The 65,644-nt window shown below is 49.2% G+C and overlaps 1 non-coding gene and 4 pseudogenes across 1 annotated transcript; all 5 read right to left on the bottom strand.

The window, feature by feature from the left end:
* Window positions 1–19,074: 19,074 nt before the first annotated feature.
* On the bottom strand, window positions 19,075–19,245 carry LOC144674188 (U2 spliceosomal RNA; annotated as a pseudogene).
* Window positions 19,246–37,431: 18,186 nt separating this feature from the next.
* LOC144674185 (U2 spliceosomal RNA) lies at window positions 37,432–37,607 on the bottom strand (annotated as a pseudogene).
* A 3,346-nt stretch (window positions 37,608–40,953) lies between these two features.
* On the bottom strand, window positions 40,954–41,135 carry LOC144674184 (U2 spliceosomal RNA). The gene has a single exon (XR_013574484.1). It is a non-coding gene; the product is annotated as a U2 spliceosomal RNA (small nuclear RNA).
* A 3,604-nt stretch (window positions 41,136–44,739) lies between these two features.
* On the bottom strand, window positions 44,740–44,914 carry LOC144674190 (U2 spliceosomal RNA; annotated as a pseudogene).
* A 12,095-nt stretch (window positions 44,915–57,009) lies between these two features.
* On the bottom strand, window positions 57,010–57,183 carry LOC144674186 (U2 spliceosomal RNA; annotated as a pseudogene).
* Window positions 57,184–65,644: the final 8,461 nt, after the last annotated feature.

Consider the following 65,644-nt stretch of genomic DNA (forward strand, 5'->3'; position numbering starts at 1 on the left):
TTCTCATTAATCTCCTTTGTACTCTTTCCGATGCCTTTACATCCTTCCTCAAGTATGGTGTCCAGAATTGGACCCAGTACTCCAGATGAGGCCTAACTAGTGTCTTATGCAAGTTCAGCATGATCACCTGTACTCAATGTCCCTATTAATAAAGCCCAAGATACTATATGCTTTATTAACTGCTTTCTCAACATGCCCTGCCATCTTCAATGACCTATGTACGCATACACCGAGGTCCCTCTGTTCCTGCAGCTCCTTTAGGTGCTCTCCATCTTTTTCCTGCCACTTCTCTCTTCTCTGCATTGAACTTCATCTGCCACTTGTCTGCCCAATCCACCAACATGTCTATGTCCTTTTGAAGTTCAAGACTATCCCCATCACAGTTGACAACATTTCCAATCTTCGTATCATCTGCAAATTTGGAAATCATGCCCTGCACACCACAGTCTAGGTCCTTAATATATATCATGAAGGACAAGTGTCCCAACTCTGATCCTGGGAGACTTCACTACAAACCTTTCACAATCAGAAAAACCACCATTTAACACTACTCTCTGTTTCCCGTCACTCAGCCAATTTCTTATCCAAGTGCCTACTTTCCCTTTTATTCCATGACCTAGAATTTTTCTCACAAGTCTGTTGTGTGGCACTGTATCAAAAGCCTTTTTTAAAAATCCATATACACCACATCAACAGTGTTTCCCTTATCAACCTTCTCTGTTACTTCCTCAAAAAATTCTAGCAAGTTAGTTAAACATGATTTTCCCTTAATGAATCCATGCTGGCTTTCCCTCATTATCATGTACTTGTCTAAGTGACTATTGATTTTACCCCATACTGTAGTTTCCAGAAGTTTCCCTACCACTGAGGTCATTCTGACTGCTCTGTAGTTGCCGGCTTTATCCTTGCACCCCTTTTTGAACAAGGGTGTAACAATTGCAATTCTCCAGTTGTGTGGCACATCCCCTGTGTCTAAGGAAGACTGGAAGATTATCATTATTTCCTCTGCAATTTCCACTCACTTCTCTCTGTACTCTTGGATGCATCTCATCCGGTTCTGGTACCTTATCTATTTTAAGTAAAGGTAGTCTTTCCAACACCTCCTTCCTCTTGATTGTAAGTTTTTCTAGTGTACCAGTTACCTCCTCTCTCACCTTGGCCTGGGTAGGATCCTCTTCCTTTGTAGAGACAGATGCAGAGTACTCGGACAACACCTGCACTCTTTCTCCAGCCTCCATATGCAAGTCCCTTTTTTGACCCTAATCAACCCTACTCTTTCTTTTACCACCCTTTTATTATTTACATGCTTGTAGAAGACCTTGGGATTTCCTTTTCTGCTCGCTGCCGGCCTCTTTTCATGCTCTCTCTTTGCTTTTCTTATTGGTTTTTAAATTTCCCCCCGGTCCTGCTATATTGAGGCTGATTTTACATTGTATTTTCGACCTGACATCTGTTGTGTGCGCACTTTCTCCTTTTCATCTTCTATCTCTCTCATCATCCATGGTTCTCTGGATTTATTTGTCCTAACTTTCCCCTTCAGGGAATATCCCTTGACATTTGCTGCAATACTTTTTCTTTAAAGGTGGCCCATTGTCGGCCACCGTCTTTTCTGCCAACATTTGATTCCCACTCACTCATCTCTGATGCCTTCTCATCCCACCGAACTTGGCTTTCCCACAATTAATTATCCCCGCTCTGGATTGTTCCCTGTCCTTTTCCATGATTAACCTAAACCTTATGATACAATGGTCACTGTCCCCTAGAGGCTCTCCCACTGATATTTGATCCACTTGGGCCAACTCATTCCCCAGAACCAGGTCCAAAAGTACATGTCCTCTAGTTGGACTGGAAACATACAGATGCAGAAAATTATCTTGAACACATTCCAGGAACTCTTGCCTACTTTTCCCTTTGTACTATTCCTATCCCAGTCCATATTCGGATAATTGAAGTCTCCCATTCTGATTACTCTATAACTCTTGCACCTCTCCATAATTCCTTTGCAAATTTGTTTCCCCATATCCCTTCCACTAGTTTGTGGTCTGTGTCGTATATAATCAATGTTACTGCACCTGTTTCATTCCTTACCTCCAGCCAGAGAGATTCTGTCCTTGACCCCTCTGGAACATCTTCTCTCTCCAATCCTGTAATGCCATCTTTAACCAGAATTGCCACTTCCCACTGCCACCCTAACCCCCACCACCACATTTTCTTCCTTTCCTGTCTCTCCTGAACACCTTGTACCAGGAATATTTAACCCAGTCCTGCCTTTCTTTGAGCCAGGTCTCTGTTATAACAATAGTATCATAATTCCATTTGTTAACCTGTGCCTGCAGTTCACCAATCTTATTAACCACACTCCGTGCTTTCACACACATGCACAATAGTCCTGATTTAGGCTTTTTATCCTCTCCCCCTCATTCTGGCCCCATCTAATGACTTGCTGTTGCCTACTCTAGTTCTAACAAACTCTCCAAGGTTCTATTAACCTTGATACAACTGGCTGATATATCCTTGGTATCAGTTGATGCTTCCCTACTCCCCACTGCCAGTTTTTCTCCTCTCCACTCTGAATTTCCCCTCAGGGTCCCATCCCCATACCAATCTAGTTTAAACCCTCCCCAATAGCACTAGCAAAGCTCCCCGCGAGGACATTCGTCTCAGTCCTATTCAGGTGTAGATCGTCCAGCTTGTACAGGTCCCACCTCCCCCAGAACCTGACCCAATGCCTCAGAAATCTAAAGCCCTCCCTTCTCCTCCATTTCTCCAGCCACGTGTTGAACTGCTCGATCTTCCTATTCTTGTGCTCGTTGGCACGTGGCACTGGGAATAATCCTGTCATTACTGTTCTTGAGGTCCTGCTTTTTAATTATTTTCTTAACTCCCTAAAATCTGGTTTCAGGACCTCATCCCTTTTCCTACCTATATCATTGGTACCAATGGGGACCACAACCTCTGGCTGTTCACCCTCCCCCAAAAGCATGTTCTGCAGCTGCCCTGTGACATCCTTGACCCTGGCACCAGAGAGGCAATGTACCATCCTGGAGTCATGTCTATGGCCACAGAAATGCCTGTTTGCTCCTCTAACTATGGAATCCCCTACTACTTTAGCACTCCCGCCCTTCCTCCTCCCCTCCTGTGCAGCTGAGCCACCTGTGGTGCCATGAACTTGGCTCTTGATATCGTCCTCCGAGGAACCATCTCGCTCACCAGTATCCAAAATGGAAAAGCAGTTAGAGAGTGAGGTAGCCTCAGCAGATTCCTGCACTACCTGCCTGCTTCTCCTAGATACTCTGCCGGTCACCCATTCCCTCTCTGTGTTCTTCGAACCTGCTGTGTGACTACCTCTCTAAAAGTGCTATCCACGTAATCCTCGGCCTTGTGGATGTACTGCAGTGACTCCAGCAGCCACTCAAGCTCCGCAAATCAGAGCTCAACTTTCTGCCACTAGTGACGCTTCCTGCAGATATGATCATTGAGTCCACTCTGTGCCTGCACGACTTCCCACATCCCACAGGATGTACATTCCACATGGCCGAGCTGCGCTGACATACCTTAAACTTTGTATGAAGCATTTACTACGGTATTTATTTCATAATTTATTCTAAATTACTCATTTAAAACAATTATTTTCTTAATTAATTTGGAATATTTCCCACGTATAGTACAGTACTGTGTTTATTAAAGGCTAGCATCACCCACAATTACAACTAAAAGTTACACATTCCTTAATTACACGGGAATGTGTTTTAAGTATTTATTTTAATTATTTTATTTTAGCTATTTTATTTTACTTATTTTGCTGTATATATATTTTTTATTTTAAAGTTTTACTTCTTGTTATTTACAAGACCTACTTTAACTCCTGCATTCTAAGCTGGCTTTTAACACACTAACCCTTACACCAAGCTCTTACCAGCCAATCAGCTTACTGGTTTCATGTGATGTCACAGTTGCTTTTACCACTCAGCTTCTACAGAAGCTGAAATTCTCCTGGTTCCAGACTTGCCTCTGCTCCGCTCTCAGGCAGGAAAGGCTGTGCTCTGAGCAGAAGTATCTATTTATGCTGATCCTGGTTCCTGACCGGCCTCTGTTCCGCTCCTATAGCCACACCTTTTAGTTGGAGGAAGTGAGACAAGTTAAAGGAAAAGTTATTCAGTGGGAGAACAAGTTCAGCCAGACAGAGGAGAGTGGTGGTGGATGAGGATTGTTTGGCCCTTGTTTCAATATATGACTGAATTCAATAACAAATGTTAAAACCTTAATAAGTTCTCAATCAAGCTAGCAACATTGCTCTCAACCTGATGTATTTTACCCCACTTTATTTTCCTTCTTCACAGTTAACTTAATGGCGATTCGAATACTGTCTCAGCAAAAGTGTGGTCTCTCCAAATGTGTTACTTGCTACCTGGTGGCCATGGCAGTGGCAGATCTACTGGTCATTATCCTGGACCTGATATTAAGACACATACCAATTGTTTATGGGGAGCAGTTCCGGTTCCTGTTTTCCATTCCCGTGTGTAACATACATGCTGTTTTCCTTTATGCAGCCACTGACTGTTCTGTCTGGTTCACTGTCACTTTCACTATTGACCGATTTGTGGCCATTTGTGGCCAGAAGCTGAAAAGTAAATATTGCACTGAAAAAACAGCGACTGTGGTTCTGGGAACAGTGACTGTGCTGAGCTGTTTAAAGAACATTTTCTGGTATTTTATGTTCATAGGTGAATATTTGCTGTTGAACGTCCCCTGGTTTTGTGATGTAACAGGGGGTATTCAGTATTCTCAAGTCTGGGGATCAATCGAGTTCCTCCATAATATTCTAAACCCAGCGGTCCCATTTGTTCTGATTTTGCTGCTCAATGTTTTCACTGTCAGACACATTTTAGTGAGCAGCAGAGCCCGCAGGAGACTCCGGGCTGACAGCAGTGGGGAGAGTCCCAGAGACCCAGAGATGGAGAGTCGAAGGAAATCCATCATTTTACTGTTTGTTATCTCGGCAAATTTCATCCTGTTATGGACAACGTTAATGGTTTATTCCGTGTGGTACCGGATGTGGGATTTGGGATATGGTTCTGTTTGGATTGATGAAGTTGTGCTGGAACTGGGCTTCATGCTGCAGCTCCTGAGTTGCTGCACAAACACTTGTATTTATGCCGTGACCCAGACTAAGTTTAGAGAACATCTGAAGGATATGCTGAAATATCCCTTCACCCAAATTGTTCGACTCATTCATTGATCAGAAAAACGGAATCACTGAGAGCTTCAAGCACCTTCTCATTTTATTTCACATTTCCAGCAGGGGCCATGTCCTGTTCCCCATGGTGATAGGGAATGGGGGTGGGTCCTGTTTCCCACAGTGACAGTGAAGTGAGGGTACAGCCTGCGGCCAATAGTGATGGGAGACTGAGGGTGGGGCCTGTTCCCATGGTGAAAAAGCATTAGGGGAGAGGCCTGTTGCCAAGGTGACAGGGGACTGGGAATTGGGGGATTTCCACATGGTGACAGGACGTAGGGGAGGGTATTGGGTGATCTCTGGCACGGGATCAGCTCACTCAACACAGGCCCGGGATGGAGCCAGGGCCCATCCTGCTCCGTGTGGCTCGCTATCACACCAGGAGACTTCAGCTAACACAGCATAATCTGGAGCCTGGGCCTGTCCTGCTCTGGGGGCTCAGTAACAAACCCCATGAGATGAACTTTTAATAAACACTGCGGTGTATTTAACTCCTTGTCCAACACTGTGAGGCATCTTTCAGTTTTTAGGTTGATTTCACAGGCGATCTCCAGCTCTGAATTCCTCAGCAGAGAGCTTCTGATCTTCGGATAGTCGGAGTCCGGATGGATGTACCCCGGAAGATGCGCCATGGGACATTATCGGAAGTCCCAACGCACTGACTCTGCGGGAACTGCCAGGGAAGTTTGAACATCTGATGGGCAATTCACCTGCTCACTGGGACCCTCCGCAAAAGTCTCCAACTTCAGACAGTTCCCACGTACTTACCTGAATAGATACCCAGGAAATGTTAGACCGATGAAAACCTAGTCTAACTCCTGGGTAACTGCACAGCTGACCGACCAATCACTCACAATGTCCCCCCAACTTGACTGCCTCGTGACCCCCAACTACCCCCGACCCCTGACTCCCCATTGACCTCCCAAAACCCCCAACTCGACCTGACTAGCTGCTCCACCCGACTCCGCCGACGCACCCTATTCCCCCGACTCAACCTGACCACCCTTTGCCCCAGCTACCCGCTTACCCACCTGCCAAACTACCCACCTCACCCACCTGCCAACCTTCCCAGCTTCCACCTTACCTACCTGACACCCTATCCCCTTACCCATTTACCTCACACAACCTACCCCCTTGCCCGCCCACCCCTATTATTCACTTACCTTCTCTCCGTAGCTTTCCAAAGAAGCTTTGGGACATTTAAACTCTTTACTTACTGGTCAAAGTCCTGGAGCTCCCTTCCTAACAGCGCTGTGCGTGTACCTACACCACGTGAACTGCAGTGGTTCAAGAAGGCAGCTCACCACCTCCCTCTCGAGGGCAACTAGGGATGGGCAATAAATGCTGCCCCGGCCAGTGAAGCCCACATCAAGTGAATGAATAAAAGAAAATCCGGCAGCTGGTGTTGTAAAAAGGGGGCGTGGCCTGTCCTCTCCCAACGATCCGACGCTAGGAAGAAGCAGTTCCATTTCAGACTCGCTCCGCATTTCTGGAGAAGCCGGGATGGGAAGACCTGGTCAGGACCGCCGCGCTCCTGTGTGCTGGAGGAAAGTAGGAGTGGGGTGGCAATCCGACAGTGATTGACATTCCTCGGAAGACTCCGGCCTCATCTTTCAATTCGATACTTTACAGCCTTCCAGAATCAACACTGAGTTCAACCATTACAGACTGGAATCTCTGTCTCCATTTCTTTTCATGTTTCACTCTTACTCTTGTTCTCACATTCGGAATGCAGCACAACTGCTCGAGGCACATCTTTTGTTTCTTTACTTGTCCCATTTCCACTCCCTTTGACTCCGCACGACTAGCTCTTCTGTCATTTAATCTCTCCCTGTCTTACACCCAATCACAGAGCTTCCCTATTGTCCTTTTTCTCACCCTCCTGTTGCTTAAAGTCGATGACATTTCAAACTTGTCCAGTTCTGATGCCTGAAACGTTAACTCGATTTCTCTCTGTACAGATGCTGTCAGACCTGATGAGTATATCCAAGGATTTCTGAATGTATTCAGAGGAATTCTCTGTTACTCCAGCCCGGGATCACGGATGCAATGGATGTTATTGAAAACAAGTTCCCTGGGCCATTTTGTTAGAACTTGTTTGCTTCTAAAATTGTATTTTTACTCTTCTGACATTGTCTCAAATTAACCATTAACCTTCTGACATGGATCCATGTATCCATTTAGCATGGGTGGATGATTGGACAATGGAGAAGTAGCAGAGAGTAGGGATAAACGGGACATTTTCGCTTTCTCAGCCGCTAACTAGGGGATTTCTGCAAGGATCAGAGCTGGGGCCTCAACTATTTACAATCCCTGTTAATGATTTAGACAAAGAGATCAAGCTGAGAGAAGTAGGGAAAGCGGAGGGGTGAAATCAAAAAGGAAATTAGGACAGTAAAGAGAGGGCATGAAAGAATATTGGCAAGCAAAATCAACACAAAGATGATTGATCAATTTAGAGTAAGAGGATCACGAAGGAAAGAATGGAGCTCATAAAACACCGAAAAGGTAACCTGTGGGTGGAGGCGGAGGATGTGGGTTTGGGTCTGAATGAATACTTTGCGTCTGTCTTAACAAAAGAGGGGGAGAATGCTGACATTGTAGTTCAGGAGGAGGAGTGTGAAGTATTGGATGTGATAAACGTAGGGAGAGAGGAAGTATCAAGGGGATTAGCATCGCCAGAAGTGGATAAATCACCAGGGCTGGATGAAATGTACCCCGGGCTGTGTCCGCTCCAGTCAACAAGGATCTGACTACTCTAATCCCATTTTCCAATGCTTGGCACATAGCCCTGGAGGCTATGTCAACGCAAGTGAATATCTAAATACTTCTTAAATGTTACGAGAGTTTCTGACTCAATCACCCTTTCAGGCAGTGAGTTCTAGACTCCCACCACTGTCTGGGTGAAAAAAATATTCCTCAACACCCCTCTTAGCCTTCTACCTCTTACCTTAAATCTATGCCCCCTGGTTATTGACCCCACTACTAATGGAAAAAGTGCCTTCATATCCACCCTATCTATGCTCCTCATAATCTCATACACCTCTATCAGGTCCCCTCTCAACCTTCATTGCTCCTAGGAAAACAACCCCAGCCTATCCAATCTTTCCTCATGGCTCAGACACACCAACACAGGCAGCATCCTGGTAAATCTCCTCTGCGCCCTCTCCAGTGCAATCACATCCTTCCTATAATGTGGTGACCAGAACCGCACACAGTACTCCAGTTGTGGCCTAACCAGCGTTTTATACAGTTCCAGCATAACCTCCCTGCTCTTGTATTCTATGCTTCAGCTAATAAAGGCAAGTATCCCTCATGCCTTCTTAACCACTTGATCTACATGCCCTGCTACCTTCAGGGATCTATAGATATGCTCACCAAGGTCCCTCTGATATTCAGTGCTTTTCAGGGTCCTACCATTCATAGTGTATTCCCTTGCCTTGTTAGCCATCCCCAAGTGCATTACCTCACATTTTTCTAGGTTGAATTCCATTCGCCACTGCTCTGCCCACCTGACCAGTCCATTGATATCCTCCTGCAGTTTATGGCTATCCTCCTCGCTATTTACCACTCTACCAATTTTCCTCTTATCTGCAAACTTCTTGATCATACCCCCTACATTTAAATCTAAATCATTTATGTACACCACAAACAGCAAGGGCCCCAGTACCGAGCTCTGTGGAACCCCACTAGAAATAGACTTCCAGTCACAGAAACATCCCTCTACCATCACACTCTGCTTCCTGCCTCTCAGCCAATTTTGGATCCAACATGCCACTTTGCCATGGACCCCATGGGCTCTTACTTTCATGCCCAGTCTGCCATGAGGGACTTTATCAAAAGCCTTGCTAAAGTAAAATGCATTATCCTCATCAACACTCCTGGTTACCTCCTCAAAAAATTCGGACAAATTTTTCAAACACGACCTTCCCTTAACAAACCCATGCTGACTGTCCCCGATTAATCCTTGTCTCTCCAAGGCCAGATATATTCTGCCCCTCAGAATTCTTTCTAGTAACTTCCCCACCACTGAGGTTAGACTGACTGGCCTGTAATTTCCTGGTCTATCCCTTCCTCCCTTTCTTAATATTGGAACAATTTTAGCGGTCCTCCAGTCCTCTGGCATCACACCTGTGGCCAGAGAGGATTTGAAAATTATTGCCAGGGCCCCTGAAATCTCTTCCCTAGGCTCCCTCAACAGCCTGGGATATATCTCATCCGGGCCTGTGGATTTATCCATTTCTAAGGCCGCTAGACCTGCAAGTGCCCCCTCGCTCTCTATGTTAATTTCCTCTAATATTTCACAGTCCTCCACCCTGATATCTGTATCTGCGTCGTCCTTTTCCATTGTGAAGACCGACGTAAAGGATTCATTGAGGACTGCACCCATGTCTTCCGGGTCCACACACAGATTACCTCTGTTATCCCAAATTGGCCCTACTCTTTCCCTAGTTATTCTCTTACTCTATATATATTTAAATAACCCCTTTGAGTTTTCCTTTATTCTATCCACCAATGCTTTCTCATGCACTCTCTTAGCTTTCCTAATTTCCTTTCTAAGTTCCCTCTACACTTTTTACATTCCAGGAAGGACTCAGCTGTATTGAGCCCTCGGTATCTGCCATAAGCTTCTCTTGTTTTCTTCATCCTAACCTTTATGCCCCTTGACATCCAGGGTTCTTCAGGATTGGTTCCCCCCACCCGTTGCCTTTATGGGAACATAATTGCCCTGTGCTTTTGCTATTACCTCCTTGAAGAACCCCCACTGCTCTGACACAGTTTTATCTGCAAGTAGCTGCTCCCAGTCCACTTGTGCCAAATCGCATCTCATCTTAGTAAAATTAGCCTTTCCCCAGTTTAGAACTTTTATTCCTGGCCCAACCTTATTCTTTTCCATAACTATCCGAAATCTAACTGAGTTATGGTCACTATCTCCAAAATGTTCCCCTACTGATATGCCTTCCACCTGCCCGGGCTCAGTTCAGAATATTAGGTCCAGAACTGCCCCTTCCCTTGCTGGGCTTTCTACGCACTGTCTAAGAAAGTTCTCCTGGATGCAACTTCAGAATTTTACTCCCTCCCTACCTTGCACACTGAAACTATCCCAGTTAATATTTGGGTAGTTAAAATCCCCTACCATTACTGCCCTATTATTCTTACACTTCTCTGAAATTTGTCTACATATTTGATCCTCTATCTCTCCCTGACTGTTTGGGGGCCTATAGTACACAGGTCATATCTGACTAATTAGATTGAAGTTTTTGAGGAAGTAACAAGTAGGATTGATGAGGGTGGTGTAGTTGATGTGATACACATTGATTATAACAAGGCTTTCGACAAGGTTCCACATGGCAGACTGCTTAAAAAAATAACAGCCCATAGGATCCAGGGGAACGTAGCGAGCTGGATACAAAATTGGCTCAGTGGCAGGAAACAAAGGATGGATGTTTTTGTGACTGGAAGGCTGTTTCCAGTGGGGTTCTGCCGGGCTCAGTACTGGGCCCCCTGCTTTTTGTGGTCTATATTAATGATTTGGGCATAAAAGTAGAATGATCAAGAAGTTTGCAGACAGCAGAAAAATTGGTTGATAGCGAGGAGAGTTGCTGTGGACTGGAGGAAGATATCAATACACTGGTCAAGTGGGCAGAAAAGTGGCAAATGGAATTCAACCCAGAGAAGTGTGAGGTGATGCAATTGGGGAGGTCAAACAAGGCAAAGGATTACACAATAAATGGGAGGAAACTGAGAGGTGTAGAGGAAGTGAGGGGTCATAGAGTGAATGTCCACAGATCCCAGAAGGTAGCAGGACAGGTTGAGAAGGTGGTTAAGAAGGCAGATGGAATCCTTTCATTTCTTAGCTGAGGCATAGAATATAAGAACAGGGAGGTTATGCTGGAACTATAGAAAACATTAGTTAGGCCACGACTTGAGTACTGTGTGCTGTTCTGGTCACCTTGTTACAGAAAGGATGTAATTGCATTCGAGAGGGAACAGAGGAGATTTACCAGGATGTAGCCTGGGCTGGAAAATTGCAAATATGAGGAAAGATTGGAGAGGCTGGGGTTGTTCTCCTTAGAACAGAGGAGGCTGAGGGGAGATTTGATTGAGATGTACAAAATTGTGAAGGGCCTGGATAGACTGGATGGGAAGGGCCTATTTACTTTAGCAGAGAGCACATTGACGAGGGGATATAGATTTTAAGAGATTGATAGAAAGATTAGAGGGGAGATGAGGAAAACCTTTTCTCACCCAGAGGATTGTGTGGGTCTGGAACTCACTGCCTGAAAGGGGAGTAGAGGCCGGAACCCCCAACTCATTGAAAAGGTGTCTGGATATGCACCTCAACTGCCGGAACCTGCAGGGCTATGGACCAAGTGCTGAAAAGTGGGATTAGGCTGGGGGGGGTTCGTTCTTCAGCCGGGGCAGACACGATGGGCCGAGTGGCCTCTTTCTGTGCTGTAAACATTCTACGATTCTACGGTACATTCAGACGGTTGCTATGCAGCCATTCACACCTCATCTGGACACATCTTTTGTTTCTTTACTTTACCCATTACCACTGCCTCTGGCTTTTGTACCATGAAACCTTTTATCCTTTAATGTCTCCTGCCCTCCACCCTATCACACACCTTCCCTTTTGTTCATCGACATCATTCCCTCCCCAGACCAACTCCTATTGGTCCAAATAAAATCGGCCTTCCTGGTAATAAATCCATGAGTTCTGTCATTGGTGGAGATTGTGGCTGGTTAATTGGTTCAATGTTGCTGCTTCTGGTCTCACTGGTGTCAGGTGAGTGCGGCTTGTGTGTATAAAAGGTGCTGCTCGGTGCCTGAAGGGATGGTTGAGTTGTTTGGTATCATGGGGGATTTTGTAGTGAGGGCTTTGTTCCCAGGGCTGGTGTTAGTTGGAGCTGTTTGTGGCTCTGATACTTGGCAACTGTTTCTGGGCCAGAGGTTTCCATGGAGCAGAGTCAAAGCCACCCCTGTGCCTCAGACATTCTCTCCGCCTGGGCCTCCCTTTGGTTCCCATTTCCGTGTGTCTGAGGGTGGAAGTGTGTCTCCACTGCAGACTGTGATGGTGCAGTGTGGAGAGGACAAGCTGCTGCTCAGGGTCCAGCTGGATTTATTTGGAACCTGGCACCTGATCAAAGCTGCTGACCTGACCCTGGGGACAGCAGGTTGTTGGCCAACCAGGATCTACTCTCAGAACCACACTGTCCTCTTTGACTATGGACTCCATGAGTGTGGCAGCAGGTTGCAGGTAATGGGAATCCTCAGCTCTTGCTCTAAGCTTGGGCTGTAGGTTGTTCCCCACTCTTCATTCCAACACTGGGTGAGATGTCAATGATATTGAGGAGATAGCTGTCTCCTGCTTTATAAAACTACAAATTAGCTTTCTATCTTGTATTGTACTTTACTTTAACTGATCCCTGAGTCTCTCCAACCTATGACATCAGCCCCATTGGTCTTGAACCTTCTCTTTGGATCCTCCAAGCTTTTCCTTTTGTTGTTTTGAGGATTTTCAGCTCTATTCCCCTCATTCAGATCAATCCAACTGGAGGTTTCAGTCCAGTTTAATCGAACCAGGTTTAGAATGAGATGTGATGAAAATTTGCTTTTTCATATAAATTTGGATAGCTTGAATTTCCAAGCAATGGTGGGATGTGACACCCAGCTTTCAGAAACTAAGCTGAAGTGTTAATTTTTTTCAAAAGGTTATTGATAAATTAGTACTAAACTTTTATATTATGAAAAGTGAAGTTGCAACAAGATATGGGAACAATGGAATTTACCTGTAGAGAGGATGAGGCTGAGTCAGTATTGAAGACATCCTAAGATCTTTCATAAATGTGAGAAGCCTCCAGCCTCTGCATCAAGTTCCTGTCTAAAGGAACCAAGGATGTGTCAACTCGTATTGAATTCTCCTGTCCAGGTGGTGTTGCTTTGCCTGGGTCTGTACAAATCTGTTTTTTAACTGTTGCCTTAATGAAGGTGTCACTGGGAGCCAGATTAATCAGAATTTTGGGAGTTCTTATAGTAATTTGTAGACATAATGGATGTGCTTAATCTTTTCTTTAAATGTTTACATTTTTATCTAAACCTCCTGAATTTGTGGCAGTCTTTGCTGTTCCTGAATTCCGGGCACTGATCTCAAAATAAAATACTAATTGCAAAACAGTTGAGTGCCTAATCAAGTTTCCCTCGTGGATTTGATCCACCTGACTAGCATCATCTGCCACATCATAACATTCCCTTCATTCCCCAAAATAAATCCATCTGTCTCCAATGTACTCGGTGACTGAGCATTCACAGCTCTCTGGGATAGAATCCCAAACATTCACCACCTGCTGTATGAAGTAATTCCCTGTCACATTAATCTTAAGTGACCCCCTGACCTGAGATGCCTACCCCTAATAATCAACTCTCCTCCGGCTGGGGGGAAGCAGCCTCTTCACACTGATCCTGTCCATCCCCCTCAGAATTGTTTTCAGGGGATGGGATGACTTCATTGTTAGCCCCTGTGGAGAACATTCTCATTTCAGATCAGTTCTTCATTCCTTCACCTGATTCTTTCAGATGATTGGAGATTTCCTCATCTACACCACCCACCTGAACCACACCCCAGAGTATCATGGATCTGTCATTGTGAGAACAAATGGAGCTGTCGTTCCCATTGAGTGTCGTTATTTGAGGTGAGAATCTTTATTCGCTTTGTCAATAAGATCTACAGCTGCTGGTGGTCTCTGAAGATGTCCTAAAATGACTCCCCTGCCTTTCCAGGAAGGGCAATGTGAGCAGTGACCCCATCAAGCCCACCTGGATCCCATTCAGCTCCACCAAGTCTGGAGAAGGGCATCTGTCATTCTCTCTGCGCCTAATGAATGGTATGTGATGGGTGGATGGGGAGTGATTTCCTGTAGTCACTCACTGGGAGTTACAGCCACTGTCTCTAACCCTTGTCCTCTTGTACTTCAGGTGACTGGCTTACAGAGCGCACTTCGACTGTCTACTACCTGGGTGAGCTCATTCACATTGAGGCCTCTGTTTCAATGATCAACCACATGCCCCTGAAGCTCTACATTGACCGCTGTGTAGCTACACTGAGCCCAGACAAGGACTCCACCCGGAGATACAGCTTTATTGACCACAATGGGCAAGGATCTCTCTGCTTTCTCCAGCTGGTCCCATCTCAATGGCTTCACTTGATTCACTTCCTGTCCCTTTTTAATCTTTCTTCAGTTGCCTCCTGGACAGCAAAGCTGAGGACTCCTTTTCAACTTTTGTGTTGCCAAGAGACGAGCGGGAGCTGGACAAGCTCCGCTTTGACCTGGATGTGTTCCGTTTCCTTGGAGATGACCGTTCCTTGGTAAGAGGAAGCTGATCATTGGGGTCTCCATGTTGGGAGGGAGTCACTGAATCATGACTTGTGTTGAATGTGTCCCTCAGATTTTCATCACCTGTCACCTGAAAGTTGCTCCATTGGATCAGAGGGATTCCAGGAACAAAGCTTGTACTTTCCAGAAGGTGCAGAATGTGTCAGTTCCCCCTCTCTCTCCCTCAGGGATGTTGTGTGGGGATGTGATGCACAACCTGGTTGATGGGCTCTTTCTCTTGTTTAGCTGGACCCCATTGGAGGAATCGAGCATTGACATTTGTGCCTGTTGCCATGTGGGTAACTGTGGTGCCACAAGGGAGTTGTGGTTAGGTCCCAGAGGAAGGAGAGATCTTGTACCTGAAGCTGGTGGGACATTGATCCTCTAGATGTTGGACGTCCCCCTTTCCCCTCTCTAACTGGAATGTTTGATGTTGCAGAGAGTGAAGCTGGATTGAAGTGGGAGGGTGAGGCCTCACTTGGACCCCTGCAGGAGATGAGAAGTGGTATCGCACACTCCTGCAGAAACAACAGGTCAGCTTTGACCTTGGCAAGGTAGTCCAAGGTCGCAACACATCGAGTAGTAGATTTAATGCTACGCACATTTATGGATACAATCTTTACACCCATTTTAAAGCATTTAGTGTCTTACCAAACCTGTTGTCTCTGAGAGTCCGAGACCTTTGGTCTGCTCCTGCATACCCATAGTGTTCACAAATTGCCTCACTTTGGATGGGCTGAGGAAACTGTCCTGAACCTCCCCATTGGAGATGTTCTGCTCAGGTGGCATCTGGGGATTCGTGTAGAGGACGGGATTTGAAATGTCCTCTGTTGGAGAAGCTTCCCCAATCCTCTCCCCCTCTGGGGCGTCGCTGCTCCCGGCTTCCCGGAGCTGGGGTGCGCTGAGCGCTTCACTGCTCCCAGATTGCTGGGGTTGGGGTGCACTGGCCTCTTCAGGTTGTGGGCAAAGTCGGGGTGCGCTGGTCTCCTCATTGTCGCCAATGTTCTGGAGCTCGGGTGTCTCGTCCTCCAACTCCCTAGAGCTTTTCCGCTTCTTCTGTAGGTGCCGCCCTTACCTTTCTTCGTCTGAAGAGCAGCTGTCCTTGTCATCCGTGTCGGATAGGAGACGCCTCTTGCCACTTGTCTGGGAAGTGGCTTGGTCCCTTCTTAGCCCCTTCTTCCTTTTGGCTCTCTTCACCAGCTGCCACTCCCCCTGCTGATTTTCCGCTGCTTCCTCCTCCATTGATTCGCTCTCCTGAGGAGTGGGAGGTTCAGGGGGCAGTGCTGTTGATTGGCTGTCTGCTGCCTCAATCTTATCCTCCACCTTGTCTCTCTCTGTGTCCTCCTTTGTCCCGTTGTTCTCACTGGGGGCCATGGTGTTTGGAGTGTTACAAGAGTCCTTGGTAGTAGTGACACGAAGCATTTCTTCTGCTTCCCCCTCATTGGCGTTGGCTGCCCGTGCATAAGTGAGGCAGCGTTTGGGGCAGGTCCTGTAGAGGTGACCTGCCTCGCCACACAGGTTGCAGCACTTAGTCTGTTTTCAGTCCTTTGTCTGGTGCCCTTCCTGTTTGCAGTTCTTGCAGAGGGCGGCGCTGCAGTTGGCCGCCACATGACCAGACTTGCCGCATGAGTGACAAAGTTTGGGTTGTCCAGCGTAGACCAGGTAGCCACGGCTTCCCCCGATAGCAAATCTGGAAGGAGGGTGGAAGACGGCTCCCTTACCATCGGTCTTGTGCGTGACCTTAACCTGGCGTTTGCTGGTCCAAATCCCGAAGGCGTCTCTAACCTTGGTGCAGCTCCCAACCTTGTCGACGTACCTGGTGAGGAGGGTGAACACGTCGGCGACAGGGACGTAGGGGTTGTAGAGATGCACCGTCACCACACGGTCCCGTTGCAACGGCAGAGCAAAGAGCGGCTCCACCGTCAGGATCTTCATCTCCGGCTGGTGTCTCTTCTTCTCGAACACCTTCAGGAACTTGACGCAGGCAGCAACATTCCTGAAGGTCACGTCGAAATATCCAGCGCTGGGGAAGTCTTGCAGGGAGTAGATCTCCTCCGCTTCAAATCCACACGCCTTCAACAGGATCCGCTTGATGAAGAAGGCCCGATCCATGGGTGCTCCTCCTTCACTGTCCTTCACTGTCACCCGAACGGTGTTACGTACCCCCTGGTTTGGGGCTCCTTTGGTTTTAGCCGTCGCTTCACTACAACTGATCTTAGCCAAAAGGCCGAGAAGCGATAACCCAGAAACCCATGCACCCGTCCCGTCTTCCTCGGCCTCCGGCTTCACCGTCCGTTTTGCTGCGTGTGGCCGAACACGGGCTGAAGACCCGACAGCCAGCATTGAGCATCAGGACCTTTCTTGCTTGATGCTGCCTCCCTGAAGCAGCGCCTGCAACAGCTTCAAAACCCAACAGGGGGCATCGTCCAGTCCCGGGCTCCGCCCTGACAAGCAGCACAAGTGCACACCAGCAGCAGCCCTGCAGTTGTACCAATATCCAACAGGGGGCATTTTCCAGTCCAGGATTCCACCCTGACAAGCAGCACAAGTGCACACCAGCAGCAGCCCTGCAGTTGCACCAAAATCCAACAGGGGGCATTGTCCAGTCCCGGGCTCCACCCTGACAAGCAGCACAAGTGCACACCAGCAGCAGCCCTGCAGTTGCACCAATATCCAACAGGGGGCATCGTCTAGTCCCGGGCTCCACCCTGACAAGCAGCACAAGTGCAAACCAGCAGCAGCCCTGCAGTTGCACCAAAATCCAACGGGGGGCATCATTCAGATATAAAAACAAAGAACTGCGGATGCTGGAAATCCAAAACAAAAACAGAATTACCTGGAAAAACTCAGCAGGTCTGGCAGCATCGGTGGAGAAGAATAAAGTTGACGTTTCGAGTCCTCATAACCCTTCAACAGAACTGAGTAAAACTAGGAGAGGGGTGAAATATAAGCTGGTTTAAGGTGGGGGGGTGGGGGGAGAGAAGTCGGGCGGGGGGGGGTGTGGTTGTAGGGACAAGCAAGCAGTGATAGGATCAGATAACCAAAAGATGTCAGAGACAAAAGAACAAAGAGGTGTTGAAGGTGGTGGTATTATCTAAACGAATGTGCTAATTAAGAATGGATGGGAGGACACACAAGGTACAGCTCTAGTGGGGGTGGGGTGGGGTGATATAAGACTAACAGGGCATAAAAGGTATAAATTTAAAAATAATGGAAATAGGTGGGAAAAGAAAAATCTATATAAATTATTGGAAAAAATAAAAGGGAGGGGGAAGAAACGGAAATGGGGGTGGGGATGGGGGAGGGAGTTCAAGATCTAAAGTTGTTGAATTCAATATTCAGTCCGGAAGGCTGTAAAGTGCCTAGTTGGAAGATGAGGTGCTGTTCCTCCAGTTTGAGTTGGGCTTCACTGGAACAATGCAGCAAGCCAAGGACAGACATGTGGGCAAGAGAGCAGGGTGGAGTGTTAAAATGGCAAGCGACAGGGAGGTTTGGGTCATTCTTGCGGACAGACCGCAGGTGTTCTGCAAAGCGGTCGCCCAGTTTACGTTTGGTCTCTCCAATGTAGAGGAGACCGCATTGGGAGCAACGAATGCAGTAGACTAAGTCAGAGGAAATGCAAGTGAAATGCTGCTTCACTTGAAACGGGTGTTTGGGCCTTTGGACGGTGAGGAGAGAGGAAGTGAAGGGGCAGGTGTTGCATCTTTTGCGTGTGCATGGGGAGGTGCCATAGGTGGGGGTTGAGGAGTAGGGGTGATGGAGTGGACCAGGGTGTCCCGGAGGGAACGATCCCTACGGAATGCCGCCAAGGGGGGTGAAGGGAAGGTGTGTTTGGTGGTGGCAGAACTGTTTTTGAAGGTAGCAGCATCAGAACAGATGCGACGGACGCAAAAGAACTGAGAGAATGGGATGGAGTCCTTACAGGAAGCAGGGTGTGAGGAGCTGTAGTCAAGGTAGCTGTGGGAGTCGGTAGGCTTGTAATGGATATTGGTGGACAGTCTATCACCAGAAATTGAGACAGAGAGGTCAAGGAAGGGAAGGGAAGTGTCAGAGATGGACCATGTGAGAATGATGGAGGGGTGGAGATTGGAAGCAAAATTAATAAATTTTTCCAGTTCCCGACGAGAGCATGAAGCAGCACCGAAGTAATCATCGATGTACCGGAGAAAGAGTTGTGGGAGGGGGCCGGAGTAGGACTGGAACAAGGAATGTTCCACATACCCCATAAAGTGACAGGCATAGCGGGGGCCCATGCGGGTACCCATGGCCACACCTTTTATTTGGAGGAATTGAGAGGAGTTAAAGGAGAAATTAAAGTTAAAGGGGGCATCACTCAGTCTGGCACCAATGAGCCTGTCCTGCCACTCAGCACAAGTTCAGTTCAACCAGATCAATGATGGAAAGCAGGACAATGCTCTGAATGACTTTTTCTTCTTTTCAGTTTCCCTTTCACCCTGTAGAGGGCAAAACTGCACCATTCCTGAAGACGCTGCAATACCAGGTCGATGTGTGGAATGGACGGAGAAAGATCCTGTTCCATCTCCCTGCTCCAAAAATAAATTTAATATTTGGTCCCCAGATAAAGGACGTATCGGATATTAAACTGATAAGAACAGATTTTTTTTTGAAAAATATACTTTATTCATAAAATATCTGGAGGAACATTCCAAAACATTTCAAAATCACCATCACAAAACTACAATCAGATTCAACTTTTACACATTGATCACAAGGTGCATCGATACAATCAATGAATATTACAATCATTTCAATATGGTCATTACAGATAATCAGACAAAGGTATTGGAGTTATCAACATACATCATGTTGCTCTCTGAGGTGCTTCAATATAATTAGTATTCACTGCAGACATTCATTTTCAGCTGTACAGCCCGAGGGGCTCTCAACATTTCCCAGTCCCTGGGTGCACTGTGGCAGAAAGGTCTTAGACAGCGACCCTTCCCCATTGCGCCTTTGCGGTGGCTGCCCCAAGCTTTAGTGCGTCCCTCAGCACGTAGTCCTGGACCTTGGAACGTGCCAGTCTGCAACACTCGGTCGGGGACAACTCTTTGCGCTGGAAGTCCAACAAGTTTCAGGCAGACCAAAGAGCGTCTATCACCGACGTCCAGACCTTCTTTGCAAAGGCACAACCACAAGGAGGTGAACAACGGTCTTGTCCCCACCACAGCCACCTCGAGGGCAACGTGCAGAGGGGGTGAGACTCCTGCCGTGTTGCGGAATCCCTCCCCAAATCTCATTTTGGAGAGCACATCCACCATGTTTGTCCAGACTCTCCCATGTACTGTCATCAAAGCCCTTTGTAATGGAGGACAGGAAGGACTGGGACTCCGTACTGTCTGTGGGCTTCACGTCATACAATCCGACATAAAAGGATTTGCTGATCCTCAAAATGTCGGACTGCGATGACTTTACTGAGCCGTCTTCTTCCTTCAGGCTGCTGATCACAGAGCTCTCTCTGTGTACCTTTTGGAAGAAGAAACGTGAGCACGTCTCATCCTGCTCCACGGAGCGGACTCTGGAACGGAAGATGATCTTGGAGGCCTCCGAGGCAAAGAGCGAGGCTTGCTGGCTCTTCACCTATTGGAGTTCCTCCTTGACATCCACCCCCATCGACTGCAGCTGGAGCAGGTTTTTCTGGAGACAGGAAACGTTCCCCCAGCCTCTCCCTCTCTCTCTTGCCTTCTGAATACCTTTGAGGGTGAAAACCTCTTCATGTTACTAACAAAAACACATGAACATATGAATTAGCAACAGGAGTCGGCCTCTCAGCCCTTCAAGCCCACTTTGCCACTCAATAAGCTCCCGGCTGATCTGATCGTAACCTCATTTCCACATTACCCCCTACCCTCGATAACCTTTCACCCACTTACTTCCCAATAATTAAAAATATTCAACGATTCTGCTTCCATCGCCTGTTGAGGAAGAGAATTCCAAAGTCTCACGACCCTCTGAGAGAAAAGAATTTCCCCTCACCTCTGTCTTAAACAGTGGCCCCAAATACAAGATTCTCCCACAAGAGGAAACATCCTCTCCACATCCACCCTCTCATGGCCCCTCAGCTTCTTCTATGTTTTAATCAGGTCGCCTCTTACTCTTCTGAACTACAGCAGATACAGGCCTAGCCTGTCCAATCCTTCCTCATAAGGCAATCCGCCCAATCCAGGTACTAGTTGGGTAAACCGTATCTGAATGGCTTCCAACGCATTGACATTCTTCCTCAAATAAGGAGACCAATAGTGTACACAGTGCTCCAGATGGGGTCACACCAATGCCCTGAATAACTGAAGCATCAGCTCTCTACTTTTCTATTCAACAGTGAGGCCCGAGTGCACAGGCGCAACTGTTGCTGACGCCTTTCCAGTCAGCGGAAGGAGTTACAGTATTTTCAGTGGTAGCAATAGAATCAACATCAGTGCTGCCTCTATTAAATAGCTCAAGGAACGCTGCTTATGGAAAACAAAGAAAAGATTGCTTTCTATTATTCTGCCTGATTGCGTTGGTTGATCTTAGATTTTTCCTTTCTGATTGTGCAATTTAATTAACGGTAACTCGAAGCATAACCATACCAGTGCACTTTCAAACGCTATTTGGGCCCAATTTCCAGATGACAGTCGAACCGGAATTGTCCCGGCCTGTTTCTGTGCTGTAAACTTGTGTGCAGACGACTGAGATGATATTTACACCAGGGAATGGAAAGAAACATTAAAGAATTTCAAGACATCAGCAAAAAAAATGTCAATGTGAAAAGCTAAGACACTGATGTGAGGGGGGCAGTGAGACAACTGAAAACAAAGAGGACATGTCGCTAAAGTCTGAATTTAAAATAGAAAATTCTGGTCAAACAGGTTAGGGACAGTTGCAAAAAACAACACAGCTTCCCCCCCTCCCCCACCCACCCAGCCAAAAGCTGTTTACAGAATGTCTGTGAAAAGAGCTACGCAGAGATTTAAAGAGACACTCCATTCAGCTGACTAAAAGTATCTTCACTTACATCAGTATAGCTCCAAACTCACGATCCAGCTCCATTTTCTCCTGTGCTTCACTTGCTGACTCTGTAGCCTCTCAAGCAGAAGGTTGTGGGTTCAAATCTCACTCCAGAGATTTGTGCACTTAATCCAAGCTGACAGTCCTGTTGGAGGAGATCGGAAATCAAGGCTTTAACAAGTAGCTGAAAAAGATCCCAGGTACGATTCAAGCTGGGGAATTCTCCCTGGTTTCCTGCTGAACATTTATTCTTCAACCAACATCAGTTAAAAGAGGTTATTTGTCATTATCCCGTTGTTGTATATGGGTCCTTGCTGGGTACAAAATAACTGCCACACTTACAACAGCAAAACACATTTCAACACTTCAAAAGTGCTTCATGGAGTAAAGTGTTTGGAATATTCAGTAATGAGCAGAAACAGAATATCTCTGTGATAATACACACAGAAAATGATGGAAATACACAGCAGGTTTTCAGCCTCTGTGTGGAGTAACAGAGTTAACGTTTCAGGTTGTGATGAAAGGTCATTCACCTGAAAAGTTCACTCAGTTTCTCTCTCCAAAGTGATCAAGGTAAGCATCAAGAGGTTTTTCATCCTCAAAGGCACCCAGAAAGCTAGAAAGGAACAGAGGGAAATGTCCCGACTCCAGAAAAACATGCAGAATCTGCTCTGGCTGCAGTCGATGGGGGTCGATGTCAAGGAGGAGCTCCAAGAGGTGAAGAGCCAGCAAGCCTCGCTCTTTGCCTCGGAGGCCTCCAAGATCATCTTCTGTTCCAGGGACTAAGGCCCTTGAGTCCTTCGAGAAGAGTAAAACTCCTGGAAGCGACGGCTTGCTGGCGGAGTTGTATTCGGCTCTGTGGGACTTGATCGGCCCAGACCTGCTAGGAGTGTACGAGAGTATGCTCCTGGCCGGTAGTATGTCAGAATCCATGAGGAAAGGCATCATCACCCTCATCTACAAGCACAAGGGGGGAAGGGAGGAAAGGGAGGAAATTAGAAATTGGTGACCCATTTCACTGTTGAATGTGGACTATAAGCTTCTGTCCAAGGTCATCGTCAATCGGGTCAAATCCGCTCTGGAATTGGTGATCCACCCTGACCAGACCTGCACTGTGCCGGGCAGGAAGATCTTTGACAGCCTGGCGCTGCTCAGGGATACGATTGCCTGTGTACAGGACAGGGGTGTGGATACCTGCCTCATCAGCTTGGATCAGGAGAAGGCCTTTGACAGAATATCGCACACCTACATGGTGGATGTGCTCTCCAAAATGGGGTTTGGGGACGAAATTCGCAACTGGATCCAACTGCTCTACACTAACATCAGTAGCGCAGTCTCAATCAATGGGTGGGAAACAGATAGCTTTCCGATGAAATCTGGAGTCAGGCAGGGCTGTCCTCTCTCGCCTGTCCTTTTCGTGTGTTGCATAGAACCCTTTGCCGAGTCCATCAGGAAGGATCCGGGCATAAGAGGAGTGACGATCCCAGGCAGTGGAGGCACTCAAGTCAAAGCCTCCCTGTACATGGACGACGTCGCCGTCTTCTGCTCGGATCCGCTGTCGGTGCGCAGACTGATCCACATCTGCGACCAGTTTGAACTAGCCTCGGGAGCCAAGGTAAATCGTGGGAAGAGCGAGGCCATGTTCTTTGGGAACTGGGCTGACCGATCCTTTGTCCCCTTCACCGTCAGGGCTGACGGCCTGAAGGTGCTGGGGATATGGTTCGGAGGGTCCGGGGCATGTGTTAGAAACTGGAAGGAATGAGTGGCAATGGTAATAAGAGCACTGGGCATGCACCCAAACCCATTCTTAGGAAGGATGAGTGCCCATGAGTAGCATGTTGGCATGGGTCAGTGTGGAGAACAGTTAGGGGCTGGCCATCCCCCATGGACCTCAGGGGTGTTACAGTCAGTGGCAGCTGCCAATGATGCCGAAGTTCGCCAAGGGGGTGAGCCCTGGCTGCATGGACTGAGTGCCTTGCGGGTCGAGTGCCACGAATCGGATGTGCCCTGCGAGATGGTCCTCAGCTGGGGTTGGACTGGCTGCAATGGCGCTGCAGGTAGAGAGTGGACTCACTGCTCCTCTATACTTTCAGGAGAAGACATCCCATAACAATATTGAGAGGTCACAGACTGGCGGGGAACCCCACACCTCCTCATCCTCACTCACTATAAGCAGAAGGCCTTGGAACTCGAGGGGCAGCAAGTACCTCGGTCAACCAGCCATGGTGAGGTTGGGGTATCAGACGAAGGTCAGAGTGCAGCGCACTGAGGTGAGAACTTCAGCTTGTGCAACCATTCTAGTGTAGCCTCTTCATTGATGTGCGCCTCGAACCTGGAGTCCCCATTGACAATCAAAAGACGAGGGCACCATGAAGCAGATCTCCGTTGTCTCACCAGGGTGCCTGGCATGTACAGTGAGAGTCTGATGACTTTCACTAACAACATGTTCATCTTCTCCCTTTTGGGTTCAGCAGCAGGCGCTCGCACTCAGGACCCTGAAGGGCCACCCCTGACCCCGGAAGATCACCATGTTCCCCACGCGCCTGCCTCACACCCGCTCTGTCAAGCAGGCACCAGCGCAGATACCAGCATTAGATGGCCGTCCAGTATCTCAGTGCACATTGGTGAGGGCACTTCACACTCGTTTGAGGTGCAGGCGGAGGCAGAGAGTGCCCAGGGTGCTGGCAGTCGGAGGACTGCTGGAGACCAGGACGATGCTCAGTCGAAGGCTGATGATGAGCCTCTGGAGTCGTCCATTAGGAAGCAGATGCTGGACGTCCAGCGGGGTGTGCGGGAGGATCTAGCGGAGATCTATGAGGGTATGTGCGCCATGGTCTCCATTATGGAGGAGTCCATGCGGAGCATGACCACTGAGCGCACTGCCTCAGCCAAGGAGAGAGTGGCGACTGTCAGGGAGAGGCTGCCCCAGGGACAGGATCAGGGGTCCCTGGGGATACACTCGGACCTGCAAGCGCTCACACCGGCAATGACCTCAGGTGGTCAGTGTCCGTGTGTGAGATGGATGGGGTACCCAGTATACCAGCTAGGTGCCCGTCCATCAATGGTGAGCAGGGAGGTCCTGAGTGACCTCACGTTGGCGCACGAGCTGCCTGTTGTCTCTGCGGGCTCCTCTCAGGGCCCTACGGATGATGGCAGCAGCCCCTCTGCCCCTCTGCCAGTGACCGTGGCATCTGATGAGGCTGCGGCGACTGGGGAGATGGCAGCCATGGCACTGGCCGCTCCCTCCCAGGTGGGGACAGCACAGGCTCCACTGGCCAGAGGACGACCGCCAAGGTCACCCAGGCCAACAAGGCAGCAGAGTCAGCAGGCTGCCTCCAATGCCAGTGCCAGCGAGGGGGCAGCACCTAGACATAGCACCCACAAATGTAAATTTAAAGCACCTTAAGCACAAGATGGTCTTGTCACGGGTGATGTTTTGTTCCCCCATTTTGCTTTGAGTTTTTTAATGGTGTGACAAACAACACCGGTTAATGTTCAGTTCAGGAATCTGTCACCTGCAACATTAAATGACATTTGATTTTGTGTTATTGGCCTGAGTTTGCTTCATTTGTTCTGCAGGTGCAGCGTAGGCCAATATTTAATGATGCACCGAAATATCGCGAGAGTGCGCGTTGACGTTGGGACGCTCGGCTGATGTCAACATGTTTCATTTCAGGCTCGAGCGAATCGGACACGCGCCCGCCCACCAAGCCAAAAATTCTGCCCATTGAGTTCAGTCTTTAGCCTATTTTGGGCAGTGAAAGAAGTTGTTTTGGACAATGGAGCCCCAAATCCTGGAAAACCGTTCATACAAAAGCACCATTCACTTGCAAATACACCTCTCCACCACTCTCTCTCTCTCTCTCTCACTCCACTGCAGCTTTTACCTCACAACATTTTAAACCAGTTCTCTGCTGCCGCTGCTGATACCGCTCTTAAAAGTACAGCAAGCTCCCAGCTCAAAGCTCATAGACTTTACACAGCTGCTGACAAGCGTCTAAATTCACGATCACACAATGGTTACGGTGCGTAAGCAGGCCAATCGGCCCATCGTGTCTGTACTGGCTCTCTGAATGAGCATCTCAATACCCAGTGCCATTCTCCTGCCCTCACCCAATAACCCTACAGATTGTTTCTTTTCAACTAATTATCTAATTCCCTCTTGAATGCTTTGATTGAACCACACTCTCAGTCAGTGCATTCCGGACCCTAGCCACTCACGGTGTGAAATCGGTTTCTCTTATGTCACTTCTGCTTCTTTGACCCGTTGCTTTAAATCTGTATCCCCTCATTTTCGATCATTTCACAAGTGGGGACAATTTCTCCCTATCTACTCTCTCCAGACCTCTCATGACTTTCAATACCTCTATCAACTCTCTTCTCAGCCTTCTTTTCTCTCAGGAAAACAGTCTCAACGTCTCCAATCTTACTCCGTAACTGATCTTCCACATCCCTCTTCGGCACTCTCTCCAATGCCTTCACATCCTCCCTAAAATGTGGTGCCCAGAACTGTACGCAGTACTCCAGCTGTGGTCTAACTCGTGTCTTATACAAGCCCCTATTAATAAAGCCTAGGATACTGAATGCTGTGTTAACTGCTCTCTCAACTTGTCCTGCCACCTTTAATGACTTATGCAAATACACACCCAGGTCCATCTGTGTCGACGCCCCCTTTATTTTGTGCTGTCTCTCTATGTTCTTCCTACCAAAATGCATCAGCTCATATTTCTCCACACTGAACTTCATCTGCCACATATCCGCCCATTCGACCAACTAGTCTGTGTCCTTTTCAAGTTCTCCACTGCCCTCTTCACGGTTCACAGTTGCTTCCAAGTTTTGTATCGTCTGCAAATTTTGAAAAATTTTCCTCTACTCTAAGGTCTAAACCATTCATATATATCAGGAAAAGCAAGGGTCCAATACTGACCCCTGGGGAACTCCACTACAAACCCGCCTCCAGCCCTAAAATCATCCATTAACTATTACTCTCTGTTTCTTGTCACTCAGTCAATTTTCTATCCACATTGCTACTGTCTGTTTTATTCCATGAGATATAACTTTTCTCACAAGTCTGTGTGGCACTGTATCAAATGCCTTTTGGAAGTCCATGTACACCACATCAACAGCATCACCTTCACCAACCCTCTCTGTTACCTCTTCAGAAAATTTCAGCAAGTTAGGGAAACGCCATTTTCCCTTAAGAAATCCATGCTGGCTCTTCTTAATTAACCCGCATTTGTCCCTGAATTTTCCGTGCCCGCTGGTGGTGGGCATGATAGGTGGCGCGATCGGTTTCACGATGGTGGGAAGGCAGGTTGTGATTGTCCGCTCAGCCCGCCAACGACAGGCCGCGTTTCCCACCATCGGTCATCGGGAACCTCATTGTAATACACCAGCATATCATTATCAGGCCATCCCGCCAGGCTCTTGCACCCCCGCTGGATCATCCGTCCACGTCAGCGGGAAAGCACGCTGACGTGTTTCACAACAGCACAGAGGTGACGTGCACTTGGCGGCTGCACTTTGGGTAAACTGGAGGTGAGTGAACAGCTCACTGGGGTTGCCTGTTGCTTTCCAGGCTTCAGGGGCACAGGGGGGGTCGGGGGTATGTGCTGCCCTGCCTCGGAGGCGACTTTTGTGGGTGAGGGGGAGTGGGGGGCAAGTGCAGCCTTGCCGTTGAGGTGACTGGTGGCTGAGGGTCATCGTTTGCTGTGCCCTTTACTCTGGGTAGGAGACGGCAATGTCCATTTCGCCAAGACTGGCTCGGTAGCACCACTACTGACCGAGCTGGCCGAGTCCTAAAGGACATAGCTGCTAGACTGGGTCTGTGGCAGGTGGTGAGGGAACCAACAAGAGGGGAAAGCATACTTGACCTCATCCTCACCAACCTACCTGCTGCAGAAGCATCTGTCCATGACAGTATCAGTAGGAGTGAGCACCACACGGTCCTTGTTGAGACAAAGTCCCATCTTCACATTGAGGATACCCTCTATTGTGTTGTGTAGCACTACCACTGTGCTAAATGGGATGGATTTCAAACAGACCTAGCAACTCAAGACTGCATCCATGAGGCTCTGTGGGCCATCAGCAGCAGTAGAATTGTACTCGAAACAATCTCTAACCTCATAAACCGGCAAGTTCCCTGCTCTGCCATTACCATCAAGCCAGGGGTTCAACCCAGGTTCATTGAAGAGTGCAGGGGGGCATGTCAGGAGCAGCTCCAGGCATACCTAAAAATGAGGTATCAACCTGGTGAAGCTACATCACAGGACGACTTGCGAGCCAAACAGCATAAGCAGCAAATGACAGACAGAGTCAAGTGACTGACCTTGATATCAAGACAGCATTTGACCAAGTGTGGAGCGGAGCACATCAGTGTAAAAGATAAGGCTGAAGCACTTGCAATAATCTTCAGCCAGAAATGCCGAGTGGATGATCCATCTCGACCTCCTTCTGAGGTCCTCAGCATCACAGATGCCAGTTTTCAGCCAAAGCGATTCACTCCACTTGATATCAAGAAATGGCTGAAGACACTGGATACTGCAAAGGCTATGGGCCCTGACAATATTGCGGTAATGGTACTGAAACTTGTGCTCCGGAACATGCCGTGCCCCTAGCCAAGCTGTTCTAGTACAGCTACCACACTGGCATCTACCCGTCAATGTGGAAAATTGCCCAGGTATGTCTTGTACAGACAAATCAGGGCAAACGCAACCCAGCCAGTTACCGCCCCATCACTCTACTCTCGTTCATCAGTAAAGTCATGGAAGGGGGTCATCAACTGCGCAATCAAGCGGCCATTGCTTAGCAATAACCTGCTCACTGACAGGTTTGGGTTTGGCCAGGGTCACTCAGCTCCTGGCCTCATTACAGCCTTGGTTCGAGCATGGACAAAAAAGCTGAACTCCTGAGGTGACGTGAGAGTGACTGACCTTGATATCAAGACAGCATTTGACCGAGTGTGGAATCAAGGAGCCCGATCAAATCTGGAGACGATGGGAAATGGGGGGAAGCTCTCCGCTGGTTGGAGTCATACCCAGCACTAGGGAAGATGGTTGTGGTTGTTGGAGGTCAATCATCTCAGTTCCAGGACAACAGTGCAGGAGTTCCTCAGGGTAGTATCCTCAGCTCAACCATCTTCAGCTGCTTCATCAATGACCTTCCGTCCATCAAAAGGTCAGAAGCGGGGACGTTCGCTGATGATTTCACAATGTTCAGGACCGTTCGTGTCTCCTCAGTTACTGAAGCAGCCCATGTCCAAATGCAGCAAGACCTGGACAATATCCAGGCTTGGGCTGACAAGTGGCTAGTAACATTTACGCCACATAAGTGCCAAGAAATTACCACCTCCAACAAGAGAGAATCTAACCATCACCCCTTGACATTCAATGGCATTGCCATCGCTGAATCACCCACTATCAATGTGCTGGGGGTTACCATTGACCAGAAAATGAACTGGACTACCATCTCAATACTGTGGCTGCAAGAGCAGGTCAGAGGCCAGAAATCCTGCGCCGAGTAACTCACCTTCTGACTCCCCAAAGTCTGTCCACTACCTACAAGGCATAAGTCAGGAGTGTGATGGAATACTCTTCAATTGCCTGGGTGAGTGCCGCTCCAACAACACTCCAGAAGTTTGACACCATCCAGGACAAAGCAGCCCGCTTAATTGGCACCCCATCCACAAACGTTCACTCCCAACACCACCAACGCACAGCGGCACCAGTGTGTACCTTCTGCTAGATGCACAGCAGGAACTCCCCAAAGTTTCTTAGGCAGCACCTTGCAAACCCACGACCACTACCATCTGAAGGACAAGGACAACGGACACATGGGAACACCCCCACCTACAGATTCCCCTCCAATCCACTCACCATCCTGGCTTGGAAATATGTCACCGTTCCTTCACTGTCGCTGGATCCAAATCCTGGAAGCGCTCCCTAACACAATGTGGGTGTATCCACAGCACATGGACTGCAGCGGTTCAAGAAGGCAGCTCAGCACCACCTTCTCAAGGGCAATTAGGGATGGGCAATAAATGCTGGTCTAGCCAGTGATACCCACGTCCTGTGTAAATGAATGAAAAAAAGACTGGAAGAGCCTTTCTCACCACCGGCCAAGCCAAGTCTTGCTGGAAGCTGTGTAAAACCCCTCGGGCTGTATGTTTAACATGAAATGAATGCTGTAATGTAACCTGTAACTCTAAGTGTAGTGAGGCACCCTGTATGGAATGAAACTGATGTGTTAAATTTGAACTGTTCTGGAATGTAGCTTTACACATTTTATGAAACAAAATGTACTTTTTCACAAGCTTAGAGATCAACAGCAAATCAAGTACAGTGACTGTTGTTTACTGGGCTGAGGGGAGGAGTCAAGGTGTTGGGCTTCTCTCTGTCCCTGATATCTGATCGATTCAGCAGCCTGGAATGTTTATTCAAATTCAGTGTGAGGAAAAGACCAGACTAGGAGCAGTGAGCGAAGAGCTAGCTCAGTCGGTAGAGCATGAGACACTTAATTTCAGGGTCGTGAGTTCGAGTCCCACGCTGGGCGCAATAATATAGCAGTGAGCGAAGAGTGTAGCGGCATTTTAATTTTCGCATGGATGTTACTGATACAAGCCTTGATTGAAACAATCAAAGGTGAGCAGCCACTGCTGAGGACAGAAATACCGAGTGTTGATCTATCACGGAGCACTCACAAGAATTGACCAGCCCAGTGCATTGCCAGGAGGAACCTGAAAACTGTGCTAAGCACAAGAGACCAAGACAAATTCAATTGAAAAGAGGAAAGCTGAGATCTGGGAGAATTGAGCAGCAAAGACACTCAGGTAAGCATGCTAGTTTGAAGATCAAGTTCAAAATGTTGTGCAAGATGTATTTACAGCGCAGATAATTTTCACTTTCCTAGAACAAGCCTTTTCCTTTCTGCAAGTTGCTCAATCTGCACGGTTGTTCTTTTCTGCTGCCCCTTCCCACTCACCTTGCCTGTCGCACAGGGGCTTCATGAAATGATGGGGAGATGATTAAAAGTAAAGTGAGAGGAAATTGGTGCAACCTGGCAGATATTGTTCTGTGCTCACAAGTGATTTTGTTCCCAAGTTTGCCTTGCATTCAAATGCAGGTTGAGGTTGAAAAATTCCTAAAATGTTGTAGAAAATAACCTTGGAGAAGGACGGATAAACATTGTAAAAATGGAATCTCAAGTGATTGTGAAGGAAATAATGGTGTGACGGCAAAAGTTGATAATTTGTCTCATTGTATTGCACGGCCTCAATTGGGCTGAGCTGTGTCATGTTGCAGCTTCTGTAATTTTGAGATTGTTTTCCGAATGTCCGGCAGTAAAGCTTTTTTTAATAGTTTACTGTCGGCCCCACATGAAGCGTCTGGGTCCTGATTTGCACATGTAAGGGAGCCATCCACTCCAACAGGTCTTGTCTCGCTTTAGCTGTTGCCCCCATCCCCCACCAGGTTCCACCTCATGGCTAGGGGAGGGGTGCTGCTGAGGTGGGATTCTTTTGAAGAACTGAAACGTTTTTTGTGAAAAATATGCTTTATTCATAAAATATCTGGAAGAACATTCCAAAATATTTCAAATTCACCATCACAAAAAGTACAGTCAGATTCAACTTTTACACATGGATCACCAGGTGCATCAATACGATCAATGAATATTACAATCATTTCAATCTGGTCATTACAGACAGTCAGACAATGGGGTTGGAGTTATCAACATCCATCAAGTTGCTCTCTGAGGTGCTTCAATACAATTATAATACAATTAGCATTCAATGCATTCAATGCATTGTGAGCTGGACAGCCCGAGGGGCTCTGATTTAAAGCAACTGGCAGAAGAAGCAAAAACGATTTGAGAGAAAGCTTTTTCACACAGAGTGGCTAGGGTCCAGAACGCACTGACTGAGAGTGTGGTTCAATCAAAGCATTCAAGAGGGAATTAGATAATTAGTTGAAAAGAAACAATCTGTAGGGTTACTGGGAGAAGGTAGGAGAATGACACTCGGTATTGAGATGCTCATTCAGAGAGCCAGTACAGACACAATGGGCCGATTGGCCTGCTTATGCACCGTAACAATTGTGTGATCGTGAATTTAGACGCTTGTCAGCAGCTGTGTAAAGTCTATGAGCTTTGAGCTGGGAGCTTGCTGTACTTTTAAGAGCGGTATCAGCAGCGGCAGCAGAGAACTGGTTTAAAATGTTGTGAGGTAAAAGCTGCAGTGGAGTGAGGGAGAGAGAGAGAGAGAGAGAGAGAGAGTGTGGTGGAGAGGTGTATTTGCAAGTGAATGGTGCTTTTGTTTGAACGGTTTTCCAGTATTTGGGGCTCCATTGTCCAAAACAACTTCTTTCACTGCCCAAATCAGGCTAAAGACTGAACTCAATGGGCAGAATTTTTCGCTTGGCGGGCGGGCGCGTGTCCCATTCACTCGAGCCTGAAATGACACATGTTGACATCAGCCGAGCGTCCCAACGTCAACGCGCACTCTCGCGATATTTCGGTGCATCATTAAACATTGGCCTACGCTGCACCTGCAGAACAAATGAAGCAAACTCAGGCCAATAACACAAAATCAAATGTCATTTAATGTTGCAGGTGACAGATCCCTGAACTGAACATTAATTACCGTTAATTAAATTGCACAATCAGAAAAGTAAAATCTAAAATAAACCAACGCACCAGGCAGAATAATAGAAAGCAATCTTTTCTTTGTTTTCCATAAGCAGCGTTCCTTGAGCTATTTAATAGAGGCAGCACTGATGTTGATTCTATTGCTACCACTGAAAATACTGTAACTCCTTCCGCTGACTGGAAAGGCGTCAGCAACAGTTGCGCCTGCGCACTCGGGCCTCACTGTTGAATAGAAAAGTAGAGAGCTGATGCTTCAGTTATTCAGGGCATTGGTGTGACCCCATCTGGAGCACTGTGTACACTATTGGTCTCCTTATTTGAGGAAGAATGTCAATGCGTTGGAAGCCATTCAGATACGGTTTACCCAGCTAGTACCTGGATTGGGCGGATTGCCTTATGAGGAAGGATTGGACAGGCTAGGCCTGTATCTGCTGTAGTTCAGAAGAGTAAGGGGCGACTTGATTAAAACATACAAGAAGCTGAGGGGCCTTGAGAGGGTGGATGTGGAGAGGATGTTTCCTCTTGTGGGAGAATCTTGTATTTGGGGCCACTGTTTAAGACAGAGGTGAGGGGAAATTCTTTTCTCTCAGAGAGTCGTGAAACTTTGGAATTCTCTTCCTCAACAGGCGATGGAAGCAGAATCGTTGCATATTTTTAATTATTGAGAAGTAAGTGGATGAAAGGTTATCGAGGGTAGGGGGTAATGTGGAAATGAGGTTACGATCAGATCAGCCGGGAGCTTATTGAGTGGCGAAGTGGGCTTGAAAGGCTGAGAGGCCGACTCCTGTTGCTAATTCATATGTTCATGTGTTTTTGTTAGTAACATGAAGAGGTTTTCACCCTCAAAGGTATTCAGAAGGCAAGAGAGAGAGGGAGAGGCTGGGGGAACGTTTCCCGTCTCCAGAAAAACCTGAACAAAAACAAAAATACCTGGAAAAACACAGCAGGTCTGACAGCATCTGCGGAGAGGGACACAGTTAATGTTTCGAGTCCGAATGACCCGTCAACAGAACTTCTCTGTTGAAGGGTCATTCGGACTTGAAACGTTAACTGTGTCCCTCTCCGCAGATGCTGCCGGAACTGCTGAGTTTTTCCGGTCTTTTTGTTTTAGTTTTGGATATCCAGCGTCCGCAGTTTTTTGCTTTTATCCAGAAAAACCTGCTCCGGCTGCAGTCGATGGGGGTCGATATCAAGGAGGAACTCCAAGAGGTGAAGAGCCAGCAAGCCTCGCTCTTTGCCTCGGAGGCCTCTCTAGATGATCTTCCGGTCCAGAGTCCGCTCCGTGGAGCAGGATGAGACGTGCTCACGTTTCTTCTTCCAAAAGGTACACAGAGAGAGCTCTGTGATCAGCAGCCTGAAGGGAGAAGACAGCTCAGTAAAGTCATCGCAGTCCGACATTTTGAGGATCAGCAAATCCTTTTATGTCGGATTGTATGATGTGATGCCCACAGACAGTACGGAGTCCCAGTCCTTCCTGTCCACCATTACAAAGGGCTTTGATAACAGTACATGGGAGAGTCTGGACAAACATGGTGGATGTGCTCTCCAAAATGGGATTTGGGGAGGGAATCCGCAACACGCCTGGAGTCTCACCCCCTCTGCATGTTGCCCTCGAGGTGGCTGTGGTGGGGACAAGATCGTTGTTCACATCCTTGTGGATTGTGCCTTTGCAAAGAAGGTCTGGAGAGAGATTTTTTTTGCAAAAATATACTTTATTCATAAAATATCTTCAATCACATTCCAAACCATTTCAAAAACACCATTACAAGGGTACAATCCAGGTTAAACTTTTACAAAATGTATCACCAGGTGCATCAGTACAAACAATATTACAATCATTTACAGCCTTTCATTTTGAGCTGTACAGCCCGAGGGGCTCTAAACAGTTCCCAGTCTCTCGGTGCGCTGTAGCACAAAAGGTCTTAGACAGCGACCCTTCCCCATTGTGCCTTTGCGGCGGCTGCCCCAAGCTTTAGTGCGTCCCTCAGCACATAGTCCTGGACTTTGGAATGTGCCAGTCTGCAACACTCAGTTGGGGACAACTCTTTGCGCTGGAAGACCAACAAGTTTCGGGCAGACCAAAGCGCCTCTTTCACCGAGTTGATGATCCTCCAGCTGCAGTTGATGTTCCTCTCGGTGTGTGTCCCTGGGAACAGCCAGCAGAGCACAGAGTCCTGTGTCACAGAACTGATCGGGATGAACCTCGACAGAAACCACTGCATCTCTCTCCAGACCTTCTTTGCAAAGGCACAATCCATAAGGAGGTGAACAACGGTCTCGTGCCCAACACAGCCACCTCGAGGGCAACATGCAGAGGGGGTGAGACTCCTGGCGTGTAGGAAGGATCTGACCGGGAGGGCGTTTCTCACCACCAGCCAAGCTACGTCTTAGTGCTTGTTGGAAAGTTCTGGCGATGAGGCATTTTGCCAAATGACTTTGACAGTCTGCTGGGGAACCATCCGACAGGATTCTCCCTTTCTTTTTCCCGCAGGGCCTCTAAGACGATATGTGCCGACCACTGCCTGATGGACTTGTGGTCAAAGGTGTTTCTCTGCATACATTTTTCCACCAGGGACGGGTGGTACGGCACGGTCCAACTACTTGGAGCGTTCCGCGGCAGCGTGGCCAGACCCATCCTTCGCAACACTGAGGACAAGTAGAACCTCAACACGTAGTGACACTTGGTGTTTGCGTACCAAGGGTCTACGCACAGCGTGATGCAGCCGCACACAGTTTGAGGGCATGTTGGGAACGTATTCTCCCCCTTTATCCAGAGGCTTGTACATCACGTTCCTGCGGACACGATCCATTTTCGACCTCCAGATAAAGCTAAAGATGGCTCGGGTGATCGCCATCGCGCAAGAGTCTGGAATGGGCCAGACGTGCGCCACGTACAGGAACAGCGAGAGTGCCTCACACCTGATGACCAGGTTCTTACCCGCAAATGAGAGGGAGCGTCGCTCCCACATGCCCACTTTTCTTTCCACTATTGATACTCGCTCTTTCAAGTTTCTAACACATGCCTCGGTCCCTCTGAACCATATCCCCAGCACCTTCAGGCCGACAGCCCTGACGGTGAAGGGGACAAAGGATCGGTCAGCCCAGTTCCCAAAGAACATGGCCTCGCTCTTCCCACGATTTACTTTGGCTCCCGAGGCCAGATCGAACTGGTCGCAGACCTGGATCAGTCTGCGCACCGACAGCGGATCCGAGCAGAAGACAGCGACATCGTCCATGTACAGGGAGGCGTTGACCTGAGTGCCTCCACTGCCTGGGATTGGCACTCCTCATATGCCCGGATCCTTCCTGATGGACACAGCAAAGGGTTCTATGCAACTCACAAACAGGACAGGGGAGAGAGGGAAGCCCTGCCTGACTCCAGATTTAATCGGAAAGCTATCTGATTCCCAGCCATTGATTGAGACTGCGCTGTTAGTGTACAGCAGTTGGATCCAATTGGGTTTTGAAACATGTACATGTTGGAAAGTAAAGAAAGCTTCGCTGTCCTTCACCGTCACCCGAACGGTGTTACGTACCCCATGATATGGGGCTCGACTGGTTATAGCCATTGCTTCACGACTACACTTGATCTTTTCCAAAAGGCCGAGAAGCGATTCCATTTGCCTTCCTTGTTACCTGCTGTACCTGCATACTAGCTTACAGCGATTCATGCGCGAGGACACCCAGATCCCTCTGTGCTGAAGCATTTCTGAAGTTTCTCTCCATTTAAATAATAAGTCACCTTTTTATTCTTCTGACCAAAATGGATAACCTCACACTTATCCACGTTAAACTCCATCTGCCAAATTTTGCCCCATTCACCTAACCTGTCCAAATCCATTTGTAAATTTCTTATTTCTTCATTGCAACTTACTTTCCCACCTATTTTGGTGTCATCTGCAAAGTTAGCTATAGTACCTTCTACCCCTGAATCCAAGTAAATAGTTGGGGCCAAAGGACCGAACCCTGTGGCACCCCACTAGTTACAGCTTGCCATCCACAAAAGACCCATTAATCCTGACTCTCTGCTTTCTGTTGGTTAGCCAATCCTCTAGCCAAGCTAATATATTACCCTTAGCTGCGTGTGATCTTATCTTGTGTATTAATCTTTTGTGCGGCACCTTATCAAATGCCTTCTGGAAGTCCAGACATGCTACATCTACAGGATCCCCATTATCCACTTTGCTTGTCACATCTTCAAAGAACTCCAGCAAATTAGTCAAACACGATTTACTCTTCGTAAAGCCATGCCGACTCTGACGGATTGCAATTTGACTTGCATTTTAGGAAGGTAGTGAAGGCATTGGAGAGAGTGCAGAAGAGGTTTACGAGTTTGGTTCCAGGGGCGAGGAAGTTGAGTTATGAAGTAAGATTGGGGAAGCTGGGAATGTATTCCTTGGGGAAAAGAAGTCCGAGAGGAGACTTGATAGAGGTATTGAAAATCATGAGGGGTCGGGAGAGAGTAGATAGGGAGAAACTGTTTGCACCGGGGAAAGGATCGAGAAGGAGAGGGCACAGGTTTAAAGTAACTGGCAAAAGAAGCAAAAGTGACAGGAGCAGCGAGTGGCCAGGGTCTGGAATGCACCGCCTGATAGCGCGGCGGAGGCAGGTTCAATTGAAGAGGGAATGAGATGATTATTTGAAAAGAAAGCATGTGCTGGGTTACGTGGAGAAGGCAGGAGAAAGGCACGAGGTGGAATGTTCATTGGGAGAACTGGTGCAGGCACGACGGGGGGAATGGGCTCCTTGTGCAATGTAAGGATTGTGTGAATGTGGATGTAGAGGTTTCGGAGTAGCTGTGTAAAGTGTGTGAGGTTTGAGGTGTGAGTTTTGATTGTTGCTGTATCAGCAGCAGCGGCAGCGGCAGCAGAGAGCTGGTTTAAAATGTTGTGAGGCGAAAGGTGCAGCTGAGAGAGTGTTTGAGAGGTGTATTTGCAAGTGAAAGATGTTTTTATATGAGTGAGGTAGAGTGTTTGTGAGATGAGAGTGCTGTCTGTGAGTGTTGGGTGAGCGTGCATGTTTTTTGTGTGTAGCTGCTGCGGGTGAGTGAGTGAGTGAGAGAGAGAGAGAGAGAAAGAAAGAAAGTTGGATTTTGGAACATGTACATGTTGAGAAGTAAAGAAAGCAGATGTTTGTAAGAAAACTATTTTTAGCATTGAAAATCCCCTGGAAAGGGGAGGGTGCACCGTTCCCAGAGATACTGCAATACCGGGTCGATGCGTGGAGTGGACGGAGCAAGCCCCTATTCCATCTCTCTGCTCCAAAAATCAATTTAATATATGGTCCCCAGATAAAGGACGTATCAGATATTAAACTGATAAGAACAGATTATTTTTTTTTTGTAAAAATATACTTTATTCATAAAATATCTTCAATCACATTCCAAACCATTTCAAAAACAACATTACAAGGGTACAATCCAGGTTAAACTTTTACAAAATGTATCACCAGGTGCATCAGTACAAACAATATTACAATCATTTACAGCCTTTCATTTTGATCTGTACAGCCCGAGGGGCTCTAAACAGTTCCCAGTCTCTCGGTGCGCTGTGGTAGAAAGGTCTTAGACAGCGACCCTTCCCCATTGCGCCTTTGCGGCAGCTGCCCCAAGCTGTAGTGCGTCCCTCAGCACGTAGTCCTGGACTTTGGATTGTGCCAGTCCGCAACAATCGGTCGGGGACAACTATTTGTGCTGGAAGACCAACAAGTTTCGGGCAGACCAAAGCGCCTCTTTCACCGAGTTGATGATCCTCCAGCTGCAGTCGATGTTTGTCTCGGTGTGTGTCCCTGGGAACAGCCCGTAGAGCACAGAGTCCTGTGTCACAGAACTGCTCGGGATGAACCTCAACAGCAACCACTGCATCTCTCTCCAGACTTTCTTTGCAAAGGCACAATCCACAAGGAGGTGGACAATGGTCTCTTCCCCACCACAGCCACCTCGAGGGCAACGTGCAGAGGGGGTGAGCTTCCTGGCGTGTAGGAAGGATCTGACGGGGAGGGCCTTTCTCACCACCAGCCAAGCTACGTCTTGGTGCTTGTTGGAAAGTTCTGGCGATGAGGCATTCTGCCAAATGACTTTGACAGTCTGCTCGGGGAACCATCCCACAGGGTCCACCCTCTCCTTATCCCTCAGGGCCTCTAGGACGTTACGTGCTGACCACTGCCTGATGGACTTGTGGTCAAAGGTGTTTTTCTGCATCAATTTTTCCACCAGGGACAGGTGGTACGGCACGGTCCAACTACTTGGAGCGTTCCGCGGCAGCGTGGCCAGACCCATCCTTCGCAACACCGGGGACAGGTAGAACCTCAGCACGTAGTGACACTTGGTGTTTGCGTAGTGAGGGTCTACGCACCGCTTGATGCAGCCGCACACAAAGGTGGCCATCAGTATGAGGGCGATGTTGGGCACGTTTTTTCCCCCTTTATCTAGAGGCTTGTACATCGCGTCCCTGCGGACACGATCCATTTTCGACCTCCAGATAAAGCGGAAGATGGCTCGAGTGATCGCCGTCGCGCAGGAGTCTGGAATGGGCCAGACCTGCGCCACGTACAGCAACAGCGAGAGTACCTCACACCTGATGACCAGGTTCTTACCCGCAATGGAGAGGGAGCGTCGTTTCCACATGCCCAGTTTCCTCTTCACCATAGCCACTCGCTCCTTCCAGTTTCTAACGCATGCCCCGGTCCCTCCGAACCATATCCCCAGCACCTTCAGGCCGTCAGCCCTGACAGTGAAGGGGACAAAGGATCGGTCAGCCCAGTTCCCAAAGAACATGGCCTCGCTCTTCCCACGATTTACCTTGGCTCCCGAGGCCAGTTCGAACTGGTCGCAGATGTGCATCAGTCTGCGCACCGACAGCGGATCCGAGCAGAAGACGGCGACGTCGTCCATGTACAGGGAGGCTTTTACCTGAGTGCCTCCACTGCCTGGGATCGTCACTCCTCTTATGCCCGGATCCTTCCTGATGGACTCGGCAAAGGGTTCTATGCAACACACGAAAAGGACAGGCGAGAGAGGACAGCCCTGCCTGACTCCAGATTTAATCGGAAAGCTATCTGTTTCCCACCCGTTGATTGAGACTGCGCTACTGATGTTAGTGTAGAGCAGTTGGATCCAATTTCGAATTCCCTCCCCAAAGCCCATTTTGGAGAGCACATCCCCCATGTAGGTGTGCGATATTCTGTCAAAGGCCTTCTCCTGATCCAAGCTGATGAGGCAGGTATCCACACCCCTGTCCTGTACATAGGCAATCGTATCCCTGAGCAGCGCCAGGCTGTCAGAGATCTTCCTGCCTGGCACAGAGCAGGTCTGGTCAGGGTGAATCACCAATTCCAGAGCGGATTTGACCCGATTGGCGATGACCTTGGACAGAATCTTATAGTCCATATTCAACAGTGAAATGGGTCGCCAATTTCTAATTTCCTCCCTTTCCCCCTTGTGCTTGTAGATGAGGGTGATGATGCCTATCCTCATGGATTCTGACATACTACCGGCCAGGAGCATACTCTCGTACACTCCTAGCAGGTCTGGGCCGATCAAGTCCCACAGAGCCGAATACAACTCCGCCGGCAAGCCGTCGCTTCCGGGAGTTTTACTCTTCTCGAAGGACTCGAGGGCCTTAGTCAGTTCATCAGGAGTTAGCGATTTGTCTAGGCTCTCCCGCGTACTGTGGTCTAAGACCTCCGTCATAGAGGACAGGAAGGACTGGGAGGCCGTGCTGTCCGTGGGCTTCACGTCATACAATCCGGCATAAAAGGATTTGCTGATCCTCAGAATGTCGGACCGTGATGACTTTACTGAGCCGTCTTCTTCCTTCAGGCTGCTGATCACAGAGCGCTCTCTGTGTACCTTTTGGAAGAAGAAACGTGAGCACGTCTCATCCTGCTCCACGGAGCGGACTCTGGAACGGAAGATGATCTTGGAGGCCACCGAGGCAAAGTGCGAGGCTTGCTGGCCCTTCACCTCTTGGAGCTCCTCCTTGACATCGACCCCCATCGACTGCAGCCGGAGCAGATTCTGCATCTTTTTCTGGAGTCGGGACATTTCCCTCTGTTCCTTTCTCGCTTTCTGGGTGCCTTTGAGGATGAAAAACCTCTTGATGCTTCCCTTGATCGCTTCCCACCAGTGTGTCAGGGACTCAAAGAGGGGTTTCACGGTTCTCCAACCTTTGTAATCCCTCTTGAGCTCCTCAATGTTCTCTGGGGCCAGCAGTTGCACATTTAGCTTCCATGCCCCCCTGCCCACCCTCAGGTCCTTCTCCAAGTGGCAGTCCGCCAGTAGGAGGCAGTGGTCAGAGAAGAACACCGGCTTGACCTCGGTGGATCTGACTGTGAATGCACGGGACACAAAGAGGAAGTCTATCCTGGAACGAATGGACCCGTCTGGCCGCGACCAGGTGTATCTACGCTGCGCTCCGTCTGCAGGGTTGCTGAAGACGTCGTGCAGCTTGGCATCCTTAACTGTTTCCATCAGGGATCTGGACGTAGCGTCCAATCTGCTGCCGGCCCTGCCGGCGAGTGTTGGGTGAGTGTGCGTGTTTTTTGTGTGTAGCTGCTGCGGGTGAGTGAGTGAGAGAGAGAGAGAGAGAGAGAGAGAGAAAGAAAGAAAGTTGGATTTTGGAACATGTACATGTTGAGAAGTAAAGAAAGCAGATTTGTAAGAAAACTATTTTTAGCATTGAAAATCCCCTGGAAAGGGGAGGGTGCACCGTTCCCAGAGATACTGCAATACCGGGTCGATGCGTGGAATGGACGGAGCAAGCCCCTATTCCATCTCCCTGCTCCAAAAATCAATTTAATATATGGTCCCCAGATAAGGGATGTATCAGATATTAAACTGATAAGAACAGATTTTTTTTTTTTTTTTTTTGTAAAAATATACTTTATTCATAAAATATCTTCAATCACATTCCAAACCATTTCAATAACAACATTACAAGGGTACAATCCAGGTTAAACTTTTACAAAATGTATCACCAGGTGCATCAGTACAAACAATATTACAATCATTTACAGCCTTTCATTTTGATCTGTACAGCCCGAGGGGCTCTAAACAGTTCCCAGTCTCTCGGTGCGCTGTGGTAGAAAGGTCTTAAACTGATAAGAACAGATTTTTTTTTTTTTTTTTGTAAAAATATACTTTATTCATAAAATATCTTCAATCACATTCCAAACCATTTCAAAAACAACATTACAAGGGTACAATCCAGGTTAAACTTTTACAAAATGTATCACCAGGTGCATCAGTACAAACAATATTACAATCATTTACAGCCTTTCATTTTGATCTGTACAGCCCGAGGGGCTCTAAACAGTTCCCAGTCTCTCGGTGCGCTGTGGTAGAAAGGTCTTAGACAGCGACCCTTCCCCATTGCGCCTTTGCGGCAGCTGCCCCAAGCTGTAGTGCGTCCCTCAGCACGTAGTCCTGGACTTTGGATTGTGCCAGTCCGCAACAATCGGTCGGGGACAACTCTTTGTGCTGGAAGACCAACAAGTTTCGGGCAGACCAAAGCACCTCTTTCACCGAGTTGATGATCCTCCAGCTGCAGTCGATGTTTGTCTCGGTGTGTGTCCCTGGGAACAGCCCGTAGAGCACAGAGTCCTGTGTCACAGAACTGCTCGGGATGAACCTCGACAGCAACCACTGCATCTCTCTCCAGACTTTCTTTGCAAAGGCACAATCCACAAGGAGGTGGACAATGGTCTCTTCCCCACCACAGCCACCTCGAGGGCAACGTGCAGAGGGGGTGAGCTTCCTGGCGTGTAGGAAGGATCTGACGGGGAGGGCCTTTCTCACCACCAGCCAAGCTACGTCTTGGTGCTTGTTGGAAAGTTCTGGCGATGAGGCATTCTGCCAAATGACTTTGACAGTCTGCTCGGGGAACCATCCCACAGGGTCCACCCTCTCCTTATCCCTCAGGGCCTCTAGGACGTTACGTGCTGACCACTGCCTGATGGACTTGTGGTCAAAGGTGTTTTTCTGCATCAATTTTTCCACCAGGGACAGGTGGTACGGCACGGTCCAACTACTTGGAGCGTTCCGCGGCAGCGTGGCCAGACCCATCCTTCGCAACACCGGGGACAGGTAGAACCTCAGCACGTAGTGACACTTGGTGTTTGCGTAGTGAGGGTCTACGCACCGCTTGATGCAGCCGCACACAAAGGTGGCCATCAGTATGAGGGCGATGTTGGGCACGTTTTTTCCCCCTTTATCTAGAGGCTTGTACATCGCGTCCCTGCGGACACGATCCATTTTCGACCTCCAGATAAAGCGGAAGATGGCTCGAGTGATCGCCGTCGCGCAGGAGTCTGGAATGGGCCAGACCTGCGCCACGTACAGCAACAGCGAGAGTACCTCACACCTGATGACCAGGTTCTTACCCGCAATGGAGAGGGAGCGTCGTTTCCACATGCCCAGTTTCCTCTTCACCATAGCCACTCGCTCCTTCCAGTTTCTAACGCATGCCCCGGTCCCTCCGAACCATATCCCCAGCACCTTCAGGCCGTCAGCCCTGACAGTGAAGGGGACAAAGGATCGGTCAGCCCAGTTCCCAAAGAACATGGCCTCGCTCTTCCCACGATTTACCTTGGCTCCCGAGGCCAGTTCGAACTGGTCGCAGATGTGCATCAGTCTGCGCACCGACAGCGGATCCGAGCAGAAGACGGCGACGTCGTCCATGTACAGGGAGGCTTTTACCTGAGTGCCTCCACTGCCTGGGATCGTCACTCCTCTTATGCCCGGATCCTTCCTGATGGACTCGGCAAAGGGTTCTATGCAACACACGAAAAGGACAGGCGAGAGAGGACAGCCCTGCCTGACTCCAGATTTAATCGGAAAGCTATCTGTTTCCCACCCGTTGATTGAGACTGCGCTACTGATGTTAGTGTAGAGCAGTTGGATCCAATTTCGAATTCCCTCCCCAAAGCCCATTTTGGAGAGCACATCCCCCATGTAGGTGTGCGATATTCTGTCAAAGGCCTTCTCCTGATCCAAGCTGATGAGGCAGGTATCCACACCCCTGTCCTGTACATAGGCAATCGTATCCCTGAGCAGCGCCAGGCTGTCAGAGATCTTCCTGCCTGGCACAGAGCAGGTCTGGTCAGGGTGAATCACCAATTCCAGAGCGGATTTGACCCGATTGGCGATGACCTTGGACAGAATCTTATAGTCCATATTCAACAGTGAAATGGGTCGCCAATTTCTAATTTCCTCCCTTTCCCCCTTGTGCTTGTAGATGAGGGTGATGATGCCTTTCCTCATGGATTCTGACATACTACCGGCCAGGAGCATACTCTCGTACACTCCTAGCAGGGCTGGGCCGATCAAGTCCCACAGAGCCGAATACAACTCCGCCGGCAAGCCGTCGCTTCCGGGGGTTTTACTCTTCTCGAAGGACTCGAGGGCCTTAGTCAGTTCGTCAGGAGTTAGCGGTTTGTCCAGGCTCTCCCGCGTACTGTGGTCTAAGACCTCCGTGATAGAGGACAGGAAGGACTGGGAGGCCGTGCTGTCCGTGGGCTTCACGTCATACAGTCCGGCATAAAAGGATTTGCTGATCCTCAGAATGTCGGACCGTGATGACTTTACTGAGCCGTCTTCTTCCTTCAGGCTGCTGATCACAGAGCGCTCTCTGTGTACCTTTTGGAAGAAGAAACGTGAGCACGTCTCATCCTGCTCCACGGAGCGGACTCTGGAACGGAAGATGATCTTGGAGGCTTCCGAGGCAAAGTGCGAGGCTTGCTGGCCCTTCACCTCTTGGAGCTCCTCCTTGACAACGACCCCCATCGACTGCAGCCGGAGCAGATTCTGCATCTTTTTCTGGAGTCGGGACATTTCCCTCTGTTCCTTTCTAGCTTTCTGGGTGCCTTTGAGGATGAAAAACCTCTTGATGCTTCCCTTGATCGCTTCCCACCAGTGTGTCAGGGACTCAAAGAGGGGTTTCACGGTTCTCCAACCTTTGTAATCCCTCTTGAGCTCCTCAATGTTCTCTGGGGTCAGCAGTTGCACATTTAGCTTCCATGCCCCCCTGCCCACCCTCAGGTCCTTCTCCAAGTGGCAGTCCGCCAGTAGGAGGCAGTGGTCAGAGAAGAACACCGGCTTGACCTCGGTGGATCTGACTGTGAATGCACGGGACACAAACAGGAAGTCTATCCTGGAACGAATGGACCCGTCTGGCCGCGACCAGGTGTATCTACGCTGCGCTCGGTCTGCAGGGTTGCTGAAGACGTCGTGCAGCTTGGCATCCTTAACTGTTTCCATCAGGGATCTGGACGTAGCGTCCAATCTGCTGCCGGCCCTGCCGGCGAGTGTTGGGTGAGAGTGCGTGTTTTTTCTGTGTAGCTGCTGCGGGTGAGTGAGTGAGAGAGAGAGAGAGAGAGAAAGAGAAAGAAAGAAAGTTGGATTTTGGAACATGTACATGTTGAGAAGTAAAGAAAGCAGATGTTTGTAAGAAAACTATTTTTAGCATTGAAAATCCCCTGGAAAGGGGAGGGTGCACCGTTCCCAGAGATACTGCAATACCGGGTCGATGCGTGGAGTGGACGGAGCAAGCCCCTATTCCATCTCCCTGCTCCAAAAATCAATTTAATATATGGTCCCCAGATAAGGGACGTATCAGATATTAAACTGATAAGAACAGATTTTTTTTTTTTGTAAAAATATTACTTTATTCATAAAATATCTTCAATCACATTCCAAACCATTTCAAAAACAACATTACAAGGGTACAATCCAGGTTAAACTTTTACAAAATGTATCACCAGGTGCATCAGTACAAACAATATTACAATCATTTACAGCCTTTCATTTTGATCTGTACAGCCCGAGGGGCTCTAAACAGTTCCCAGTCTCTCGGTGCGCTGTGGTAGAAAGGTCTTAGACAGCGACCCTTCCCCATTGCGCCTTTGCGGCAGCTGCCCCAAGCTTTAGTGCGTCCCTCAGCACGTAGTCCTGGACTTTGGATTGTACCAGTCCGCAACAATCAGTCGGGGACAACTCTTTGTGCTGGAAGACCAACAAGTTTCGGGCAGACCAAAGCTCCTCTTTCACTGAGTTGATGATCCTCCAGCTGCAGTCGATGTTTGTCTCGGTGTGTGTCCCTGGGAACAGCCCGTAGAGCACAGAGTCCTGTGTCACAGAACTGCTCGGGATGAACCTCGACAGCAACCACTGCATCTCTCTCCAGACTTTCTTTGCAAAGGCACAATCCACAAGGAGGTGGACAACGGTCTCTTCCCCACCACAGCCACCTCGAGGGCAACGTGCAGAGGGGGTGAGACTCCTGGCGTGTAGGAAGGATCTGACGGGGAGGGCCTTTCTCACCACCAGCCAAGCTACGTCTTGGTGCTTGTTGGAAAGTTCTGGCGATGAGGCATTCTGCCAAATGACTTTGACAGTCTGCTCGGGGAACCATCCCACAGGGTCCACCCTCTCCTTATCCCTCAGGGCCTCTAGGACGTTACGTGCTGACCACTGCCTGATGGACTTGTGGTCAAAGGTGTTTTTCTGCATCAATTTTTCCACCAGGGACAGGTGGTACGGCACGGTCCAACTACTTGGAGCGTTCCGCGGCAGCGTGGCCAGACCCATCCTTCGCAACACCGGGGACAGGTAGAACCTCAGCACGTAGTGACACTTGGTGTTTGCGTACTGAGGGTCTACGCACCGCTTGATGCAGCCGCACACAAAGGTGGCCATCAGTATGAGGGCGATGTTGGGCACGGTTTTTCCCCCTTTATCTAGAGGCTTGTACATCGCGTCTCTGCGGACACGATCCATTTTTGACCTCCAGATAAAGCGGAAGATGGCTCGTGTGATCACCACCACGCAGGAGTGTGGAATGGGCCAGACCTGCGCCACGTACAGCAACAGCGAGAGTGCCTCACACCTGATGACCAGGTTCTTACCCGCAATGGAGAGGGAGCGTCGCTCCCACATGCCCAGTTTCCTTTTCACCATAGACACTCGCTCCTTCCAGTTTCTAACGCATGCCCCGGTCCCTCCGAACCATATCCCCAGCACCTTCAGGCCGTCAGCCCTGACAGTGAAGGGGACAAATGATCGGTCAGCCCACTTCCCAAAGAACATGGCCTCGCTCTTCCCACGATTTACCTTGGCTCCCGAGGCCAGTTCGAACTGGTCGCGGATGTGGATCAGTCTGCGCACCGACAGCGGATCCGAGCAGAAGACGGCGACATCATCCATGTGCAGGGAGGCTTTGAACTGAGTGCCTCCACTGCCTGGGATCGTCACTCCTCTTATGCCCGGATCCTTCCTGATGGACTCGGCAAAGGGTTCTATGCAACACACGAAAAGAACAGGCGAGAGAAGACAGCCCTGCCTGACTCCAGATTTAATCGGAAAGCTATCTGTTTCCCACCCATTGATCGAGACTGCGCTACTGATGTTAGTGTAGAGCAGTTGGATCCAATTTCGAATTCCCTCCCCAAACCCCAATTTGGAGAGCACATCCACCATGTAGGTGTGCGATATTCTGTCAAAGGCCTTCTCCTGATCCAAGCTGATGAGGCAGGTATCCACACACCTGTCCTGTACATAGGCAATCGTATCCCTGAGCAGCGCGAGGCTGTCCGAGATCTTCCTGCCCGGCACAGTGCAGGTCTGGTCATGGTGGATCACCAATTCCAGAGCGGATTTGACACGGTTGGCGATGACCTTGGACAGAATCTTATAGTCCACATTCAACAGCGAAATGGGTCGCCAATTTCTAATTTCCTCCCTTCCCCCCTTGTGCTTGTAGATGAGGGTGATGATGCCTTTCCTCATGGATTCTGACATGCTGCCGGCCAGGAGCATACTCTCGTACACTTCTAGCAGGTCCGGGCCCATCCAGTCCCACAGAGCCGAATACAACTCCGCTGGCAAGCCGTCGCTTCCGGGAGTTTTACTCTTCTCGAAGGACTCAAGGGCCTTAGTCTGTTCGTCAGGAGTTAGCGGTTTGTCCAGGCTCTCCCATGTACTGTCGTCTAAGACCTCCGTGATGGAGGACAGGAAGGACTGGGAGGCCGTGCTGTCTGTGGGCTTCACGTCATACAATCGGGCATAAAAGGATTTGCTGATCCTCAAAATGTCGGACTGCGATGACTTTAGTGAGCCGTCTTCTTCCTTCAGGCTGCTGATCACAGAGCTCTCTCTGTTACTTTTGGAAGAAGAAATGTGAGCACGTCTCATCCTGCTCCACGGAGCGGACTCTGGAACGGAAGATGATCTTGGAGGCCTCCGAGGCAAAGAGCGAGGCTTGCTGGCCCTTCACCTCTTGGAGTTCCTCCTTGACATCGACCCCCATCGACTGCAGCAGGAGCAGATTCTGCAGGTTTTTCTGGAGTCGGGACCTTTCACTCTGTTCCTTTCTAGCTTTCTGGGTGCCTTTGAGGATGAAAAACGTCTTGATGTTTCCCTTGATCGCTTCCCACAACTGTGTCAGGGACTCAAAGAGGGGTTTCACGGTTCTCCAGCCTTTGTAAGACCTCTTGAGCTCCTCGCTGTGCTCTGGGGTCAGCAGTTGCACGTTTAGCTTCCATGCCCCCCTGCCCACCCTCTGGTCTTCCTCCAAGTGACAGTCAACCAGTAGGAGGCAGTGGTCGGAGAACACCGGCTTGACGTCGGTGGATCTGACTGCGAACGCGCGGGACACAAACAGGAAGTCTATCCTGAAACGGATGGACCCGTCTGGCCGCGACCAGGTGTATCTACGCTGCGCTCAAGCGGCCGTACCGGCACAAAATGGGCAGCCGGCCCAGGCGCCAATACACGGACAGAGAGCTATAACGGGGGCTTCCCGGCGCAACTGAGAACCACGTATGTGTCCCTGTCACCTAGCGCAACCATGAAGCTATTGGAAACAAATTACCCCAACTAAAACCTAGACATGGAAATGAGTCGTTTTGGCAAAAATTGAGGGAAATACGGCAATGCCACGATCTCCATAACAGGGACGTTCGCGGGTTAGTCCGGATAAAACTACCTGAGGCGTTTTGGGGACGGCTGCAGCAAGCGTATCAGGACGGAACCTGGTGTAATGATATCGCTGCAGACCAGGGACAGCAGCAAGCTGATTTCCGAGCCTTTAGAGCAGAAATGGCACAAGTCTTAGGGCAAGCCCCAGTTAATTGGAATACAGTGACTGGAGTAAAACAAGAAAAGGGCGAGAGTGCCCATGAATATGGCAATTGGAAGTTTGAGGCATATTGTAACTATGGGGGTGTAGGTGCACTGGAGGTTCACTAGAGCTTTCCCCACCAGGGACTGCAGCGCCACCACGGCCACAAAGATCCTCGCTTTTGAAGTAGTACCAAGATGGGGAATCCCTTTACAGATAGATTCGGATCAAGGAGCGCATTTTACGGACAGTATTATGAAAAGGACGTGTGAGCTGCTCGGAGTAAAACAGAAATTTCACGTACCTGACCGTCCACAAAGCTCAGGAATGGAAGAACGTATGAACCGCACGTTAAAAAATGCTATTGCAATGGCAAACACAACAACTGGTGGGGGATGGGTGGATGTGCTCCCCTGCATATTGATGCGACTGAGGGCTACCCCCAACAGGACAACTGGTTTAACCCCTTATGAGTTGCTGACCGGGAGGGCGATGCGCTTGCCAGAGGGCAGAGCCACCGGAAGTGAGGATATGGGACCCATCAGAGATAAAATTAAAAACGATATTAAGCAATTGGATGGACAGCTAAAGGAATTACAACAGGAAGTGAAGGACCAACAGGCTATCAGGGATTTAGAAGAGAGGACAAAAGGGGGACTCCCGTCACCACCGGCTGAGGTCGGAGACATGGTGTTTGTTCATATCACCCCTAGCCAACCAGTTTTTGCCCCAAAATGGACTGGACCGTACGGAATTATTCACGTGCCTGCGTCGGTATGAAGGGAAAAGCTAGGTGGAAACACTGGTCGCAACTGAAAAGGTATGATGTAAGTAAGAGAGACTAAATTACCAGGCAGCGGGGGGAAAACGGGCAACGAGCAGTCCGTACTGTGTAGGCCAAGTGGTTTAGGATTCATTCCCGATCTGGAGGACTGGCCATCTGAAAGACAAAAGGGGGAATCCTCAACTACGGGGAGGGTCACCGTGGGCTGTGCACAAGGAGGGACGTAAAGGAGAAAGCTGCCTCTTATATCCAACCTAAACCCTGGTGATCACCAGCAGTGTGCTTCATTACAGAAATAACAATAACCGGGTAACCTCCACGCCAAGATGGAAAAAAGCTGGGTGTCCATGATCATTACCAGGGCCCTGGCTATCGCAGCCACCGGCATACAGAATGTAAACCGTGAAGCAGTGGCCGGTATGGGCTTATACTACAAGAATGTCAGCGACGGATATTGCGTGAAAGGAGGTGTGAATGTCACAACGGAAAGGTCAATGCTCTTCAAGTGTGGCACCGGGCTTACGCAACTATCCATTGGAATGAGCGATGGTGAGAGCCTAGGGCAGAGCTCGCATTCGGGAACGGAACTCCGATGGAAAAATGAGGGCCCACTATGCTTCCAGATCAGCGATGGTTCGGACGGACCCTGGACATGTGCGAAGGGGGCACAGGTCCAGATACAGTGTGTGAGAGATTTTTCGCAATTTACCTTCACACCCCAGGACAACAACAACTGGGGTCACTGTCCCGGGGAGGAGGACTTGGGAATGACAGATACCTGGCATTGGATCTTGAGGGCCAAACACGGAGAGTTGACTGCAACGGCGGACCCCCGGACCGACACCACCCCGCTATCACAGGACACGACAAGAGACTATCTTGCCCAGACATGACCCCTGGGCCACAGAATGAACTGGTACTGTATATGGACGGTGAACTCTTGTATGATAATGTTAAACATGAAATTGTACAGGTAATTGTGAACCTGGCAGGTATGCAACTGCCTGAGTATTGCAGTAACCAAGCGCCCCTACGAAAACTGTACAAATTACTGAGTAAGGCTGTGATTAATCAGCCGGCCGACGCCACGGGTGCCACTAGATTCAGGGGACATCCTGCTTTCCACCGCCAGGAGAGAGAGTTAGTTAACAATGTACTGACAGGGGTGAACACAGGGACTTCCCTGGTAAACTCTCTCGACATTCAAGGAATCAACTCCGAGGTCACGAATCTTAAAGGGATCATGAGGCAGCTTGCTCATGAGAGTAGCGAGGGGTGGTGAAACGGCAGCGGCCCTAGGGGGCAAGAGTGTGGCATCTGTATTGGAAAGCGTACACGTTATAGAGACCCATGCTAAAGCCACCAGCCAATTAACAGAAAGGGAGGAACGACAAGAGGGCAGCACCCAAAAAAGCCAGCTTACGGCCAGTGGATGATCGGGCAATTAAGACACAATCTGGGCCAGATCCAAAGGGGGGAGGTACTGGGCTGGATCAACAGTGCCCGGTAGTGGGGGATGGCCAAGAACCCAGGCGTCATCGACGCATGTACATTGAAAGGAGTGACCAGGGTGTATGCGGTGATTCAGAAGTGCACCTCAAACCAAACGAACGTGATAGGTATGGGCAATCCCCTCAGTCACAGCAGACACGGGCCCACACCCTCAGTATCAAGTGGAGAACATTGGGTTAATCCGAGACAATGACTCCCTCCGGTACTACCCCATAGATATGCATGCCATACGCAAGAATGAGGGCATACACGGGGTATCACTGAGTGGGTGCAGGAGGAAAGGTAGCCTCACAATTTGCTCCCAACCAGTTGGAACGGGGGTGGTGCTGGACAAATGTGGGTACAACCGAACGGAGGGTTGTATATTAGAAATTACCCACAGAGGAAACCATCACACCCGCTCAGGATACAAGGGAACCCCGGCTCCCAGTTAGTATCGGACACGCGTGAATAATGTACGTCCAACAAAGGGATCAGGTCTCAGTCAACCAGGGGGTCATTGTGCTGTGGCCTTTGTCTAATTAATACCATTAAGTTACTGATAATAAAAGATATATAAACTGTGCTCATTTGAACCTCGGTGGAGAAGTGCCTGGATTGCCCAGTGTTTGCTCCCCGCATGCGTAATAAAGGAACCACTTGAATATTGCATCTGGACTCCGAGTGTTGAACTTTTGTACCAGAGTATTCCTCGGTTCTTTCAACGTGTTGGTGGATTGAGCAGACAAGTGGCAGATGAAGTTCAATGTACAGAAGTGTGAGGTGATCCATTTTGGCAGGAAGAATATGGTGAGACAGCATAAAATAAAGGAAGAGCCTCTAAAAGAGGTGCACAAACAGAGGGAACTCAGACGTACATAGGCCATTGAAGATGGCAGGACGTGTTGAGAGCAGTTAATAAAGCAGATAGTATCTTAGGCTTTATTAATAGGGGCATTGAGTACAAGAGTAAGGAGGTCATGTTGAACTCGTATAAGACACTAATTAGGCCTCATCTGGAATACTGCGTCCAGTTCTGGGCGCCATACTTGAGGAAGGATGTGAAGACATTGGAGAGGGTACAGAGGAGATTCACAAGAATGATTCCCGGGATGAAGAACTGTAGCTATGAGGATAGATTGGAGAGGATGGGACTGTTTTCCTTGGAGAAAAGAAGGCTGTGAGGAGAGTTGGTGGAGGTATTCAAGATCCTGAGAGATATGGACAAGGTAAATCGTGAGAAACTGTTTCCACTCAAGTGAACATCAAGGACTAGAGGGCACAGATTCAAAATAATTGGCAAAAGGAGTAAATGTGATGTGAGGAAAGATTAATTCACCCAGAGGGTGGTTGGAGTCTGGAACAAAATTCCTGAGAGGGTGCTGGAGGCAGATTCGATCGAGGTATTCAGAAGGGAATTGGATCGTTACCTGAAAAGACAGAATGTGCAAGGTTACGGGGATGAGGCAGGGGAGTAGGACTAGGTGGAAGGCTCTTTCAGAGACCCAGTGCAGACTTGATAGGCCGAATGGCCTCCTTCCACACTGTAAAAAATTCTGTGACATCACAAAGCAGTATCAAGATTTTGTGATTTAGAGATAGATCATGAAATCGGAAATGATCAAAACAAAGGGCGTACATTTATTGTGAGCTGTACAGCCCGAGGGGCTCTAAACAGTTCCCAGTCCCTCGGTACACTGTGGCAGAAGGGTCTTAGACAGCGACCCTTCCCCATTGCGCCTTTGCGGCAGCTGCCCCAAGCTTTAGTGCGTCCCTCAGCACGTAGTCCTCGGCCTTGGAATGTGCCAGTCCGCAACACTCGGTCGGGGACAACTCTTTGTGCTGGAAGACCAACAAGTTTCGGGCAGACCAAAGAGCGTCTTTCACCGAGTTGATGATCCTCCAGCTGCAGTCGATGTTTGTCTCGGTGTGTGTCCCTGGGAACAGCCCGTAGAGCATAGAGTCCTGTGTCACAGAACTGCTCGGGATGAACCTCGACAGAAACCACTGCATCTCTCTCCAGACTTTCTTTGCAAAGGCACAATCCACAAGGAGGTGGACAACGGTCTCTTCCCCACCACAGCCACCTCGAGGGCAACGTGCAGAGGGGGTGAGCTTCCTGGCGTGTAGGAAGGATCTGACGGGGAGGGCCTTTCTCACCACCAGCCAAGCTACGTCTTGGTGCTTGTTGGAAAGTTCTGGCGATGAGGCATTCTGCCAAATGACTTTGACAGTCTGCTCGGGGAACCATCCCACAGGGTCCACCCTCTCCTTATCCCTCAGGGCCTCTAGGACGTTACGTGCTGACCACTGCCTGATGGACTTGTGGTCAAAGGTGTTTTTCTGCATCAATTTTTCCACCAGGGACAGGTGGTACGGCACGGTCCAACTACTTGGAGCGTTCCGCGGCAGCGTGGCCAGACCCATCCTTCGCAACACCGGGGACAGGTAGAACCTCAGCACGTAGTGACACTTGGTGTTTGCGTACTGAGGGTCTACGCACCGCTTGATGCAGCCGCACACAAAGGGGGCCATCAGTATGAGGGCGATGTTGGGCACGTTTATTCCCCCTTTATCTAGAGGCTTATACAGCGCGTCCCTGCGGACACGATCCATTTTCGACCTCCAGATAAAGGGGAAGATGGCTCGGGTGATCGCCATCGCGCAGCAGTCTGGAATGGGCCAGACCTGCGCCATGTACAGCAACAGCGAGAGTGCCTCACACCTGATGACCAGGTTCTTACCCGCAACGGAGAGGAAGCGTCGCTCCCAGATTTTCACCATAGACACTGGATCCTTCCAGTTTCTAACGCATACCCCGGTCCCTCTGAACCATATCCCCAGCACCTTCAGGCCGTCAGCACTGACGGTGAAGGGGACAAAGGATCGGTCAGCCCAGTTCCCAAAGAACATGGCCTCGCTCTTCCCACGATTTACCTTGGCTCCCGAGTCCAGTTCGAACTGGTCGCAGATGTGGATCAGTCTGCACACCGACAGCGGATCAGAACAGAAGACGGCGACATCGTCCATGTACAGGGAGGCTTTGATCTGAGTGCCTCCACTGCCTGGGATCGTAACTCCTCTAATGCCCGGATCCTTCCTGATGGACTCGGCAAAGAACAGGCGAGAGAGGACAGCCCTGCCTGACTCCAGATTTAATTGGAAAGCTATCTGATTCCCACCCATTGATTGAGACTGCGCTACTGATGTTAGTGTAGAGTAGGATCCAACTGGATCCAATTGCGAATTCCCTCCCCAAACCCCATTTTGAGAGCACATCCACCATGTAGGTGTGCGATATTCTGTCAAAGGCTTTCTCCTAATCCAGGCTGATGAGGCAGGTATCCACACCCCTGTCCTGTACATAGGCAATCGTATCACTGAGCAGCGCCAGGCTGTCAGAGATCTTCCTGCCCGGCACAGTGCAGGTCTGGTCAGGGTGTATCACCAATTCCAGAGCGGATTTGACCCGCTTGGCGATGACCTTGGACAGAATCTTATAGTCCACATTCAACAGTGAAATGGGTCGCCAATTTCTAATTTCCTCCCTTTCCCCCTTGTGCTTGTAGATGAGGGTGATGATGCCTTTCCTCATGGATTCTGACATACTGCCGGCCAGGAGCGTACTCTCGTACACTCCTAGCAGGTCTGGGCCGATCAAGTCCCACAGAGCCGAATATAACTCCACCGGCAAGCCGTCGCTTCTGGGGAGATTTACTCTTCTCGAAGGACTCAAGGGCCTAAGTCAGTTCGTCAGGAGTTCGCGGTTTGTCCAGCCTCTCCCGTGTACTGTCGCCTAAGACCTCCGTGATAGAGGACAAGGAGGACTGGGAGGCCGTGCTGTCCGTCGGCTTCACGTCATAAAATCCGGCATAAAAGGATTTGCTGATCCTCAAAATGTCGGACTGCGCTGACTTTACTGATCCGTCTTCTTCATTCAGGCTGCTGATCACAGAGCTCTCTCTGTGTACGTTTTGGAAGAAGAAACGTGAGCACGTCTCATCCTGCTCCACGGAGCGGACTCTGGAACGGAAGATGATCTTGGAGGCCTCCGAGGCAAAGTGCGAGGCTTGCTGGCTCTTCACCTCTTGGAGTTCTTCCTTGACATCGACCCCCACCGACTGCAGCCGGAGCAGATTCTGCATGTTTTTCTGGAGTCGGGACATTTCCCTCTCTTCCTTTCTAGCTTTCTGGGTGCTTTTGAGGATGAAAAACCTCTTGGTGTTTCCCTTGATCGCTTCCCACCAGTGTGTCAGGGACTCAAAGAGGGGTTTCATGGTTCTCCAACCTTCATAAGCCCTCTTGAGCTCCTCAATGTTCTCTGGGGTCAGCAGTTGCACGAATAGCTTCCATGCCCCCCTGCCCACCCTCAGGTCCTTCTCCAAGTGGCAGTCCGCCAGTAGGAGGCAGTGGTCAGAGAAGAACACCGGCTTGACCTCGGTGGATCTGACTGTGAATGCACAGGACACAAACAGGAAGTCTATCCTGGAACGAATGGACCCGTCTGGCCGCGACCAGGTGTATCTACGCTGCGCTCCGTCTGCAGGGTTGCTGAAGACGTCGTGCAGCTTGGCATCCTTAACTGTTTCCATCAGGGATCTGGACGTAGCGTCCAATCTGCTGCCGGACCTGCTGGATCGTCCAGCCGCATCGATGATGCAGTTGAAGTCCCCGCCCAGAATGACCGGCCTGGAGGTCGCCAGCAGCAGTGGGAGCTGCTGAAAAACCTCCAGCCGCTCAGCTCCTTGTGACGGGCCATACACGTTAATTAACCGGAGTGGAGCGTTCTTGTACATTACGTCTGCTACGAGGAGTCGCCCGCCCACCACCTCCTTGACCTCGGAGACGGTGAAGTTGCATCCCCGCAGCAGAATACCCAGGCCGGAGGAACGAGAGTCGTTTCCGCCCGACCAGATCGATGGCCCGTGGGACCACCACCGTGACCATTGCCTGTAGGAGCTGAACTGGATAACCTCACTTATCCACGTTAAACTCCATCTGCCAAATTTTGGCCCATTCACCTAACCTGTCCATATCCATTTGTAAATTTCTCATTTCTTCACTGCAACTTACTTTCCCACCTATTTTGGTGTCATCTGCAAATTTAGCTATGGTACCTTCTACTCCTGAATCCAAGTAAATAGTTGGGGCCCAAGGACCGAACCCTGTGGCACCCCACTAGTTACAGCTTGCCATCCACAAAAGACCCATTTATCCTGACTCTCTGCTTTCTGTTGGTTAGCCAAAGCTCTATCCAAGCAAATATATTACCCTTAGCTGCGTGTGATCTTATCTTGTGTATTAATCTTTTGTGCGGCACCTTATCAAATGCCTTCTGGAAGTCCAGACATACTACATCTACAGGATCGCCATTATCCACTTTGCTTGTCACATCTTCAAAGAACTCTAGCAATTTAGTCAAACACGATTTAGTCTTCATAAAGCCATGCTGACTCTGATGGATTGCATTTTGACTTGCATTTTAGGAAGGTAGTGAAGGCATTGGAGAGAGTGCAGAAGAGGTTTACGAGTTTGGTTCCAGGGGCGAGGAAGTTGAGTTATGAAGTAAGATTGGAGAAGTTGGGACTGTATTCCTTGGGGAAAGAAGTCTGAGAGGAGACTTGATAGAGGTATTGAAAATCATGAGGTATCTGGAGAGAGTAGATAGGGAGAAACTGCTTGCACCGATGAAAGGATCGAGAAGGAGCGGGCACAGGTTTAAAGTAACTAGCAGAAGAAGCAAAAGTGATAGGAGCAGCGATGGGTCAGGGTCTAGAATGCACCGCCTGATAGCGTGGCGGAGGCAGGTTCAATTGAAGAGGGAATGAGATGATTATTTGAAAAGAAAGCATGTGCTGGGTTACGTGGAGAAGGCAGGAGAATGGCACGAAGTGAAATGTTCATTGGGAGAGCTGGTGCAGTCACGACGGGCGGAATGGGCTCCTTGTGCAGTGTAAGGATTGTGTGAACGTGGATGTAGACGTTTCCGAGTAGCTGTGTAAAGTGTGTGAGCTTTGAGGTGTGAGTTTTGACTGTTGCTGTATCAGCAGCAGCAGCAGCAGCGGGCGGGAGCGGCAGCAGAGAGCTGGTTGAAAATGTTGTGAGGCGAAAGGTGCAGCTGAGAGAGTGTTTGAGAGGTGTATTTGCAAGTGAAAGATGTTTTTGTATGAGTGAGGTAGAGTGTTTGTGAGATGAGAGTGGTGTCTGTGAGCGTTGGGTGAGCGTGCGTGTTTTTTGTGTGTAGATGGTGCGGGTGAGTGAGAAAGAAAGAAAGTTGTGTTTTGAAAGATGTGCATGTTGAAAAGTAAAGAAAGCAGATGTTTGTAAGAAAACTATTTTTAGCATTGAAAATCCCCTGGAAAGGGGTGGTGCACCATTCCCAGAGATACTGCAATACCGGGTCGATGCGTGGAGTGGACGGAGTAAGCCCCTATTCCATCTCCCTGCTCCAAAAATCAATTTAATATATGGTCCCCAGATAAGGGACGTATCAGATATTAAACTGATAAGAACAGGTTTTTTTTTTTGCAAAAATATACTTTATTCATAAAATATCTTCAATCACATTCCAAACCATTCCAAAAACACCATTACAAGGGTACAATCCAGGTTAAACTTTTACAAAATGTATCACCAGGTGCATCAGTACAAACAATATTACAATCATTTACAGCCTTTCATTTTGATCTGTACAGCCCGAGGGGCTCTAAACAGTTCCCAGTCTCTCGGTGCGCTGTGGCAGAAAGGTCTTAGACAGCGACCCTTCCCCATTGCGCCTTTGCGGCAGCTGCCCCAAGCTTTAGTGCGTCCCTCAGCACGTAGTCCTGGACTTTGGATTGTGCCAGTCCGCAACAATCGGTCGGGGACAACTCTTTGTGCTGGAAGACCAACAAGTTTCGGGCAGACCAAAGCGCGTCTTTCACCGAGTTGATGATCCTCCAGCTGCAGTCGATGTTTGTCTCGGTGTGTGTCCCTGGGAACAGCCCGTAGAGCACAGAGTCCTGTGTCACAGAACTGCTCGGGATGAACCTCGACAGCAACCACTGCGTCTCTCTCCAGACTTTCTTTGCAAAGGCACAATCCACAAGGAGGTGAACAACGGTCTCTTCCCCACCACAGCCACCTCGAGGGCAACGTGCAGAGGGGGTGAGACTCCTGGCGTGTAGGAAGGATCTGACGGGGAGGGCCTTTCTCACCACCAGCCAAGCCACGTCTTGGTGTTTGTTGGAAAGTTCTGGCGATGAGGCATTCTGCCAAATGACTTTGACAGTCTGCTCGGGGAACCATCCCACAGGGTCCACCCTCTCCTTTTCCCTCAGGGCCTCTAGGACGTTACGTGCTGACCACTGCCTGATGGACTTGTGGTCAAAGGTGTTTTTCTGCATAAATTTTTCCACCAGGGACAGGTGTTGCTGTACGTGGCGCAGGTCTGGCCCATTCCTCACTCCTGCGCTGTGGCGATCACGCCAGCCATCTTCCGCTTTATCTGGAGGTCAAAAGTGGATCCTGTTTGCAGGGACATGATGTAAAAAAACTCTGGATGAAGGGGGAAAAAACATGCCCCAACATCACCCTCATCCTGATGGCCACCTTTGTGTATGGCAGTATCAAGCTGTGTGTAGACCCAAACACCAAGCGTCACTACGTGCTGAGGTTCTACCTGTCCCTGGTGTTGCGAAGGATGGGTCTGGCCACCCTGCCGCGGAACGCTCCAAGTGCCGTATCACCTGCCCCGTGTGGAAAAACTTATGCAGAGAAACACCTTTGTCCGCAAGTCCATCAGGCAGTGGTTAGCGCGTATCACCCTAGAGGCCCTGCGGGAAAAGGAGATGGTGGATTCCGGCGGACGGTTCGCCGAACAGACCGTCAGGGTCATTTGGCAGAATGCCTCATCACCAGAACTCTGAAGAGAGTGGCCGTGGTTCTTGTCGAGGTGCATCCCGAGCAGTTCCGTGACACAGGTATGGACTCTGTGCTCCAGGGGCTGTTCCCAGGGACACACGCCGAGACAAACATCAACTACCGCCGGAGGATCCACTCGGTGAAAGACACTCTTTGGCTGTCCGAAACTTGTTGGTCTTCCATTGCAAAGAGTTGGCACATTCCAAGGTCCAGGACTACGTGCTGAGGGACGCACTAAAGTTTGGGACAAAGGCGTAATGGAGAAAGGTCGCTGTCTACGGTTGCGCTAGATGTGTCGTGTAACTGGCAGGTAATGGAAAATTTCGAGAAACACTCAGTCACAAGGGAGAACACGTGACAGGCATGAGAGACAATCCATGAGTCTTTGTAGCTGAGTTTCCGTGTGAGCAACTAGCTCACAGCGCAGAGGAGTTCTTCGATCGAGGCCTGCTGTATTTTTGTCTTTGCTTTCAGCTTGAGCAGTCAAAGAACAAAGAAGAAAAAAAAGTACAGCACAGGAACAGGCCCTTCGGCCCTCCAAGCCTTCGCCGATCGGTCTGTGGAGCTTGCCAGCTGACCAGGTATGCAGCTAAAGTCCTTCCACATCTACAGGGAAGGCAAAGTCAGCAGCGTTTCTCCCAGAGTGTAGAGAGTCCTTGGAACTCTCTTCCTCGAAAGGTGGTGGAAACAGAGTCTTTGAATATTTTCAAGACAGAGCTGGATAGATTAACAAGGCGGGGTTGGAAGGTTATCGCTGGTAGGCAGGAATGTGGGGTTGAGGTTACAATCGGATCAGCCATGATCTTCTGAGTAGTGGAGCAGGCTCTTGGGGCCCAGCGGCCTACTCCTGCTCCTAAGTTGTATGTTCAGACATGTAGGGGCATTACTTTTTACTGATTCCAGTGCTTCTCCTGCACTGAACCTGGAGAGTACTACGTCAGCTGCTGTTGAGTTGTTTCCTGATGCCCTGCTTTCTTTTGTACGAGCTGTCTAGCATCCTCGTTTATGGGCTTCCTTTGCTTGGCATTGGGCCTTCTTTTGGGCTGACTGTTGGTCTATTTCCTTTACGGGATGTCAGCATGACATCACCAGAAGGGAAATGTGTCATGTTATGAAGTCACAGTAAATAAGTCCAATGCATTATATCATTATAATAACACAAGATGATGATCAGCAGTGAGAAGGCAGGTGGCAGCAAGGATAAGTACAGGTACGACACAGCGAACAGCCTTAGATCCTGTTAAAATGTTGAAAATGTTTCTCCCCTTCTCGAAGATTATTTCCTTCAAAATTTTAGAAATCTTTCAGCTTCAACCAGAAGTCACACACAAGCCAAACAACAAAACCACCTGCGTGCACAGCACAGCACACCATCTGCCAGCCTGCAATGATGTCGGCTCTCTTTTAATCACCTTTTCCCCTCCAATCAGTCCTATTCAGCAGGCAAGCAAAGGAGCGCAGAAAATACATCTGCACGGCTGTTTCTAACTTCTAGAAAGGGAACAGCCTTATCCTAGGAAAGTGAAAAATATCTATACTGTCACAAAGTGATGAACTTGAACTGCAAAACACCACGCTTACCTGAGCTTGTGTCACAGTTTTTGCTGTCTATCTCAGCCAGTATTCTCAGTCGTCCATCCTGGCTTCTTGCTCTCTCTGCAGCTTTCAGATGCCTCCCCTTGGCCGGCCTCAGTGCTCGGTGATAGATCAGCGCTCGGTATTATTTCTGTCCTCAGTGGTAACTGCTAGGGGAGAAAGGCTTGACTTTTTCAATCACCTTTTACCTCAGTAAAATCCAAGTAGAACCTAAAGTGGCAATGCTTCTCCCTCTCAGCACCCAACATGTCTTGCCTTTTCTTCAGGTTGGATTTGAGGAAGCACTACAGTTGCTGCCTGGCTGCCATTTCAAGTACAGAGACAAGGGGCAGCCCCATGACCCCTCCCCCGACTCCTGCACAATATGCAAATGTAGCACATTGTCTGAGTGCAATTTGGGAGCTGAAGACGATTTCACAGTGGGATACAAGATATGAGGAGAGGTTTCCTCACAGACACACCGCCACATAAGCCCCTTTAAATTTGCGCGGCTGTGCAAAAAGTTTAATGGGCCCGCACACTTAAACAAATCGGTCACGCACTGTAATGACTCGCCTCATTCAGTTCAACAGAAATTAGGATCATGTTTTTAACCTGTGCCCTAGTTTTAAAATATTTTGTGTTCCATATTTACTTTCTCAATTTGTTATTAATTTACTTTACATTGCTTTATATTCTATTTTGTCTCGGACATGCATCACGGTTCGTTCAATCTCACTGGTTAAGAAAATTAAAATATTTAGTTTGATCAGGGTCTTACACTTGTCAAGAGGAGCCCTTTCAAATACTGGCCTGCTTTTGGAGGCCTGAAGTCACTGGAGCTGCACAAGTCAAGACGACTGAAGGCCTGATTCGCTGTGTAATATACTTTGCAGCATCTTGTTGCACTAGCAGGCAGGAAGGAGTTTTCAGCAATGCAGTTTAAAGGCTTGATACACTAAGTACACTTTCATTTCAGGTTTGTCATTTCAGGACGCTGCGTGTTTTTTTGCTCTGTTTTCTGACTCTGAAATTCTAATTCAGACTGTGGAGAAGAGCTGTTGTTGCTGCTGTTGGTTTTCTTTGTAACTGTTGTCGTTTTTTTGTGGAAAAATATACCTTATCCATAAAATATCTGAAAGAACATTACAAAACATTTCAAAATGGCCATCGCAAAAAGTGCAATCATATTCCAGTTTTTCAAATAGATCATGTCGCACCCTGCGACGCTTCAATACGATCAATGAACATTACAGACATTTCAACATGCTCATTACAGGCAGTCAGACAGTGCAATAGTATTCAAGTTATCTACATAGATCATGTTGCACTCTGAGGTGCTTCAATACAATTGTGATAAATGTAATATTCACTGCATACATTCAATGTGAGTCTTTCAGGCCGAGGGGTCCATACCTTTCCCAGTCCCTCGGTGCACTATGGCTGAAAGGTCTTAGACAGCGACCGTTCCCCACTGCGCATTTGTGGCGGCTGCCCCAAGCTTTAGTGCGTCCCTCAGCACGTAGTCCTCGGCCTTGGAATGTGCCAGCCAGTCTGCAACACTCTGCTGGGGACAACTCATTGCACTGGAAGACCAACAAGTTTCGGGCAGACCAAAGAGCGTCTTTCACCGAGTAGATGATCCTCCACCTGCTTGTCTCGATGTGCGTCCCTGTCCCTGGGATCAACACGTAGAGCACAGAGACCTGTGTCACAGAACTGCTTGGGATGAACCGCGACAAAAACCACGGCAACTCTCTGCAGACCTTCTTTGCAAACGCACATTCCACAAAGAGGTGAACAACGGTCTCGTCCCCACGACAGCCACCTCGAGGTCAACATGCAGAGAGGGTGAGACTTCAGGAAGGATCTGACGGGGAGGGCATTTCTCACCACCAGCCAAGCTACGTCTTGGTGCTTGTTGGAAAGTTCTGGAGACGAGGCATTCTGCCAAACGACTTTGACAGTCTGCTCGGGGAAACATCGCACAGGATCCACCATCTCCTTTCCCCGCAGGGCCTATAGGACGTTACGTGCCGACCACTGCCTGATGGACTTGGGGTCAAAGGTGTTTTTCTGCATAAAGTTTTCCACCAGGGACAGGTGGTACGGCACGGTCCAACTACTTGGAGCGTTCCGCGGCAGCGTGGCCACACCCATCCTTCGCTAAACCGGGGACAGGTAGAACCTCAGCACGTAGTGACACCTGGTGTTTGCGTACCGAGGGTCTACGCACAGCTTGATACAGCCGCACACAAAGGTGGCCATCAGTGTGAGGGCGATGTTGGGCACGTTTATTCCCCCTTTATCTAGAGGCTTATACAGCGCGTCCCTGCGGACACGATCCATTTTCGACCTCCAGATAAAGCGGAAGATGGCTCGGGTGATCGCCGTCGCGCAGCAGTCTGGAATGGGCCAGACCTGCGCCATGTACAGCAACAGCGAGAGTGCCTCACACCTGATGACCAGGTTCTTACCCGCAACGGAGAGGAAGCGTCGCTCCCAGATTCCCAGTTTCCTTTTCACCATAGACACTGGATCCTTCCAGTTTCTAACGCATACCCCGGTCCCTCTGAACCATATCCCCAGCACCTTCAGGCCGTCAGCACTGACGGTGAAGGGGACAAAGGATCGGTCAGCCCAGTTCCCAAAGAACACGGCCTCGCTCTTCCCACGATTTACCTTGGCTCCCGAGTCCAGTTCGAACTGGTCGCAGATGTGGAACAGTCTGCACACCGACAGCGGATCAGAACAGAAGACGGCGACATCGTCCATGTACAGGGAGGCTTTGATCTGAGTGCCTCCACTGCCTGGGATCGTAACTCCTCTAATGCCCGGATCCTTCCTGATGGACTCAGCAAAGAACAGGCGAGAGAGGACAGCCCTGCCTGACTCCAGATTTAATTGGAAAGCTATCTGATTCCCACCCATTGATTGAGACTGCGCTACTGATGTTAGTGTAGAGTAGGATCCAACTGGATCCAATTGCGAATTCCCTCCCCAAACCCCATTTTGAGAGCACATCCACCATGTAGGTGTGCGATATTCTGTCAAAGGCTTTCTCCTAATCCAGGCTGATGAGGCAGGTGTCCACACCCCTGTCCTGCACATAGGCAATCGTATCCCTGAGCAGCGCCAGGCTGTCAGAGATCTTCCTGCCCGGCACAGTGCAGGTCTGGTCAGGGTGTATCACCAATTCCAGAGCGGATTTGACCCGATTGGCGATGACCTTGGACAGAATCTTATAGTCCACATTCAACAGTGAAATGGGTCGCCAATTTCTAATTTCCTCCCTTTCTTCCTTGTGCTTGTACATGAGGGTGATGATGCCTTTCCTCATGGATTCTGACATACTGCCGGCCAGGAGCATACTCTCGTACACCCCTAGCAGGTCTGGGCCCATCCAGTCCCACAGAGCCCAATACAACTCCGCCGGCAAGCCGTCGCTTCTGGGGAGATTTACTCTTCTCGAAGGACTCAAGGGCCTAAGTCAGTTCGTCAGGAGTTCGCGGTTTGTCCAGCCTCTCCCGTGTACTGTCGCCTAAGACCTCCGTGATAGAGGACAAGGAGGACTGGGAGGCCGTGCTGTCCGTCGGCTTCACGTCATAAAATCCGGCATAAAAGGATTTGCTGATCCTCAAAATGTCGGACTGCGCTGACTTTACTGATCTGTCTTCTTCATTCAGGCTGCTGATCACAGAGCTCTCTCTCTGTTCCTTTTGGAAGAAGAAACGTGAGCACGTCTCATCCTGCTCCACGGAGCGGACTCTGGAACGGAAGATGTTCTTGGAGGCAAAGTGCGAGGCTTGCTGGCTCTTCACCTCTTGGAGTTCTTCCTTGACATCGACCCCCACCGACTGCAGCCGGAGCAGATTCTGCATGTTTTTCTGGAGTCGGGACATTTCCCTCTCTTCCTTTCTAGCTTTCTGGATGCTTTTGAGGATGAAAAACCTCTTGGTGTTTCCCTTGATCGCTTCCCACCAGTGTGTCAGGGACTCAAAGAGGGGTTTCATGGTTCTCCAACCTTCATAAGCCCTCTTGAGCTCCTCAATGTTCTCTGGGGTCAGCAGTTGCACGAATAGCTTCCATGCCCCCCTGCCCACCCTCAGGTCCTTCTCCAAGTGGCAGTCCGCCAGTAGGATGCAGTGGTCAGAGAAGAACACCGGCTTGACCTCGGTGGATCTGACTGTGAATGCACGGGACACAAAGAGGAAGTCTATCCTGGAACGAATGGACCCGTCTGGCCGCGACCAGGTGTATCTACGCTGCGCTCCGTCTGCAGGGTTGCTGAAGACGTCGTGCAGCTTGGCATCCTTAACTGTTTCCATCAGGGATCTGGACGTAGCGTCCAATCTGCTTCCGGCCCTGCCGGATCGTCCAGCCGCATCGATGATGCAGTTGAAGTCCCCGCCCAGAATGACCGGCCTGGAGGTCGCCAGCAGCAGTGGGAGCTGCTGAAAAACCTCCAGCCGCTCAGCTCCTTGTGACGGGCCATACACGTTAATTAACCGGAGTGGAGCGTTCTTGTACATTACGTCTGCTACGAGGAGTCGCCCGCCCACCACCTCCTTGACCTCGGAGACGGTGAAGTTGCCTCCCCGCAGCAGAATACCCAGGCCGGAGGAACGAGAGTCGTTTCCGCCCGACCAGATCGATGGCCCGTGGGACCACCACCGTGACCATTGCCTGTAGGAGCTGAACTGGATAACCTCACTTATCCACGTTAAACTCCATCTGCCAAATTTTGGCCCATTCACCTAACCTGTCCATATCCATTTGTAAATTTCTCATTTCTTCACTGCAACTTACTTTCCCACCTATTTTGGTGTCATCTGCAAATTTAGCTATGGTACCTTCTACTCCTGAATCCAAGTAAATAGTTGGGGCCCAAGGACCGAACCCTGTGGCACCCCACTAGTTACAGCTTGCCATCCACAAAAGACCCATTTATCCTGACTCTCTGCTTTCTGTTGGTTAGCCAAAGCTCTATCCAAGCAAATATATTACCCTTAGCTGCGTGTGATCTTATCTTGTGTATTAATCTTTTGTGCGGCACCTTATCAAATGCCTTCTGGAAGTCCAGACATACTACATCTACAGGATCGCCATTATCCACTTTGCTTGTCACATCTTCAAAGAACTCTAGCGATTTAGTCAAACACGATTTAGTCTTCATAAAGCCATGCTGACTCTGATGGATTGCATTTTGACTTGCATTTTAGGAGGGTAGTGAAGGCATTGGAGAGAGTGCAGAAGAGGTTTACGAGTTTGGTTCCAGGGGCGAGGAAGTTGAGTTATGAAGTAAGATTGGAGAAGTTGGGACTGTATTCCTTGGGGAAAAGAAGTCTGAGAGGAGACTTGATAGAGGTATTGAAAATCATGAGGTATCTGGAGAGAGTAGATAGGGAGAAACTGCTTGCACCGATGAAAGGATCGAGAAGGAGCGGGCACAGGTTTAAAGTAACTAGCAGAAGAAGCAAAAGTGATAGGAGCAGCGAGTGGTCAGGGTCTGGAATGCACC

The sequence above is a fragment of the Cetorhinus maximus genome, unplaced genomic scaffold, assembly GCF_964194155.1.
Source record: "Cetorhinus maximus unplaced genomic scaffold, sCetMax3.hap1.1 HAP1_SCAFFOLD_584, whole genome shotgun sequence".
In the NCBI taxonomy this organism is placed as follows: Eukaryota; Metazoa; Chordata; class Chondrichthyes; order Lamniformes; family Cetorhinidae; genus Cetorhinus; species Cetorhinus maximus.